Source organism: Chelon labrosus, assembly GCF_963514085.1.
Source record: "Chelon labrosus genome assembly, chromosome: 2".
NCBI classification, from domain to species: domain Eukaryota; kingdom Metazoa; phylum Chordata; class Actinopteri; order Mugiliformes; family Mugilidae; genus Chelon; species Chelon labrosus.
In genome coordinates this window covers 17,750,402-17,822,490 of record NC_140338.1, presented here as the reverse complement: position 1 = coordinate 17,822,490, position 72,089 = coordinate 17,750,402, and the positions used below count along the sequence as shown (strand labels likewise).

Genomic DNA, 72,089 nt, shown 5'->3' with positions numbered 1-72,089 from the left:
TTCATAATATTTATCTTGAAATCCCTGATATGTGCACCCGGGCAGTGTTGACCATTTAATCCTCATCTTGCAGGGTAGCAGAGTATCAGTGGACTAAACGAAGAGGAGGGAAACATGTTCATGTTCTTCTGAAAGAAAGAAAGCATCGCTCTCCGTGTAACTGGGCAAACTGCATGAATGGAGACGTTATTAATTAAAGTCTGCAACCAACATTGCGTATAACTGAGGACAGTGTTGGCAACCCAGCGTGAGTGTTGGCGCAGTGCATATGTGTTTGAGGCACCCTGAGTGCTGCTTGGCCTCGGAGCATTAGCAGACCCAGCCACACGCTCAGCGTGATCTATCGCAGGGGCATCGAGCTGGATCACGGTGGATGAAAATAAAGCTAATCTTGGCCCGCCACAGCGTCACAAAACAGTCCCTCCAAGTGATACGAGACATGGTTAAATAAGAAGAACAAACAAAAGGAAACTTTGCCCGTCGTGGTTGTTTTATGGCGTGAGAGTGATGGGTGGGTAATTCCTTTGTTCTGGCAAAGTGTAACGATTTCTCAGACAAAAACAGATTTTTCTGCAAATACCGTCATCAAGGCGAGTAGTGAAATTCTCTGGAAAGTCCAATTAAAAACACACCTTTTTGATGTATAATTAAAACTGCTTAATATATAATATAACCTTCCAGTTGGGCATTATATTTTTATAAGGCCCCAGTTGAATCTTCTGACACAGAGGAAAGTAAAACACAGAAAAGTAAATATAAAGATTTGTTTTGTTTAGTTTTTTATATTAGATTTTCATACTTTATCGTTTGTGTTGATGCTTCACATGTATGGACGCTGTAAATGTAAAAATTAACAAACGTGTACGGGTACATCGTGCAAAAAATAAAAATACTGAGACTAGATGCCATAATGAGAAGACATGATGGGAAAACAAAACCCATCTACCTACCCTTCCGATTTTAAGCAGATGACACTGCATCAGCATACATTACACATGCATATTATCTTCACTAATCACACTATTTGTGGGCCTTATTGCGGTGTTGCTTAAGACGGGGCGAGCGGGGGGCTCCTTTGTGTCGGAGCTAATGATGTCCCTTTGTGATAGGGCTGGGTGTGAGGGTTGAGGACACTGCTATAGACTCCGAAGAGTTGCTGTATGGGTCTTAGTGTGACTGGCAGCTGCAGTAATCCGCCCTTTGTGTCTTCAACAGGGCCCCACTGAGCTCCCCTGACAGGGACCGATGTTCCCAACTCCAGCAGACAGCCCAGATGGGCTGAGCGACACGGAGCGAGAAGGAGGGAGGGGGCACAGAAAGCATCAAGATGTAGAGGGAGAGGGAATAAGAAAGTCAAAAAGAGGAGAGAGGGAAGGGAAGGAAAGCGGAGAGAGAAAGGACTAAGATGAAAACTGAGGTTAAAGAAGAATCCCGGGAAGGAAAGAGAGCGTGGAGGAATGGGGGTGTGTTCCTGAAAGCCTTGTGACAGCTCTGTTCCTCCTAAGACAGGATAGGCTCAGTGGTTCGCCCAGAATTTGTTTTTTGTTCCTCTGCGGTCACCCTGAAGCGTGCCAGAGTAATCCCTCTGATTGGTGGATGCGCAATTAAAATCCACGGCCGCACACGATGCACACACGCTCCTACCCCCTCTCGCTCTGTCACACACACACACACACACACCCACACCCACACACACACACATGAGTGTTTATTTACACAGAGTGGTCCCGTCATGGCGTCTGACATGACCAGAGGTTTTTCTGTTGCTACTGGTGGTTTGCGTTTGTCTCATCTCATTACTCTCAGCGTCGTGTCGTGTGGTGTTTCCTACACGTGTAATCTAAGTGAAGGCTCGCGCAGCAAGCTCCCGCAACAATTTTCACGTCTACCGTGACCACAACTTCTTCTACAAGAGACAGAGCTGTGCGCCTGTCTTGTCATCTGGCACAAAGTAGTATGTAAATACAGTGAGGTCCAACAGTCTGAGACCACATCAGAATCAAGTTGTCATGTAAAAGTCTACAGTTCAAAAACATTTAAGATCACACGAAGTTATGAAATGTTACATTTAGAAGAAACATTTAGAGGCTTGTTCAAGTAAATCCACTAAATGTTACATATGCTATACATATTCTGTCTCATGTTTCCAGGAAAACATACTGTGATTATTATCTGAAGCAAATTATGGCCAGCCTGAAGGTTTCTAACGGGGCAATGTATGTATATCCAATCAGCCAATCCACGGCATCAGAAAATCTATACGTCAAGCTATCTTCACCAAGAGATAGAAAGGCAACTTGATCACAGATAGAGACACAAGATTTCAATCAGCGCAAGTCCATCAAATGCTGTCGAGGACTGTCTCAGAAAGCAACTCGTACTACTAGACGCCTACTCAGTGTCAATTCCCTTCTAATCAGTTGAGACAAAAATATGTCAAATATGAATAATATCATAAAATATAGTGTTTCATTAAAACATTGTCTTATTATGCGGCTGCAGTGCAGAATCAGCTACGAATCTTCATATCGTTCACAAGTGTGGCACGGATTTAGAGGTAAACGCACTTGATACACACACGTGGCCATGTGAAGTAGATGCTTGTATACAATACAAATACACTGTGTACACGTTATTATTTTACCCTCTTGAATACAAAATCCCAAAAGGCCTTCCTTAAACCGGGTTATAAAGGTTGCATCCAGGAAGTAACCTTGAGTGTGTGTGTGTGTGTTCTTGTACAGCTATCTTTCTGAGAACCAGTACGTTTTACACCATCACAGTGAGGACATTTCTGCAAAGTGAGGACATTTTGGCTGGTCCTCACTTCTTTACAAGGCTGTTTGAGGGTTAAGACTTGGTTTCAGGATAAAGGTTATAATTAGGTTATGGTTAGAATTATGGTTAGGCACTTAGTTGGGTTATGGTAAGGGGCTAGGGTATGCATTATGTCAGTGGATGTGCTCACAAAGATAGCCATATAAACCTGTGTACATGTGTATGCATGTGCTTTATTTTGGATTATAATTACTGTAGGCTTCCTGGCTAATGCTCCAGCTTTGTTGGGGGAAAGTGTAGTTACGTCAACAGCTTCATTAAGATTTCAGTTTCAATATCAAGGTTGCAGCAGCAATTCCCAGGCCCACTGCACACTATAAAATTACAGTATATACAAAATATTTACAATAAAAATAAAAATGATTGAATATTAAAAATGAATAAAACAAATAAAATAAATACACTAAGCAAAGAAAATGAGCATGCGCAAAACAAAATGTGCCAGTTAAAATGAGTCCAGTGTCATCTGTCACACACGGACGAGGATGTGTGCAGACTTACGATATAACAAATTAAGATGAGATTCATTTAACCAAATTAAACACATGCTTGTCAGTTTTATTTCACTGTTATAGCTGCTTTTAGAAGACAGATACATTTTTCTTGCAGGTAAGAGTCTGGAGAACGAATGCATGCAGATCTGATCTCATCATTATTTGACTTGAAGTGTTTTGGGAGGAAAAATATTTAAGGGTGATAATAAGAAGGGGTCGGCACAGTGGTGGTCAGCACTGATGCCTCACAGCAAGAAGGTTCCGGGTGCGAATCCACAGGGGCCTTTCTGTGTGGAGTTCTCCCTGTGTCTGCGTGGGTTCTCTCCAGGTACTCCGGCTTCCTCCCACCGTCCAAAGACATGCTGGTTAGGTTCATTGGTGATTCTAAATTGGCTGTAGGTGTGCATGTGAATGTGAATGTCTGTCTCTCTGTGTTAGCCCTGCGATAGACTGGAGACCTGTCCAGGACAAGCGGTTAAGAAGGTAGTGCACAGACGGTAGCATCAAAACAATCGGTTATGCAGTACGTGTACGATCAGTTACAACTGATCGACTGTTTGATCAAAATTCGCAGGAGACTGATCACAGCTCCCCGATGATGATCAAAACATAGTATAAATATGTTGGTCAGCAGGCAGCGAGTCAAAGCTAGGCCCAAATAAATCTCCCAGTGGAAACAACAGCTTCCTAAAGGCTTAAAAACAAACCCATGCCCAAAGTCCCGCATCGTGATATTATCTACTCTTACTGCAACCACGATGACAGGTCTTTGATTTTAGTGTGAATGAGCTTTTCACTTGAGACTTCAAACAGAACACAAAGCAAAGGGGATTTAAGAGTGATAGAAACCTCATTGATCTTCCGCTTTCTTCTTAATTTATATTTAACCACTGGCTTGGCACCAAAAAAAGATTGTGTTTATGGCCTTCTAAAATCCATCATTAATTTCTTACTGCTAAACCCAGGCCAAACAATGTCATAAATAATGATAATCGCAGATGAAACGGCATGATTTCACCATCAACATTTCCTCAAACAGCAGCGTATTTACCCTCGCTCCCACAACAAGCTGTTGAGCTTTAAAGTCTTGGTACTACACTGCAAGTAGAAGAAGTAATTGTCCACACTGAATTGCACGAGCTCAAACGGGAACTTGCTCAGATGTGTTTGGAAGCTAATTGGTAGACAGACACGGCAAACAGCTCTGGTGAAGGGAGCCGGGTCAAAGTAAATTCAAACAACACAAACTGTTTAAATAATACGGAACGCAACTATTCCGACGAGATGCGTGTGTGTGTGTGTGGATGCACCATGGCTGTAAATGAATTTGTAAATTAAGCGATTCTGGCAAACTGATTTATTTATTATTTTTTTCGCAGACAGAAGATTTTAAACTAATTTAAATTTATGTCTTTGAATTTGTCTTCTTTAATTTGGCATGCCTACTAACACACAAAACACAGTGGTGGAATATAACTTGATTGTTTTAATCAACATAAATACATGGCATTGGTGGAAAAGAGAAAAAAGAGAGCAACGTGGAAGTGGAACATTTTCGTATTTAAAAAAAAGTTGCCATATGAGCGAAGTGACATGACAATGACAAGTGAACATTATACTATTAGCCTGTGTACTAAGATGGATAAACCCTCTCAGACATCACTCATAGGTGTCCTGAAGGGCAGTTTTGAAGCCCCTTTGGTGGATCCAACTGCTACCATCTTGGCAGTGTCTTAATCCACCTAACTCCAGAAAATCAAAATTAGGCAAAGACGGAGAGCATTTATGTACTTAAAGGTTTAACCCTGCTACATGTCTCTGTTATTGGAAAATAAAGCTAAAACTAATTCAACTGCACTTGCCAGAGAAAAACAATTCTTTGAAAGAGGAGTAAAGGAAGCCATCTACACCTCCCGTTCTAAACACGGTGGGGTGGGCTGAGAGACTACCTGTTAGCCATTTACAACACGGTCTTAACATGTGTCCCCTAAAAGGTTTCCTCCTCATGCACACCTTGAATCTGGGACACTTGTACACCATCAAGCGATTGTATAATTTCTGATAGATGTAAAAGACGCAAATAAAGAAACTCTTAACCCTTTATAGGGCACTCTTTGAAATATTTGGAAATTCAAAATTTCAACCCTAGAGTGTTATTGAGGGTGTAAGAAGAATTATTTACTTTTGTGAAATTTTTCTAAATTTTTTGGAAAATCAAGGTCAGTGAAATTAGACCATTAGAAGATAAGTGCTTAACATTAGGCCATTTCTTCGTGGAGCCTAATAAAGCAGTTAGGCTCAGCGTTCATGCAGAGGTGGACCTTGCAGTCCACATTTGACCTGAGAATGTTGCCTTGATCTTTGCTGATTAAAAACCACATGCCTCTTCAACCTCACTAAGAGGCACGGGGATGCGATTTAAAAAGTGTGCTGAAGTTACCAAATACGGTTCCTCACCCCATAAAGGATTAAAGGCCTTCCTTAAACCAGGTGAGAAAGGTTGCATCCAGGAAGTAGGAAGGTTCATTTTGGTTTATAATTACTGTACACGTTTCCTAATTTCTGGACATTTATGGTTTATCAGAGAACCACTAATGGTGAAAGAAGAGAATACCACCAGTCTGGTCATTAGCGTATAAGGAAATTAGTGCATGAGACCAAAATAGGTTGTTTTTTTTTTGTACCAGGCTGTAAAGATGTTTATTTCTGATGTAAAGTTGGACATTTCAACCTTGGGGTTGCCTCACTTTTGGTGTCAACCTCAAGTGGCCATTCAAGAAACTGCAATTTCCTCATTAACTCAATTCATCTTGCCCCTTGCTGAGGGAGTTGCAGCTCCTTGAAGACCAGGGGTGTGGAGAGAAGGAATCAAGCTATGTAACATTTACACTTCTCTCTTTTTACTACACACTTAATTCTGTTACTCTTCGTAGCCATGATATACCGCCGTGCAGACAAGCTACAAACACCTGCCACACACCTTTAGATTCCTACCCGAGCATTCTCCTGCCTCTTTGTGTTTGCTCATCCCTTCGTGCATGTGTGTGATGACAGACACGCTAAATGAAGGGCAGCGAGCGAACCAAATCTGATGCAGCCAGTCTGCAGATTTCCCACTTTGGGAGCGGATTAGAAACCGGAGAGCTGCACACCCATCCTTCTATCTCTGACTAATTGGCGTGTCATAATTGCGACTCCACAGAGCTCGGTCACGTCTCGACGGTGAATGGCGAAAAGTGGGTGTTTTTGCACCCCGCGCTCTCCTGTCTGCAATTTTGGTGAGGAAATGTGGCGTTTGAGGCCTGCAATTTGATACTTCTGGAAACCAAAAAAGCTCAGATCAGGGTTACAATTCAACGTAATTAAAGCCCAAGAGCGTCCAGTAAGTCACTTCTCCTTTTCCTTGAACTAGGAACATTATGTAGATGCACGGAGATCTGAAGCAACCCGCTTGCAAGACCACAAACAAGCGTAAGGAGGTGATATCCGCAGCACAGAAAAGTGGTATAACTGTAAAGGATGCAACAAAACTTTCCAGGGAGTTTATGCTAGTTTCACATAAGTCATATTTGAGCTTGGTCTCAAGTGCTGCTCCATGTACATGATGAAATGGCCTTTTAAGTACTCTCAGAGGACCCAACACTTCAAGGGCTTCTTAGAACCCGCACCACTGCCTTATATCACCCCGGGAGAGGGAGAGAAAAGAGGGCCAAAGAGAAATAGAAAGAGAACGCAAGAGACAGCAAGCAAGAGGGAGAACGCTCTCAAACCAAAATGCAAAAGAGTCATAGGGGCTGAGATGAGCAGAGAAAACCTCACAGAGAAAAAGAAACTCAAAATGAAAGAAAAAAAAACTTTTTCTCTGAGCTGATCCTCAGATCAGATGAGATAAGAGCACAGTAAGTTCACTCTCTGCTCGCAGCTGAGTTCAGGCATTTCTTTTTTTTTTTTTTTTCCAACTTAGTGAATGTAGGACTAAAAGGAGGACCAGAGGAAGAAGAAGGCAAGAGCAGCAAGAGCAGCGTGCCCACTAGCTTTTAGTCGGGGAGCCTAATGAGTTCCTGTGGGATGGAGGCTCACTGTCAATCATCCTCATTCTTCTCCAACACTATGCCGTGTCGTCCTGTACACGCAGAACCAAGGGGCATGAAATAATTAGAGATGGCCAAGCCGCCACAGTGTGACTCGGTTGTCTGGCAGAGTTGAAGGAAGTCACAGTGTGTCTCGCTGGCGTGAGGGGACATTTGAAGCCGCTGGATCGTGGCGTTGGAAGACACTGTACCCGCCTGCGCGACAATGCTCGAATAATGTGACACTGAGGTAATACTGTTTCAGGATGTTGCGTAATGTCGCCATGATCCCTCACTTACCGCGATGGTGATGAAAGAGAAAAAAAATGGTGAGCAATGGATTCGGCACATGATGAAAGGGAGTCCCTGCTGATGGGGCAGCTTGGTTTAGACAGAGGAGAATGAGCAGGAAAGGAGGGCGAATAGATGAGTGGAAAAATGTCAAAAATATTGTTGCTGCTTTTTAAAAATAGAAACGACGCTGGATGGGCAGATGCTGCACATCAAGCTTTTTTTTTTTTTTTTTAAATCAAATATTTATCAGTAGTCATTTTTATAATGAACCAAAGCGTGCAGGGGTTGATTACATAGACCGTGTAGTCAATTAACATTTCTGTACCATCCCCATTTGGGCTTAACCTCCTTTTTTTTTTTTTTCGTCATGTACGCAAATAAGGAAACACATAAAGAGGAGGAGAGGGAGCTGTGGGAGCGCCGAGCCAAAACAAAATGAGCCATCCCCGAAACAATACAAGAAGAGGATTTAGCAGCATCTGCATGTGAATGGATGCTGCTGAACATCCGCAGCAGCAGCAGCAGCAGAAGCAGCGGCAGCAGCAGCAGCAGCGAGGGCTTTATGTAACTGCTGATGAACAATGTCGCAGATTGGGGGAGGGACAGCTCAGATGGTCGTGTGATGAGAACTATGTTTATACTGGAAGCAGCATTTGATCTGTATGACTGTGCAAATCCATATTTAACCATAATAGCTTCTCAGACAATTCAGTAGTTAAAGGTAAAGGGAAGCTGTGGCTTCTGTGAAGGGTTGTGGTGCGTTTTTTTATTCCTAAACAAAGGACTGACTGGAGTGAGTACTGAATGACACACATTTTTTTGAACTGACGGCACAGTTCCTCCAAAGATATTAGAAATCACGTTTGAACAATAAATTCCTGAGCTTCCAAACCAATACTTAAGACTGGGTTTTAGGCAAAAACAAAATCGTTGCCAAGTTTAACAAAAATCGATCTCCATCTGACATCATGAAATCTCCAGATTGCATCCTCTCGTTGGGAATCTCGCCGCGGTCTCGCCAGATCGCGCAGAGATTAATCCCTTAAGTGAATGAGAACCAAAACGTGACATAAGCTACAACTCTGAGAGCACCGTGGAGACTGAAGGCTGATGTGTGGCAACACTTTGGATTTAAAAAGTCTGACGACAGCCATATGCAAGATGTGCCAACCAGAGGTAAATTCTTGTGGAAATACCACGAATGTCTGAAACCCACGACAACATTAGTAAAAAAAAAATAAAAAATAGTAAGAAATTGTTCATAACTAAGCAAAACTGTTTCGAAACTACAATATTTATTGTAAAAATTAGTCAATTTTTCTCACTGGGATCTTTTAAAATGCCAGTTGAGACAACGAAATAAAGTTCTGGGGGTTCAGCTGGTTTCCTGTATCTAAGTTCTTGTAGGATGCCAAACGCTGCACAACAGTTTTTAATAGTCACAAGAGCAACTACTGTGTCCTTCTCTGTGGCTGTTGCGTAACGTGAGAAGCGGATGAATCACAGAGCCCATAACTCTTCTGTTCTGACAGAATTCGTCCAGTGACTCCGATAGGAGCCGCAAGCTGAAACGTGTCTGCGCTTCCAGTGTTTTGACAAGCTCATACCTCGTTGTCTGCTCCATGCACCTCGGGAGTAGGCCAAGTGGCACCAGAAATCCAGACTGAAAAGGCTTATCTAATATGGTGCAGGACTGGAGAGATGGCTGCGCAAAGAGAAGTCCAGTTTGAAGGACGTTTTGCGAACAGCCGAGACGGTTGCGATAGCAGTTTTTGTTGCTCTAATCTGGTTGCAGATGCATCCAGTGTTACTTTGGTATGCGCCCTTGAAACGCTTCTTGCAAACTGAAATTAACTGAGAAGCAGTTGCAAGGTAAAAAGTATAAATGCAGTGTTCATGTTTAAAAAAATAATCTACCAGGGATGCATGTGTGCAAGGCATAACCTTTTCAAATAAGCCTGTGAACGTGTGCTTTTTTTCCTTCTTTCACATGGGACTAAAAGTCAGAATGGACACGGCCTTGGGGGACAATTCATGATCGGGTTCTTGTGGTTAATAATTACTCCATTACAGTTACATCATCATGGAAACATTGATAACCACCTGGGTAAGAATTGGGGCGGATAATCACAGACATTTTTCACAGTCCAGTTTTGTTGACTCATCCATCCACCCAAACCTCCACACTGCTTCCTCCTTCTGAAGAGTCCTTACAGCTGCTGAAGGCTTTTCCTCAAACATTTCTTGCCAGGACAAGACAAATTGACTTTTTCCTGACAGCGCTGCACAGAACCAGGGAAATTGAGGAGACCAAGAAGCTGGCTTTAAAAAAAAAAACATTTAAAATATTTGTTTTAACTGCGTGGGTTCTCTCCGGGTACTCTGGCTTCCTCCCACCGTCCAAAGACATGCTCATTAGGTTAATTGGAGATTCTAAATTAGCCGTAGGTGTGAATGTGAGTGTGACTGGTTGTCTGTCTCTCTGTGTTAGCCCTGTGATAGACTGGCGACCTGTCCAGGGTGTACCCCCGCCTCTCGCCCAATGACAGCTGGGATAGGCTCCAGCAGACCCCTTGACCCTTAACAGGAATAAGCGGTTACAGAAGATGAATGAATGAATGAATATTTGTTTTAAACTATGCCGATTAATTTCCTGTCAATTGTGTAATTGTTGCATAAAGTATAAACGCACATAAGTCACACTGTCTGCTGTTTAGACTGCTGTGACCCATCCAGAAGCCAGTCCGAGTGAGCAGCCAGAGAGCCACAAAGGTTAACGGATGTCTTTTTCATTCATTTAGTCCCCCCCCCCCCTCTCTCTCACACCGCTAACATTCCCAACTGTTTGCTAACCTGCCTCCCATACTTCTCCAGAGGCACTGACACATAGTGAAAACACCCACAGTCCGGGGTTAATTACACGTCCATCGCTCAACAAAAACACTGCATTGTATCCTCTTTCGGTTTGCGTAAAAGAACTGCTGGCAGGGATAAGCAGGAGCGTCTGCGCCAGGGACGATGGGATGGGCGCTAGCTCAGGGGACGGAGTGCGAGGGTGTAGAGAGCAGCCAGGGTTGCCCTGCGAGGCGGGGCAGGAGAATTGGCCCGGGATCTGAAGCGGTGGTGTGAGGACGCTGGGGAGGTGCTCTATCTGCGGGCGCAGAGCCAGCTGTGATCTAGTGTGCTTCCCCGTCAGACGGGGCAGGAGCTCCCTGAAGCCAAGAGGAGAGGGGAGAATTTAAAGCTCACAGTAACAGAAGAGTCATAAAAGAAAATGTGTCATCACTGCTAACTGGAAGCAGAGATGCAAAAAAAACAAACAAAAAAAAAGAAATACAAAGAAATATAATGTAAAGGCTGCAGAATTATTGTTTATGACTTAAGGCTCTTTTAGAGCACAGCGGGACATAGACGCCATAACTTACACACGCTGCCAACGCCGGTGTGAGCCATTTATGCTTGTGCGCTCGACGGTCTGGCTCACTCTGTAACAACGCCACCGAAACGCTAGTCGGCACTGTGTCTTTTTTGCCAGTCAGGTTCATTTTTGTTTCTACTTCCTGCTTCACTTTCAACAACAATGGCGAAATTTTGCCGAAGACGAGTCATAAAAATGTTTGTATCTCCGAACCTCCTCGGTTAACCTTTCCTCGATGTGTTCCATCTTTATTGATCCAAAACAATCAATTTGAAAATTGCAGAGATGGAGAAGCAGCTGGAAACGCTAAAGTGGAAACAAGCTACTATCAAGCGGACCAATCACAGCTCTTCCGGTCTACGTCGCCGCCGCGGCGCGTAGTTACATTTCCAGGGAGGTGGCCAGTCATGGCTGTGGTCAGAGCTGAATTATGTTACCTGGCTATCAAACTGTTTAAATCATTCAAGTGAAACTAACCAGCCAGTTTAAAGCCGTGCAACGCTCCTGCTGAGTCAGCTGCCTGTCCATTTGTTGATGAGGTCAAACAACTTTCGTGGTGCTCACAGATATTGTATTAGCGACAAGAGCATTCACTCCATCCACACACGAGCAAACAAGCAATGACCCCAGCAATCAGGAGAGCAGTAGAACCAATGTGGAGTCATTATTAAAAAAAAAATACTGGGAACACAACAATGTCCATGCTACGGATATTCTTTCAGTTAGTATAAGGCCAAAACCAGTATTTCTGGACCACTTCTATTTATGATCCGCTCAAAGTGTTTGCATTAGTTTCACATGTGGATGAATCACAAATGTTCCTTTTCAGAATAACTACCAGGACTATTTTGATTTCATCATAACATATACTGAGGATTCAACACAAATCAAACCCTGTCAAGAAGCTGTCTGACCTCACGCTTATCAATATTTAACCCCTGTGTGAGTGTGATTCATCATTCATAAAAACATAACATGGGCAGCTACTTTATGAACTTCCTCTTTCCCCATCCATTTTTAACGGAGGGGAAACCCACAGTTTGTTGTCGCACAGTTTAGATCAGATTGTTTGCCCATAACTTTGTTAGGCAAGACTGTTGGCATCAGAACAAACCGTTTTGCCCCCAACCTCACCAACTGTGACCGGTCATGTATCTATCATATGAAGATCAAGATCATTGTCAGCCAGACTTCTCTCTGCTCTGTACACAGGAAACACATTTAATTATGTGTATCGATGCAGTGCTCCTTCCCCTGCTTTTTCCTGTTAATTTATTTTTTTCTTGTTGTTTTGCCCTTTTTGATTGAAAGATGTTTGAAAGGTGTTTGGATAACGGGCATCGTGTGTCGTCCTGATCCCAAAGAGATAGAATTTCTGAGACAGATGTGGAACTTTGGCCTGTATAACATTTCTGTAACTTCAGATCTCAACGGCTCCTTCAATTTGCCATCTAGTTTTCACAGACAGTATTATATCTCGAGTTTTTGTGTAAGTTTTTGACAGCATGAGGCTACACCGATCAGCCACACCATTAAAACCACCAGGACAGGAGAAGTTAATTACAGTGACCATCTTGGGACGATACAATGTTCTGCTGGGAAACTTTTGGACCTGGCATTCATGTGGATGTTACTTAGACATGTACCCCCCACCTAGACCAGGCCACTAACCCCCACCCCATTGCAATGACACTCCTTGATGGCAGCAGCCGTCCCCAGAAGGCCCATGTCCATTCTCTGATGAGTCCCAACAGTTTTGGAGGCAAAAGGGAGACCTACACAATATTAGGAATGTGGTCATAATGTTATGCCTGATGGGTGTATATCAGAGCATACTGTCAGCAATAAAAAATACTTTTGCTCTGCACAGATATGCAGGTTTGCATGTATCTGGATGAGATTGTATTTACTCCAAAGCTAATACAAAAAGTAGAAGTGCAAAAAAAATTCCTATTTTGAACTGGATGTTATGTCCAGGCTCCTTGAGGCTGGGACTCTCTGCACTTTGTCTCAATCTCTTAAATGAATTTGAACTTACTGCAGTGCACATTATCTCTCCCCCTCAACCATCATCTCCCTTCTTCTTCTTTTTTTTTATTTTTTTGCTTTTCTCCACTTTTCTGTCTTTCCAATTTCTCCCTCTCGGCTCTTTTGCCTTCTCTTCTCCCGTCATCTCCCTCATTTCTCCATTTCTCTCCCCTTTCTCCTCGGCCTCTGCTGTCCCCAGGGGGTCTGAGACAGGCTAGGAGATTCGCTGTATGTGCCGCTGTCATGGCCCGAGCTCTCTGGTTGAGGAGCCTTTGATGGTGTTGGGGATTATTCATCCTGTTCGTTGGGCCGTGTTCCACTGTCACACAGCAGCAGCATCACATGCGTGTACAGACATACACATAAAGGCACACTCTTGAAAAATAATTGCACCAATATTTTTTTTTTTTTTAAACTTTTTCCATCGCAACACTTTGATGTTGGGACTGCTGCTATTATCGGGATATAGTAAAGTCATAATGTAGTGTGTTGTTGACTCTTAACTCATCAAGATGGTGCAGTCATTATTTACTCCATATTTGTCTTGTATGATGCAGGCATACAGATTTTGGCTATTTTAAACATCTCACAACACTGACAAGAATATGTGGTGTCAAATAACAGGTAAAATAATAATCTATATGCTGAAATTAGAATTAGTTTACAGTACTTTTTACAACTTTTGCAAAATGAAACATCTACTCCAACGACGTATGCTTCTAAAATTCATCTGAGACGGAGTTGAGGTGGACATTATGTGGGTTTCTAGGTCCACAGAGTGCGTTTACAATTGAGGAAAAGTAAAAAAAAAAAAAAGGCCGAAACACACTGATGCGATGAGCTTTCAGAACAAATTACTTCGATGTGTCTGCCCTTGGCTGAGTATCGAGAGCTCCGTGAGTCCAGTCCAAATGTATAACAATCAGGCAGGATGCTTATTGATTCCTACACACGGTTTGGACTTTCATCCACACCAGTGTCTGCACACAAGTTTATGTTCTGCAGATGGGAGCTGCAAAAGTGTAGCCTTGCTTCACAGGAGAGAACAATGAGAAATGTAAACGTGCATTCAATCACGGAAGTCCGTTTAATGGGTTTTTGATAAATGATTAAAGCTTAAATAAAATAAACTATTTTTATAAAAGATGTCTTGCACTATACAGCACATAACCCTATACAGCAGTTTCTGGCCCAGCAATGACAAAAAAGTTAAAGTCACTTCCCGGAAGGCCAATTTCAAATGTTGATGACTCATCCTGCACTCGGGGGCGTGTTCCAATTTTGCATCCAATTAAATGCTTTCTCAAACTTCGATGTTCCTCCCTCCTTGAAGCGGCAGCAGCAGAACTGTGTGCACGCTATCTGGAGATGACCAGTCAGAGCATCACGTTATCCAATTCCAACTGTGAACTGTTTAATCGAGTTTAATGTGTTTCTTCATCTTATGTTACACCAAAATTTAGTTTGGTGTAGGAATAGACCAAACAAGATATTTGTCAATGCAAAGTATTTTCTGAAATCATCTGGGCTAGGGTTAGGGTTAGGGTTAGAAAGGGATCTGTGCAGTCAGTTAATTTAAAATAGATCCAGAATAAGCAAGCATGTTGCGCAATCAATCCGTGCTTTATGGTAAGTATAAAATGACTTTTTCATGGTTGCTCAGATCAGCTGATAATCAAACACTGCGTTCAACATAGTTTGGTTTCTTGACTCTTTAAATTGTAAATGATGAAACTAAATAAAAGTTCTGCTGTTCAGAAAATTCTAAACTTAAAGCAACAGAAAACTATTTCAATTGCACACGTCGAGCGTGGCCTTGCCTCTGTTCTTCGTACTAAATGTAACGGGGTGTCAGCTGCGGCTTTCCAGTCCTAGACAGATCCTCAGGTTACTGCAGCGTGTCGGTCAAAGACGAATCTGCTCTGTGTGAGCCGGCTGTGGGATGCGGCTGCTGGCAACCGCGGCGCGCCCAAGTCCTCACCTCACCCGAACTCCCGCGTGCCAATCTGGAGGGCTGTGCTTTGCTCTTTTCTTCCAGGGTCCCCGGAGGAATCTTTGGGAGCATCTCCTTAATGATCCTGAGTGGTGCAGCAGTGGCAGTATGTGGGCTGCTGGTGTGTAGGCGATGGGAGATGGAGCAGCCGAGCTCCACGGCACCTCATTAGGCCCAGGACTCCCGAGCTGGAGCCACATTAAAGAGCAGCCATGCCTTTCAACATGTGCCGGCTGGTCCCTCTTCCGCTTTCCCCCCGTCGCTGGAGCGCCCCCCCCCCCCCCCCCCCCCCTTTATATTTCAGATGCATCCATACATACTGCACACAAAAAGTATGGGGGAGAGGGAGTGATGCGGTGCAGTTTGGGGAAGAGGGGATGGCGAACAGAGGAGGCGACATTTGCTCTTGCACTGGTGAGTTCGGTGTTCAGATCGCAGATCTTCACCGTACCTGTGTCCAGTTACGGCCGTGCTTGATGTCAAACTCTACAACTAAAAGTGGCGCCAGGAAGATAACGACGGCAGCGATGGATCCTCCTCCACCGTGTGTGACTTTCAGCGCTGATGCTCCCTAGCGTGTGCCATCCAGGCAGGGATCACGATAATCCACTAAAGCCCTCCACCTCTTCACACACTTGACAGAAGTGGAGGGAGCTCCTCCTCCCTCTGTGAAGTTTGGCTTTGGAGGCTTCGCGAGGTCAGCCCCGTTGTTATCACTGTCATATTGATGAAACACTCAGCCCGCAATTGGTTCGCAGCCCGCCCATACTCCAGCTGACAACCTAAGAGTGGAGGGAGATTAAGCAGCTCCCTCTGCAAGTGCGTAGAAAGAGTAAAAGAGGGTGTTTGCTAAGGATTGGTATTCAAATTACTGTGGATTTTATTTTTTTTTCTTATTCCCCCCCCTGCATGCATATGTTTGTTATCTGTGTTTACGATTTCGACGGGTTCAGCTGTAAACAAGCAACCATGAGAGAGAGCCGTTTGGATGATACGATAAAGTGCGCGTCTCTTTTAAGTGCTGGAATCAATATCCCGTATAATCATAAACACGAGGGCATTGGAGAGCGATGTTCTTCTTTTGGTTGCAAGGACATACAGTATGTCATATTAATGCGGTTTAATTCAATTAGCTCTCTGCTGGGCGTGCCATGGAAGCCCAGAGGGATATTTTGTTGACGGGTATGCAGCGAGCAAAAAAAGTGAGCCGAGAGAGGATTGCCAGTTAATGTGATGATATGATGAGAACATTTGGTGCCATAACAAGCAGCAAACCGAAAAGTTTTAATTAAGGGCAAAACAAGCCTGCAATCGTTCACACAGAAAGTTGGCTGCAGCGAGGAGCGAGAGACCCAAAAGGTTTCGGAGTGGGCTGGAAAATGTTTTTAGATGGAAGTAATAATTGAAATCAGACTCGCAGCCTGTCTGTGTGTTTCTCTGACTGTCAAACACGCTCAGTTCAACCAGATTTTATTTATACAGCGCCAATGAAATTGTCTCAAGATGCTTTAGAGAGAACCGGAGTCTGAAAACCTCCAAGGAGGCAGTAAGTAACGATGAGGGTGGCAAAGAAAATATAAACTCCCTTTTTAAGATAGGAGCTGAAGTCGGCTCACGTGAGGGGATCCGTCAGCTCCGGGCCGGCCGACGGAGAGGAGGTGAAGAGAGACAAAAACTCATTTTAAAGTCGAAACTCTGTGCAAGCAAATTTAGGCATAAGGCAGCGATAGTCACCACACCTGGGAATAAAAATAAAACACGCAAAACACACAAAGCAGAGCCCAAAGGTTCCTCCTCTCGGGTGACTCGCTGTCACGAGTGACACGAGCACTTATTTTCCTATTTTCACCGCATTTCATTTAAATTTCCATTCTGTGTCTCAGGAATGAATATTTGATCTTTTCCCCCTGAACCTGTCACTGATGGGCCTTTGAAGCTCGGAGACGCCGCATTGTGTTTGTGACACTGCGGGATATACAGGAGAAAAAGATCAAACTCCTCGGCACAGAGAGAACATGAAAAGGTAAACACCGTGTCCTGGCGGTTTACCTGTTTAGAGACCCTCTTTGTTTTCAAATGCTCTGACCACGAATGTTTGGGGGCAACAGCCTCGCACGGTGTTTGCTTTTCTGGAAATGACTGTCTGCTTTAATGTTTTTTTTTGTGTGTGTGTGTGTGTGCGTGCCTTTTTTCCTTACGCTCGGATTGTGTTTGCTCTGTGAGCGCTGCTGCAGTTTGCAGAAAAAACTTTCTTCCCGAGATCTCCACTGTTCTCTTGTGTTCTGCCCACTTAACTTTTTTTGTTGTTAAGTTCGCATTTGTGTGTTTGCATGTTTGCGTGGCGTGGTGCAGCTGCAGCAGCAGCAGCAGCGGCAGCACTGGAAGTCTGTGCAGTAGCAACTTGTGGAAATCCCCAACCTGAGATCAAATGGAAAAAAGATAAACGTGCGCTCAGTGCTTTCCAATTAATGCTTAACCTGCGTCTACGGTGAGGTGAAAACTGAGAGAAAAGTGTGAAACCAAAACGGAATGAGGCACGTTGGGGAAAAAAAAAAAAAGAATCTCAGATTTGTTCTCTCGCTGTTCGGCAACTCCGCAACATAACAAGTGCGGAGGAAACACACTCAGAGGTGTGTAGCAAAAGTGTTGATTCTATGCTTCTAATTATAGGCCGACGTGAAAACAGGAAAACATGATGAGCACGGTCTCGTGAAAAAAAAAAAAAAAAAAAAGTGGAAACGGAGCACCCTAGTTAGTCATAATTGGCTAATTTTGTTTGTAAGGTCATGATAGCACTTAAAGCCTCTCTGGATCCCTTCCCGCAGAAATGCAACATGCAACACAGGCAGCCCTTTTGTGTGCCAGCGAGCGCTGATGTGCTTTCTGTTTCCATGCCAACTCACTTTCATCTTTCATCTTTCTTACCAGCTCATCCTACGCTTCAGATGAATTAGGTTTGTTACAAATTCTTTTGAAGTGCACACACAACCCCCTCCACCCCTACCCCCCCACCTCCTCCCTCCCTACACCCCACACTACACCACCCCACTTCAGCGAAACAAAACAAAAATACTGAGGAGCTACAAATGTAAGCCAGTAATCTTGCTCGTTTCGGCTCCTTGGCTAACCAATGGCACCACGGACAGGATATTTCCACTTCATTTCAATTTGGAATACGTCCCTCGCTCCTTCTACCTCTTGGCTCCCATTCTCTGCAGCAGCGAGCTGCTGTGCGCCACACAATTCATTTCCATTATGGAGACGGTCGCTGAGAGGGTTGCATTGTGGGTTAGTAATGACCTTCAATTACACTGATGCCAGTACCTGAAGGGTAAAAGGAAGGTGGGGGTCTCTTAAGGATCAAAGGTTTAGACCTGAAGAGGACTTCTGTGTCCTTGCAGATGCATTTTCTCAAAAAGCTCCACTGAATTCTGCCCCTGGACACAGAGAGGCAATTTCCAGGCCCCGGGCTGTGTGTCGGTAATAGAGGCGATGGAAAAATCTAGCATCGGCTGGAGCCGTGGCCTTTGAGATTTCCATGATAAACTCATCAGCTTGCCTTTCTTCTTCTCCTCCATTTTTACCCTTTTGAGCTCAAGGTTGATTATATCAAAGTCGCATTCGTGCTTTTTATTTTTAAAGTGGGTTTTAATGCAAAATGAAAGCGGGGACACGCAGCTCTACGGAACGGCTTTCAGTCCACGGATTTGGTGTTTATGTTACAGATCCTGCAATTTCTTCATCGTCCGCACACTCACCAATTCATTAGGTACACTAGTGAATATGAATGCACTTTAATATGTCAGTCCTGCGCTAAATCTTAGCTTCATGTAGGTTATGGTATTTAGGATTAGATGAAAATAACCGAGAGAGCTGTTGATTTTCATCTTGGAGGCAATCCATCTAGTTGAATTACCACCTTTCGGACGCCATTTCAATATGAAATGAACATTATAACAGTTATGAAGAGGGATTTATTGCAGGACTGTTTTATTAGAACGCATTCTTTCTCACTAGTGTACCTAATGAACTGGCAAGTCGGTAAATGCATGCCCTTAAAGTCCAATAACACGAGACAAGAGAAGTTTAGCCAGCCTGCCGACTCTGAGTATGTTAGAATACAATTAACAGGAATAATATTGTCCTTGTTTTCCCAGTATTTAGCAGATTAGTGTCATCTCCAAGACTCTCCACAAGCAATAACTCTTGAATTTTAGATTTTAGAGACACTGTAAAACCCTAGTGTTGCCATTACTATTGTGGTTGCCTCTCTACAGTCCCATAGTATTGTGTAGAAACCAACCACAGCGGACAAATTGAGCCAGACAGGAGACGGTTGATCTAAAACGATGACTGCATATTGGACATTCATCACGTTTGCCAGAGACACACTTTCAAATGTCACCCCGTGTCTAAAGGATGCATAAATAAAGGAGATAATGTGTTTTAGTGCAAAAAATCGCTCTAAAAGCTTTGTTGGAAAAGTGTGTGTTTAATTAGTCGCTATATTATTATCCAAGACATAATTTGGCGTAATTAGAAGACTCCACACTCGTTCACGGGCCTGTCGCAGATTTACAGCACGACATCACAGCAAATCCAGTTTGAGTATGAAACTGCCGCGGTTGCAGCTGATCACAACTGCCTTGGAAGCAGAGAAAAGTCATGGAAAGTAATTAGATCAGCAATTAAAAGCCACACAAGCCAAGAACTGTATTTTATGGTAGTTCAAACAGAAGATCTAGTGCCAGAACCCCTCAAAAAATAAAAAAAACTCTCACAGTCTGCTTTTCCCACAGTCAGCGTTTTGATTTCAAGCCTTTACATATCCATCTTGCTCCTGACGCATTGACACTGACATCAACAGAATACAGAGAGTATTTGGATGTCATTTCTTATATGTCATAAATTGAATCCGAACTAATTCCAAACACAAAGCGTGCTTTTCATTCGTGCGGTTTATATATAGCGCGCCTTTTTTCTGTCTATCTCGCGTTGCACCTCCACCACCTTCCTCCAAACTTTATATCAGTCTCAGCAGCGATACTTGTCCCTGGTGACATCAAACGTGCTTCACACTATCTGGGTGTTCTTTTGAAGTTCTTTCGACTCAAGAAAAAGAAATAAATAATCATCTTCCAGGAGTTTTGGATCCAGTGAAGCCGGACATGAAGGTTCAGATTTCTTTTCGTGGAGGAAAACAAAGCAGACGCCAGCAACTTAGGAGAGGAGAGGAGTGAGAAGTTTTTCAGGTTGTGGCTGAGGTTTGTCTCTCGGTGAGCAAGAAGAGAAGAGAAATAAAAGAAGCATTGGATGGAAAATTTATCTGCGAGGTGACGCTTTGCGTTTCCAGTGAAGGCTCGGGCAGGTTATCTAATATCGCCGCACGCTCTGTGAAAACATTTACAGTCGCCTGGCCACAGACACGCCAGCGTGCGCATCGATGTGAAACGCTGGCAGAGTTTGCAGAGCTGAGGTTATTGGACACACATGCTTTGCTGTGATTTACTCCACCCGGCCTCTAATTACTTTCCTGTCTCATTTAAAGCGACATATGGAGTCACGGCGGATCCAAAGTCGGAGCACATAAAAACAATCTCAAAGCAGAAGCATGTAAACCTGCAAAAAATAAATAAAATAAACAAATAAATGCATGGAGACCGTGTCCAAGATCAGCTCATTTAACGCTCGATTATGCCTGGTAGTTTGTGACAAAAACTAGAGACACTAAAATTCCCTGGTCAGCCTTTCAGAGCTGGGAGGCTGTGGTAATTTACTTGATTGGAATACAATTTTGAGGTTCAATTAAATCCAAGCTGATTTGGAATACATCACAGGAAGACTGATTTATTTAGGTTAAGCTTCCATTGGCGCCTCGCGGAAGAGTAAGGAGGCTTTAACAGAATGATATTTTCATAGTACAGAAGTGAAAAAATATTCAAGCCCCTTGAAAAGGCGTTAAAGGAGCATGAAAGGAGCCAAGGGTGATACTATACCCCTACAACATTTGGTTAATTGGAGATTGGTCACGGGCTGTAATATTTGACTGTAATCTGAAAGGCCTGTGAAAGCAGGAGTGTGCACAGAGAGAGAGCGAGAGAGAGAGAGAGAGAGAGAGAGAGAGCGAGAGAGAGAGAGAGAGAGAGTGAGAGAGAGAGAGAGAGAGAGAGATCAACACAAGCTGCGAAGAGCAGCCAGTGATAAGATTAAACCCATTCACATCCCATAATGAAAAATGAGCAGCCCTGGCTCCTTTATCAGCCTCATTTCTTACGTCGTCTCTCCTCTAGGTTGTTTTCGTGTAAATAACTGAATAAGAGACCCTACAACACGTGCGCAACAATGCCCGTCCCCTCGCGCAGCACGCGTTGACATTGGTTCAGCGCCGCGTTGAACACCAGGAGGAATCAGAGGTGGAGAAGTAACAGCATAAATATCAGCCCTGGCCTTATTTTCGCCCTGTTCCTCCGCGTAACCAAACTGACTCATTATGAACTTCAAAGACACAGATAGGAGTTTTAATTAAGAGAAATGCTGGGGAGCAGTGGAGATAAGTAACATCCCCCCCACCTCCCCCATTTTCCCCCTGCACCCTGCCTCCCCTTCCTCCTCCCCGTCCTCCTCCTCCTCCTCCTCCATCTCCATGCATCCCCACCCCTCTGTGCTCAGACAACATCATTAGGACAGTGCAGAGGCTGCCGGTGCGCAGCAGCCAGCCATCATCTCGCGGCACGAAACCAAAAGCGTCGTGTGGCTTCGGTGTGGTAATCCTCACATCACAGGTCCTTTGTGCTGATGTGGAGTGACACTGTGCGTGTTTCAGTACATACGCGCAAACATAAACACGGGATTACCCGGCACCGGCACTACCAGTCATCTGTGCCCAACAGAACCAAGAGGCCTAGAAGGAAGGACGGGAGGCTCATTGTTTCAGTATTTTTTTTCCCGATTATGTAACACTGAAAATCTCACAGCTCATCCGTAGTGCCAACACAAAGTCTTTAACACACAGTTGATCAGATCAGATCATTTACAAAGAGATTTCAGTGACTGTGTACACTAACACTGCCCTATTGTTCCATCAAGCATTTCCAAGCATTTTCCAATTCAAATATGAGGATTTAATTCCGGTGTTACGAGCAGAATACTGTCATGTTGAACACTGACTGAACGATAGAGGAATATGAGTGTCCATGTCAACAAACTGGGTGCTTCTACCAGCTGTGTCATAGAAGCAAGAGCGGAGATGCAAGAGTGGGCAAATTAATAACTGTATGAGAAAGAATGTATGGGACTGCTGTGCTGTGATAATAAATAAAGAATACATGACAAAAAAAAGCATCCCATCCCCTGCATGTTTTTTGAGTTGTTCCTAAAACGTCTTTGTGTGTGCCTGCGTCAGACTGCATCCTGCTGGGGATGGCTTCTGGGGTTGGGGGGCCTGGTCTGGTCTAAGTGGGTGGTACATGTCTAAGTAACATCCAGGTTCAAAAGTTTCCCAGCAGAACATTGAATTTGCAATGTTATTTACGTCTCCTGTCAGTGGTCATAATGTTATGCCAGATTAGCGTAGCAAATGAGCACATCGTTAATCTAACAGAAGATTAGTCACTGACAACTTTTTTTCATATGTATATGTGTAAAATGCTAAACGTGTGACAGAAAACATTCCCGGTACAAACATGTACAACTAGATACAGATTTGTTTCTGAAGTTTGTGCATCAGATTCTTATGTTGTCGGATCATTTGAAGATAGAGCTGAGAGTTAAGACACCGTCAAACTCAGGAAGGGCCCAGAAGAGCCGCTTCAAAACCCACTGGGTAGCGTCAGAATGCATTGTCATCAAAGTAAAATCCAGGTGGCTTGACTGAGACAAACCTAAAAAAGGAAATTGTGTTTTGAAGTGTCAAAAAGATAAGTATTAGCATTTACAAATAAAACTTTTACCATGTATTTCATCTAATAACCTTCGTGCAGCCCTAAAAGAAGACGCCAGTAGTGAAGACAATGAACGTGTCATGACATTTCTAAAATTGCTTTATTACACTTAATTAACAGATAGTAAAAACTATTCTTACGTCACACTCTGTACCGCGCTGTTGCTCACGTCTCCCCCAGCGCTCAGGTGTAAAGCCCCTGTTTGAGTAGACTGGACGAGGCCCCAGGCCTGCTATGTGGTGGAGATCAGTAGCAGCAGAGAGAAATCTGCCCCCCCCATCTGCCCCCCCTCGGGGGAAGGCCTGATGTCGGAGAGATTAATTGCGGACTGCGGAGCTGCAGCATGCTGGGAGCACACTTCGCTCTCGGGCTCAAATATATTCATCTGCGTGCACACAAACATGCACAATCCCCGTCTCCCTCTGCTGTTGCAGACAGGATCCATCAGCATGTAGAATCCCAGATGAACATCAACCCCCCCCCCCCTCATCCCCAGAGGTGCTGCTCCTTTGTCTCCAGGTAGCGCTGCCTGGCGTTGGGCCCGCCGCCTCCCGCTTTCATGTGGCCAAGGGAATTATCCTCCCTTTTGTGTGTGTTGGTGTGTACGGTTTGCACTAGAGTGTGACGCCTTCACAGGTACTAGCTTTCATATCTGTTTTCTGCTCTGGCAGCGGGCCAGCCAGCCACCTGTGAGGTTTGTTTCCCCTCAGGCTCCTGAGCAAGGCAGCGCTGCGGCTCAGGCTGCAGCCAGCCGACGATTACGAGAAGAGCAGTCAGAGGAGGGACATAACTCTCAGACTGCCACACTCTAGTTAGTGGTAAAGGGTTAGGAAGTGGTTTGCCATGTGTGTGCAAGTACAGTAAATCACTGAGGCTTTTTTCATGTATACAGCATGCCCCTGAATCTAAAAGAGTTTGCCTGTGTGCTTATGCATGGCTGTGTGTTTGCGTTTCCCCCATGTTTAGTTTTATTTGTACAAGGAAAAAAAAAAATGAAGGTACAAACCCACAGTGTGCCGCGCTGCTTATTTTGGGGAAACATAACAACTGGTATTTCCCACTCTTCAAAGAAAGCTCTATAATGCTTGGTTTTGCTGTCTTCTGAGTGCGCGCCTTGTGGAGATCCCCACCGTGAATCCAGCTTAAATGCTTTTTCCATCCCGCAAACTCCTCGCTGAGCACTGCGGCTGACTGAACCTTGAAGATGGCTCCAGAGTCTCAGCTAACTTTTCAAAACAGAGATCACGGGGAGCTTTGGTAACGCCATCAGATGTGCGTGCTCATGTTTGTGTGTGCATTACTGGAGTCTCATCGTCATTTAGTGTGGTCCTCGAGTCAAACTCTACGTGTGCTTATGTGTGTGGTGGCATCTATCCGTATATCTATCTAGATCTGCGCGACTCGACACCTCAGTTCCTCTCTGTCTTTACTGGAATCCAGTTTATCCCTGCTCTGAAGCTATCAGTGAAATCAGCACCTGTAGGCCTCAACATCTCATTCAGCGCCGTGTGTCCACATGTGCAGCTTCTCCCCGATGTCCCGGCCCCCAAAGCAGTGCAGGTATGTTTATGCTGTGACAGAATGGGCCTGCAGGATTCGTAGCAGGTGGCCTCTGTCCCTGGTGACTACTGGCTGGGTCCTGTTTGTTGATACTGGGCTGCACAAAGAGGAGAGGCCTCCTGTCGCGTTCCCCCCTCTCCGAGAGCGTAAATCCCGACACTTAAGGCCGATGTTGATGTAGAAGAAGAGAATCTCTGAAGTGTGTGTGGGAATCTTTTAATGCATTCCTTGACTTCACGAGATTACTACCCACCTGAGTTATGTATGATAGAAAAAGAATGTAACTGATGAATTAACCTCAACCTCAACGCGATAGAACACCTTTAGGATGAATTAGAGCGAAGACAGCGAGCCAGGCCTTCTCATCCAACATCAGTGTCTGACCTCACTAATGCGCTTCTGGAAGAATGGTCAAAAATTCCCATAAACAAACTTCTAAACCTTGTGGAAAGCCTTCCCAGAAGAGCTGAAGCTGTTATAGCTGCAAAGGGTGGGCCGACGTCTTATTAAACCCTTTGGATTAAGAATGGGATGTCACTTAAGTTCATATGCGTGTAAAGGCAGAAGAGCGAATACTTTTGGAAATATAGTGAACTCCAGAGACCAACTGTAAATAAAACTGCTAATGAGATTAAAATTAATTGAGTTGGTGGTCTTACTTGTCCACTTGTAAAACATTAGTATATTTTGATACACACCAATCATGCATAACATTATGACCACCTTCCTAATATTGTGTAGGTCTCCCTTGTGTCTCCAAAACAGTTGTGACTCATCAGAGAACAGACATGGGCCTTCTGAGGGTGTCCTGTGGTGTCTGGGAACAGAATGTTGTTAGTGGGGGCCTTTGGGTCCTATGAGTTGAGGGGAGGGGTCTCTGTTGATCAGGCTTGTTCCAGTGCATCCCACAGATACTTGATCAGTTTGGAATGTAGTGAATTTGGAGGCCAGGTCAACAGGTTTGAGTTGTTCCTAAATCGTTTTTGTGTGTGTGTCTGTGTCAGGCTGCATCCTGCTGGGGATGGCTGCTGCCATCAAGGAGTGTCATTGCTATGGGGTGGGGGTGCCTGGTCTGGTCTAGGTGGGTGGTACATGTCTAAGTAACATCCACATTAATGCCAGGTCCAACAGTTTCCCAGCAGAACATTGTGTTGTCACAAGATGGTCGATGTTATTCACTTCCCCGGTCCTGGTTTTAATGTTGTGACTGATCGATGTACAAGGCTAAAGAGCCAGATCTTTCATCAAAGTATGGGACCTTCCAATGTCAGTGAGCATCTGTACCCCCTAGTTTTCGCAGTGTCCCTCACCTTCGGACCCCTGCTGGCAGCTTTTCAGCCGATTGAGTTTTGGTGGCAGAGTCCGTCGTTTTGAGAGACTGACACTCTGACTGTCTGGGTTGTTTAGAGAACCAGTTCTGGACAAGAAAAACGGAAGGGGCAAGACAAGAAAAAAAAAAAAACAGCAAGGGCAAAAGGGCATACGCAACAATCTCTTCATCTTCATCTCATGTGGACATGGTGATCAGTATGTTTCAAACCAGCTTTGTTCAACGATTTTTTATCTGCAGTCCTAGATCTTTTGGTTTTTCATTTGGAATGACAAATCCAAATTAGTAACACCTGCTAGGATGAAGAGTTACTTCTTCTCGTAGTCTTTGCGGTGTGTTGAAGTGCAACTTTTTGGTCCAAACACAGCTGATGTGAGGCGACCCCACGGCTAGCTGTAATCGTGACTGCTGGCTGTTTGTTGGCCAGGCCTTCGGGGGGGCTGGTCAGCTCAGTACATAACAAAGTAAACTATGATTTGTAGACACGCACATCTCAGTGCAGATCGTCCAGTCTGCACCAATATGTTGCTGCTTGTCTTGGCCAGGATTTGCAATCTTAAGTTTGTAATGTTTATATATCTACTGTTTCTCCAGTAAAGGATGCATCATCTTGATATTGGAAAAAGTCTTGTGGACCAACACATTAAGTCAACCAGAGCACAAATCCCTGACATGACTGAGAAAAATAAGCAAAACAAAGTCAAATGGATCCAGTTCTTGTTCTGGTAAAACAAAAACATGGCACCTCCTCTATGAGAGTTTATAATAGATTGATTTAAAGGAAAAAGGAATCAATTTTTAGATTTTATGATACCACACTGGAGACGAAAAGCTGGATACTTCATCACTCTGGTGCCTAAAGTCAATATTTCTTCCAAAATAGAAATCCATTCTCCCACCTACCCCTCCACCCCCAATACCCTTTGATGTGTGGGTGTCTGAGTCTTACATCAGACATCAGGGTCAAAGCCTGAAAAGGCAAGTCAATTTACAGACAGACATCAGAGGGAGCGGTGTCTCCTGCACAGGTAGGGCCAAGAGAGCCAGAGCAGCAGCTCCACAACCTCCTCATCTGTCAAATTTGAATGGAACAGACAGCTCAGACAGCTCGACTAAAACAGGTTCATTGTTGGGTTCGTTGCACACATCGATTTATGAGGCAGAGTGCAAATAGTTCAGCGCGGAGTCCCGAAGCGTGGGTTGACTAAGGCGGTGTGTCCACCGACAGCCGTAAAGGTTTGTATGTCGGCACATCAAAGCCCCCGGAGAGCCTGGTCCAACAAACTAGTAAACTGCTTCATGGTATTAGCAATTTGCCCATGTGCCTTTATCTTCATGGCTCTTAAATATCACCGAGTTCATTCAGACGGACATGAGAGGGATGACAGGAAGTGAAAGCTCACTTTACCAGCAGCAGTCAGTCCACAGCGGCTGATTTCGAACTTGGTGTACCACAGGGTACATTACACAAATAAAGCAGATCTTGTTTACATGCCTGCGGGTGTATTGGTATACGAGTTTGACCAAAGTTAAGATTTAACTTTTCTGTTTTGATCTGCATGAGGCATATTCAAACCACTATAAGCCAAAAAAAAAAAAAAAAAAAAACATATTTTACTTTGAACTGTATTGAAGTCAAATGTAATATATGTCTTTGTATGCGGAGTTGTCAGACATCAAATAAATGCAGGAGCTGGTAATAATACTTTTTTTTTTTTCAGATCGGCTTCAGTAGAATGTTTTAATCTGAACCTCTCAGGAACCGAGGCTTCTTCAGAGAATTAATTGCTTTGACTGTTAAAGAATATTTAATTTCTCGGCCAAAGCTCGATCAAAATGGAGCATGTGCACGCCCCGAAATCTCTGAAATGTTTGGCGAGATCAAATTTCTGCGCGCAAGGAAAGTCAATTACGCAGCACCACCACCTAAACATACCACCATTTCTTACTGCTGCATTCAGTCATAATTTGAATTTGTTGATGCGCACAAAATGAGATTGCGCTAATATGTGAGAGATTGTGTGCGTATTGTGAAATTTTCATTTCTCAGCGCTCAAATCAGTTTTGCCACACGGACCCCATTCCTCATGGGTCGAATAGATAAGTACATTTTGTAGCTGATATAAAAGTAATATGAATCATTACTAATCTGTTTCAAAAACTGACCTCTTTGTGATGCAGATTACACCAAATGAAGGAAGAGAACAGCACATCCACTACCGAAAGGCAAGACCTCAAAGCCATAAACAACTCTCCCTGCAATATAATGATCTGGCAGGCTCACATCAAATAAAAACATGGATGAAAGACAGAGGCAAAGCACCTCCAACACAGCTCCTGTATGTGCCATTACATGCAGCAGAGTTCATTAAGCTGAGTATGTGAGGAGAGATAAAGGCCCCTGTACTGGGGGATTTCCCCCTGCTAGCATACTGTCTGAACATGACTGCCAGTGTCTTTGAATGCTGTACAAATGCATGGCTGAGGGCGTATTCTCATCAGGCCTCAGATCCCAGATCCTGTCGTCTTTCCACACACAGATGGAAGTTCGTTCTCTCTTTTTCTTTTTTTACTAGCATGCTAGTTAAACTGTACATACAGCGATTGAAACATGCCTTTGATAGGGATGAAAATTTTGACTTATGGCTGTACTTTTATCACTGCTCACTTTTTGCAAACTGCCCCAAGCACTATATCCTGTGGAGAGGTTTTTTTTTTTTTTTTTTTTTTTGGTGTGGAGGAAACCACCTGCTTTTATTTATTACCCCCATGGACTGAAACCTAGTATCTGGACTCAGGTGTGTGAAATGTCAGTCACGCTGCTCGGCAGTCCAAACCTGAATGTCCCAATTATAAAAGGTAGAAGGGAATATGAAAAACAAATGTCCAACGGAGACAACTGGTTAGAATTAAAATGACAAATGATTGATATAAAGTAATAAAATGTAAACTATTTGTAACACAAAGCTACAGATGGGACTCCTCCAGTGAAGCACACTGGCAAGAACCCGACTGGGGCTTCCGATACTCTGGGATCTGCATTGGAAATGCAGTTTGTCTCCTAGGGCTACGGGCCATCCTCCATTGTTTCACGGCTATCTTGACACCCACTCACCAGAATGGAGGCATGCCGCAATGAACCCTGGGATCTGTGATCCTGCCACCGATAGGCACAGCAGTGCCACATATTCCATTAAGCTCCAAATTAAAGCAGGCACATCAAAGGGCCTGTGAGGAGGCAGCATGGAGATGTGACAGGGAGAGGGGGAACGAAAATGAGTGAGGGGAGAAAGGGAGAGAAAAAAAAAAAAAGAAGCCTCATTTACGCAATCCCCGAACGTGACAGAGCCTAATCCAAATCAATATCTGTGAGTGGTGAAGTGTTGTTACAATGCTGGTGTGGAACATATTAGCGGAAGATGAAAGCATCGAAGTGGTTAGCTAGATGAAATTATGTCTTTTATATCATGAGAAATAATTGGAAAAATCTGGGAGAGCTGGCATACATTTTTTGCTAACATGCAAATGTTCTCATATGGGAACTGGAAGAAGTAGCTCTCTCTGGCCCAGGGGACGCTTTACAGTCCGACACCTGACTGACAGCTATAAGAAGAGCGTTTTCCCACCGGAGACGTCGAAATGAATAGAACCTTATTTGCAGCAGCATCAGCGGAATCACTTGACTTGAAGACACACCCACGCGGTTTTTGACGACTCGCAGAAACAATGTACAATGTTGTTAGCACCGTCTAGGGCCATATGATGTACAACCAATAGCTTACTGTGCATGTTTGCCATCTCAGAAGCCTTCCTTCTTTTTTTTTTTTTCCAGACGATATCTGAGAGGCTTTATCTGTGTCCTCCACGCAGAGCGCAGCGTAAGGAGGGGACTATTGGGATCATATTGTCTCTATAGATAATCTCTATTTATTTTTCTGTCAAGGGTGGAAAATTTGCAACCAATCCCCCGGGTTTCTGTAAGTGTTTTATCGCTCCGAGATTCTCCACAAGATGTTTTGTAATGATTGGGACCCTACGTGATGGGGTCCACATGATTCCTGAGGCCTGTCCAGGGGACTCCGCCGCTCAAACAGCACGCAGAGAGCCTCAGAGCCGTCTACGAGCATCCCTCTACGTGGTTTTTCAAAAAGCAGAATAAAGGCTGAAGAGGGGTATTGGACAGCAGCAGTGGGGGTGGCTCTGTGGCCCTACAGCAGTCTGCCTGATTACATCGCCACGCAAGCGTGCCTTCAAAGCCTTCCCCTCCCCACCGCCCAGTTTGACCAGATAAGGGCCCCCTCATGCTGTGGTTCAGCTAGGGGACAGGAAGACACACGAAGGGGTCAACGGTAGTGCCATCTGCTCCTCGTGCGCAACAAATACAACGCATCAACAAACTGCCTTACTGTTCTGACGCATACCCTGCCCTGCATATAGAGTGGCTTCTGAGACAGTAGCTTTGATCACACACCAGGTTTTATATTGAGGCCTATACTGCGTAATACATCCTGGATGAGTATTTGACTTCCTCATGCAGGTTTAATGAGGTTAACCGAGTCAATCTTTTAATTTAGCGCGTCAGACAAATAATGGAAGAGTGCTCGGTTACAGCAGGAAAGGCAGGTCACTGCCGTCTACAGTGTTAACGACGTGTATTAAGCTCACGGTGGCGTGGGTCATCTCCTCCTGACACCACATTCCTGCGTGTCACCAAGTGCCGCGACAGTGATTGATGGCGGGCACAAGACGTCTCGGTCTCGGAATGAAGGGGCACACCGGCGTGCAATTTAATCCGCGAGCAACAATTCCAAAAACGGAGGACGGTGTATCATTTGCCTCGTGGCATTTCTGGATAAGCATGCCAACCGCGACCCCACACCGCCACAACACAGACGCGCGCGCACACACAACCGCTGCCGCAGCCCCAGACTGGTTCCACCACCTCTACACGCCGAGCAGCATCAGCAGCTGTCACAGAGGCTGTATCGTGTTGCGCGCAGGCAGCCGGCCCAGCGCCTCCAGGTTTACTGCTCGCTACTTTTACAACAGCTTTTCATCTTCTTTCTTTCTTTTATACCTCTATCACATGTCTGTCCATCAACCTCGTCCCTCTATTCCCCCTCGCATTCTTTGAACAGGACGTTGGCTCCCGGTGCTAACGCATTATCAAGCCAATCAGGGGATAATGACTATCATCTGGATTTATGTTTAATTAAGTAGTTTCCAATAGTTTTCCCTCATGACTTCACCTGAAAAGGTGTTTTCCCACTGCGTGGTGTGTTAGACCCGAGGGAGTTTGCCTCTCCACAGCCAGGGCCCCCCACAATCTGAGATCGCTCTAAAAACTTCAATTACATCTGTGGTTCCAGCCATCTGATGAATGGATGGTTCGCTTGCCAAGACAACAAAGGAGGGAGCTGGATACAGTCACCAGGCTGGGTAATAAAACCGGAGAATATCAAAGTGTTTAGTCAGTTTAAAGACAAGCATGAACTCCGGCATTTAGTATGAGCTGTTCCCCAAGCATGAATCTCTGCAGTGACTGAAACTGCCATGTGGGGAGTTGAAAAGGAGCCAATGAAAACAGAATCAGCTTTGCATAAAAGGAGAAATGTTACACAATAGAGCCTGTAATACCTGGTCAAACAAACCTGTGACTGATGCGTTTCAGACAATGGAGCAGTTCAAGAGCGAATGGGATCACGCGACTGTGACCAAACACTTTCTAGATCATTTTTCTGGGAGAGGCCGGGGAGTAGTGAATGCCTCACCGAGTGGTTATCATGTTTTGTTTGGAAAACCCAGATTTATATTAGAACTAATGGAAAACAAATTGCCCGAGCGTGTATTCCCCTCAAACTCAGGGATTCTCTGATCTAAATCCACAAGAGAGAGAAAAAAAAAAAAAAAGAGAGAGACAGACAGCTTTAGACCTCATAATGTCTTCTGTTTGGTTTGGCAGGGGCGGACAATGACAAGGATGATCAAGAGTGCCGGGCATGTCTCCTGGCATGGGCCTGGGAAGCCCCAAAAGAGAATAAGTCTCATAATAATCCGTGACACCGCAAGCAGACGAGTTGAGGGAACACGAAGCAGGGCCAAGCATATGGCCGCAAGGGAGACCGAGAGAACTAGAGGAAGAAAATCTGAGAGAAATGACTGAGAGACCACATACAGACGGAGCAGAACAATGAGGCTCTTTCACTGGGGCTCGATGATGAAGGGAAGATGAGATGGAAGAAGATAGATGAAGGTGAAGTGTCAGCGCAGCTTCCACGGATCGTGGATGTGGAAAGACGACTGAATCGGCGTCAGGCGTGAGTATTACACTTATTATCTCCCCCTGGATGCGGTGCACATACGGTGTCTATATGTTCGATTGACGGCAACACGCACACACATGCACGGCAGAGAGAGAGGGTGCATGTGTTCACTTTTGCATGTGTGCACGTGTGACTGAGAGCATGTGTGCGTGTGTGCGGTGAAAGGGTGGAGCATTGAACAGAGGCCCCTCTAGCCCAGACTTGAAAAGGCATTCTTTCATCATTGCTAATCTCCTAAACATAAACATGAGAGCATCCACGCAGTCTCTCTCTCAGGGCCAAAGGGGTGACCCTCCCATGACTGGAGATGAGGGACTGCACGGGCGCAGGACTGTGCGTGCTCCTCGCTGTCGGACTGTTTGTGTTAGGGAGAGCCGCACCGACAGTATCAATCAACATATCAGTTTTGTAACCGTTGTTTGTGAACAGAGTGTAAGAGCATTTGTGGGCGTGCGGGGTGAGGGGAGGGGAGGGGAGGGTGGGCGCGTTTGTGATGTCAAAGCGTGCGTGTGTTCCTGCGTTGCTGGGAAAATCAGACTCCCAAAAAAACCAGGGCGCGACTCGGCAACCGACAATTAGTTATTTTTTTTTTTCCACAACAGCCGTGTAAAACATAATTGCATGTGATTTCAAGCAGGAAATATTATGCCAAAAGCATGTAATTCTCAGATACGGGGACAAAAAGGAGATCTGATATCTGGCAATCGAGAAGCGTATTCTGAGAAGCAAATTGGTCACCGGCTGGCTGTCGGGCTTTTCAGCGAACTGGGAAGGTTGGGAGGCGAACGAGCAAGGTGGCACAGGATCCTCTCTATAATAGGGACCCTTATTTCTCGGGCCTGTATGGCTGGCATGAAATAAGCTCAGCTCACATGACTCACGCATGAGTATACACACACACACACACACATATACATCCGAGCTTGTATGCTGCACCATCCCCTGTGTACATGCCAAAGCTGTTTTTGCAGAGCATTTAAGAGATAAGGCCAGTGAGTTAATGCAGACGTACTGCCATAATCCAGTTTTCCCCCCACTTCTGACTCCCGCGCCCTCCCCCCCACCCCCCTCTGGTGTCCTCTAACAGCTTCTTTGCGCTTCAGCTGCATATCTGTGACAGATTAGGGCAGATCACCAAGGATTACCTCCGCCAGACACAGCCTCTACACGCTGACCATAGACACCCCCACATCTCCCCTACAGGGAGCGAGTAAGAGGCAGGGATCCAGAATAAGCTTTAATATTGAATTGCCTAATTTATTGATCACGTGCTAGAAGGTCTTACCTCTCAGTGTTTGCAAAAGTAAAAAAAAAAAAAAGAAAAGATTGTGTTTGTTTGCAAGGAGTTAATGTATTGCCAGGAGGGGGCACGGTGCCCCAGTACCTGTCATTCCTCTGGGATTCTGCTGCAGCATGAATATAGGTCAGAGCTCGGTTTTGTTATTTGCCTTTGATTGCTGGATTAAAAATAAAGGTGTCTACAGTCCCTATTACTTGCTAATGATCGCCCTATACTAAAACCACGGGCAGCGTTCAGTACCCAGAGCCAAATATCTGACAGAGAAATCATTATTTTCTTTGTTCCAGACTCGACAACTTCATTCCGGTGCGGCGTACATCTCAGCAGCATCCAGCGGCGTGTTTGGGTACTGCACGCTGGCAAGGAGGGGAACAGGGAGGAAACATGCAGTGAAGGGTTTATCTCGTGGATTTTGATGTGAGATAAAATGAAACCGATATCTTAAAATGTTGCTTTTGGGCATCTTAAAGTGCAACTCTTCACATATGAAATGCATTTGAAATGAGGGAAAACTTTCCGCCCAACTTTCTGGACTTAAAGTCCGGAGAGAATATTTTAACCATTTCCATTAGAACAGAGCCTGAATAAATTAGTATCACCCTTTAGTCTTCTTCAGCTACAGCGCTTCACTGACACCAGTGATCTTGTTTATGATCAATAATGTATGGATTGAATTAATATGTACACAGAATATGTATATGGTTAGGATTTTATTCTTGTTCTTTGAGACTCTTTGTTTAATCCTCTGAATATCTTGTGTCACTGAATTGAACCAAACAGATCAAGGGGAATATATTGGCGTTATATAACCATAAAAGGGTAAATTATTTTATGGGCCAGTCAGATTTGGACTACAAACACAACTCTTTGTCAAAAACGGATATTTAGCGGATCATTTTGGGGGGAAAAAAACCCAGAAAATAAAAATAATTCAACAGCAAAGCAGCCCTTTCTGGCTCTTTAATCTGCATTTGCATGCGTGGAAACAAAAAGGTGTGTGTGAGTGATGGAGCAGGTGTGTGTGAGATAGGCTGATAGGGGGAGGGGGGACCATGTGTGTAGGGTGGGGGGGCGGTGGGGGGGTCTGAGACTCCACCTGGGCTCAGAACAAGCAGGAGACCAACTGGGGACGCGGACACTACACCACGCACAACACAAAGGGCCGTCGGGGCGAGGTGCACGGACGCCATAACACAGCCAAAGTCCCATTGTTCTATCCCTGTTTCATCTCTCCTCCTTCTCTCCAAATATTTGGAGGAACGCTCTGAATAACATACTGGTGCTGAGAATATTGCACTCTGTATATTGTTGAAAGGAACTTAGGCAGCCGGAGTTTTTCTCTCTTCAAAGACACTCGCTTTGTTTTGTTTGGGTTTTGTTTGCTCCTGTATTTGAATTGTGTACCGTGATTTTTGTGGATATCTCATTGTTCCAGGATTCGAGATTGTTGGACAGAGGAGCGCCCACTGGCTCATTTATTTTCATTGCGTCATGTGACCTATTGTAATTGCAGCTCACTGGGAAAGTAGACAAAGATGATGCAAACAAAAAAATATATGTAGTATAATATATACGTATATATTATACACACACAACTGCAGGCTCCTGCTTTCCAGTGCCGCTACAGGCGATCTGTTTGTGAGAGAAGTTTCATTCTCCTTCATCATTACAGTTGCAGCGAGACCGTGCCTATATAGACTTGCAGGGTGCTCATTTCCATAACCGAGCCAATGGGAAGTCAGTGATTAAAAATACAAGACCGCAGCTTTGCACCAGAGTTCAAAAACACAGAGCTGAAAGTGCGGAGCCGAGCTATTAATCATGTGATCAATGGGGGGTGAGCGCGAATCTCGACGGCGCACAGTTACAGCATCGTCTTATAGGGTCGTTTGATGGCCCTTTCCCGGGGACCCCAACATTGATTGGGCCCTGAGGGTGCCCCGCGGCGCTGCCCTGTCGCTAGGGCCTGACTGACAGCTCTAATGAAGCCTGCCATCGTCGGGCAAGGGACCACTCAAGAGCAGGCACCAAACTTCAATCGGCCCGTGTGACGTCCAAAGAGTTTTGATTTCTCAGCAGTGGTGAGGGGGTAAAAAAAGAGGTCCCCTGTGGGACGGGCAGCCTCTGCCTGCCTTTGAATATTTCTCAGTTTACCGCATGTCAGTTCTTGGTGTTGGAGACGCACAGAAGAAACATAAGGGGGGTTGGGTGTGGTAAATTTTTTATAAGCAAAAAGAGAGAAAAATAAAAAAAACGAGATGGGGCCCACAGTCCCATGAGATTATCTCTGGATGCTGTCATTCTGTATAGATATCACTTTGCCAGCTTACAATTACTGTTGTTTTCTCAACAAAGTTTTGTTGATGCAGTCGTGTGGTTTGCTGGATAAGACAAAAAAAAATAAAAATACTGCTGTCAGGTAACTTCTTCGTAGTTTCGCGAGGAAGGACGAAGAAAGTTGCAACTCTCTCGCACGCAAACACATCCCTTCTCTGCGCAATGGAAGGATGCTGAAGAGCAGAGGAACCTCAGAAGACTCATCCTCACTTTGTTCTATTATTCACCATCTCTGGCTTCAGAACTCTCTAGGATCTCTGTGGGGTTACACTCACAGTCTATCCTGATGGAAAGACTCCTGCGCCACCGAGAGCCTGTTTACTCTCCGGCCCCGCGCTCCACCCGAGTACACAACCGAGTCCCTTCACTTCCATGCTCACATCAGAGCCATGAAAAATAAATCAAAACCAGAGCGGCGCGAGCCATTTTGTTAATCTCATGTTCGCTGGCACTTTTTTTTTTTTTTTTTTTTTTTTTTTTTTGGGAAACCACTTGCTGAATCAAAAAAAGAAGAAGAAAAACAAGCGCTGTTTCTTTTAAATTGGCAGCCCACTTAAAATCTCCCAGCCATGATGACATCCTGGCAAACGTCACCGAAAACAATTTGCTCCATCTTCCTTTTGTTCTTTTCAATCAGGACGAATCTTTACATTTTCACCCACCACAATACGACATGATCCCCTCTCCGAATGCTCATTTGTACCAGCATAAATAGTTATTTGAAAGATAAAAGCAAACATGTTTGTTTTTTGTTTGTGTTTTTTTCCCTCTTTCCAACTCCCCGAAGGCATTTATGAGCACTTTGGTAATAAGGACCAGAGAAGGATTTAGCTGAAGAAGAGGAGCAGAGGATGCTTTGATGTACTCTTAGATTAAGTGAAGTCTACAGCGATGTCTACAAAAATACACGCAGCGTATACACCGAGCTCGGCTCAGACGTATTCCTCTCTGCTGGCCCTTCCTCTCTGGTCCCAAACCGCCACAGCATGAAAGACAGTCTGTATGCGGCGTGGTAGCAGGAGACTTGTATGGACCTTGTCGACAGCTTCAGATGAACCATTCCCCAAAGAAACACAAACTGGGGAGGACTTTTTTTTTTTTTTTTTTTTTTAACAAACTTGTTTTTTTTTTTTTCCTTCAACCCTGAAATTTCCCCCAACAAAAAAACTTTTAAAAGCCTGGGCTCAGAGTTGCTTTGATTTTTGATATATTGCTCGGCTTAAAAGAGATTCAGCAACTAGGCAATGCTCAGAAGACGAGAGTTACAACTCGACACAGAAGACAGAAAGTGTGAAAAAGAAAAATCTTTTGTAACCTGTTATGAAACAGTCTTCAGTTTTCCATTTTATCTAAAAAAAAATTTAAACATTGGGCTCCGTGCGATGAGCTCGTCAGCCAGAGGCCACGAACAGTCAAAACCTTTTTCACGTTTTTAAGTATTCTAATCACTCGCAAACTAGTTAGTAAGCAGAGGGCGAAAAGAGCGGGCCAGGAGGTTTTGGCGAGGTCGTGTGATTCTTGGTAATGTCACGCAGAAGGCTGGTTTACAAATCAGCGTGCAGGCGTTTTTCTCAAGAAAACATTCCCTGGCACAGTGTGACTGCTACGGTTCCCTCCACTGTATGCTGTGCAATTTGTATTTGCTTAGGGTGTTAATGAAAGGTTGCATGAATAATTAAACATAAACAAAGCATGTGATTCCAAATTAACTGCAGCTATGCAAACACGCACAGTGTGTGGGGACGCTACGTGATGTGATGCTGACCTCTAGTGGCCGCAACTGATGCTGTAATGCAGGATTGTTATTGATCTGACCTCACTCACTGTCTTCATCGGCTATAAACTGAGTTTGGGATTAATGACTGTCGTTTTTTTAACAGCAATTACTTTAAATTTCTTTGCCTTATTTTCGATAGCTAGCAGTGGAGAGAGACAGGAAGTTATGCAGCGAGAGGAAGTGGATGATACATGTCAAAGGCTGCAGGCGAGAATCAATCCTGTGCCACTGCAGTGAGGCCTGCCAGTTCATTAGGAACACAAGTGGCAACCAACCCTTTCTAATATAACAGTCCTGCACTAAATCTACTCTTATGACTGTTATAATGTTCAGTTTGTGTTTGAACAGTGTAAGAAAGGAGGTAATCAAAATGTGTTATCATTTTGGAGGATGTAGTTTGTGGTGCTGTTAAACTGGATTGAATTCCCCACTCAATCAGTTGAGCTATAGCGGTTCCGCTTGAGGGCACATACACCAATCAGGTATAACATTATGACCACCTTCCTAATGTTGTGTAGGTCTCTCTTGTGCCTCCAAAACAGTTGTGACCCATCAGAGAATGGACATGGGCCCTCTGAGGGTGTCCTGTGGTGTGTGGCAACAGGATGTTGTTAGTGGGGGCTTTTGGGTCGTATGGGTTGAGGGGAGGGGCCTCTGTGGATCATCCCAGAGATACTTGATCAGTTTGGGATCTAGTGAATTTGGAGGCCAGGTCAACATCTTGTGCTGTTCTTCATGTTATTCTGAGTTGTTCCTAAACCGTTTTTGTGTGTGTGTCTGTGTCAGGCTGCATCCTGCTGGGGACGGCTGCTGCCATCAAGGAGTGTCATTGCTATGGGGTGGGGGTGCCTGGTCTGGTGTACATCTGGTCTACATCTACATGAATGCCAGGTCCAAAGGTTTTCCAGCAGAACATTGAATTGCCGCAAGATGGTTAATGTTATTCACTTCTCCTGTCTCCTGGTTTTAATGTTGTGGCTGATCGGTATATAAGCATGTCCACCATTTTCTTTATATTCTAACATCACCTGACCAACAGTACTTGAGACTTAAAAAAGCAAGAATTTCCATTGATTGCTTCACATAACAAAAAAAATCCCTTATTAGCAAAGTAGGAGTGTGTTTTACTTCCATTTATCACTGATTCATTATACTCTTCCACTAAAAAAAACACACAACTGTAATGTTCAGCAACCCCAAATTCTCTACTGACAAAAAAAACCAAAACAACCTTTTACCCCTTTTGTTGCCCTACAAGTCGAGGAAGGCCCACTTCCCGTGTCCTCTATTACTTTCTAAGCCCCCCTCTCATTCGCACACACACCCCACCAGGCTCAATTAACACTTCGGCTCCAAAGGGTGTGAATTATTTAGAGATGAATTATTAATAAATAATAACAAAGGGGCCCGCGGGAGACGGGGCCCGGTCAATTAGGGGAGAAGGGAAAAGTGAAGGCACGCAGCAGGGGGTTGGAAGCAGGGGATCTGCAGCAGATCTGATCTGCGCCTCATCATTAACGCCGCCCGTCAGACACAATTATCTCACTTCCACGCTCCCTGGCACTTCAAACAACAGCCTGTCCCTCTCACTCAGAGGGCCCTAAACTTTCTACAGCCACGGTGCAGCCAACACACACACACACACACACACACACACACACACACACACACACACACACACATTTTCAAACTGCGTCACAAGCATGGACATTAATCACACACTTCAACATGGCCACTAAATGTTACTGATAAAATCAAAACTAAATCCACATCAAGTCTGTTTCAGATCAGCAAAGGAGCAAAATACACAAATGCATTTTCATTAGTTTTCTAACATTGATCAACAGAAAAAAGTGCTCTTTATCTGAGCAAAATAAATAAATTAGAAATAGAAAAAGCAGAATACACCTTGAAAAGGACACTTCTAAATGAACACAGGTGCAGCCAGAGGTGCACTTTCAGGACAGCCAAACCAAGATAGCTTCTTAAACCTCCTTAATTGATTTCTCTAGTTTGGACTATGGGGACAGCACAACTACATCTTTTCCTGAACCGAGGATCACCACTAAGTGCAGCCTGGTTTTGGAAGTCACACATCTGAAATATGAACATAACTGCGAGCGGCACCATTTGGTGAGTCAGTCCATAAAGAGACAAGAGCACTGTCAAAAAAAAAAAAAAATAAACAAAAAAAAAAAAAGTAGTAGTGTGACAGAAACATCTGATCATCTGATAAGGCAAGTTTACATAGTACACATGTACAGTAGTTGCAGCACACTCTTAGTGAAAGTGCAGATAAAGATTAGAGTTCTTTCTAATTAACTAAAGTGGATATTAACTATATACACACACACACACACTGCCTGGCCAAAAAAAAAAAAAGAAAAAGTCGCCACCTGGATTCGCTAAGCAAATAGGTAGAAGCCTCCTATTGGATAATTACTGCATGGTCGATTCTTTCAGCTGGCAACAAGTTATTTAACCTCAACTGATGCAATGAGTAGCTTCTCATTTCTTAAACAACCATGTTGAAAGACACATCGCGTAGTCGTGGAAAAGATGTTAGTCTGTTTGAGAAGGGTCAAATCACTGGCATGCATCAAGCAGAGAAAACATCTAAGGAGATTGTAGAAACTACTAAAACTGGGTTAAGAACTGTCCAACGCATTATTAAAAACTGGAAGGGTAGTGGGGAACCATCGCATCAGGGTAAGAAGAGAGGCAGATGAAGCGATGCACCCATCATGCCTAGTGTCTACTGTACAAGCCTGTGGGGGCAGTGCTATGTTCTGGGGTTGCTGCAGTTGCTCAGGTCTAGGTTCAGCAACATTATGTGCCAAAAGAATGAGGTCAGCTGACTACCTGAATATACTGAATGACCAGGTTATTCCATCAGTGGATTTTTTCTTCCCTGATGGCACGGGCATATTCCAAGATGACAATGACAGGATTCACGGGGCTCAGATTGTGAAAGAGTGGTTCAGGGAGCATGAGACATCATTTTCACACATGGATTGGCCACCACAGAGTCCAGACCTTAACCCCATTGAGAATCTTTGGGATGTGCTGGAGAAGGCTTTGCACAGTGGTCAGACTCTCCCATCATCAATACAAGATCTTGGTGAAAAATTAATGCAACACTGGATGGAAATAAATCTGGTGACATTGCAGAAACTTACTGAAACAATGCCACAGTGAATGCGTGCTGTGATCAAAGCTAAAGGTGGTCCAACGAAATATTAGAATGTGTGACCTTTTTTTTTTTTGGCCAGGCAGTGTATATATATAATATGGCCACCACCATTTCTCACTGTGGGTTTGACTGTGGTATCCTTCTCTCTCCTGTTTGTGTCCTTACATCCACCGTTACTCTATGCCACACATCTCAAACTAGATTCACCAGTAAAGACTTTTTCCATTATCCACAGTGAAATCCCGATACGTCTACTAATCTTCTGAAGCTCTACTAACCAGCCTTCTTCTGACAGGACTTTTGCTGACTGGAGTATTCTGTTCATTATTTGACAAATTCTGTATCAACAATAAGTTGCGTCTCTCTCTCTTGAGCCGTGCTCATAATCCCGATCTCATTTAGGTCTGATGCGACGTATTTAGTAAGCAGCGTTCTGATGGAGTCTCTGTCATATTTATGACAGCTGAACAATGGCGCCCAGCTGATTTACTTAAAACAAGCCTCTGATGAGTATTATCTGAACGCTGCGAGGACACAACTGCAGGAAATCTGACCTTTTGTACAAAATAGTTAACATGATTGATGTCACAAATTTGCATAAATTTGATTGTTGATGTCAGAACTTCTTGTGTTATTAAAATAATTTGTAATCTTCAAACCTTTTGGTTATTTCCAGGTTTACATAAAAGTATGATTTAATGGTCCCTGACTTTACTGCATATTAACGACAATCTGTGCATATGTGTGTAAGCAATGTCAGTAAGAGTCAGTTTACTGACGTCAATAAAGCATCAGACCACAAGATGGTGCCAAACATCCACAAAGAAGTTGATCTTTCATTCTTCAATAAAACCAACACAAACAATGCTCCACTCAACCCATAGGACCCAAAGGCCCCCACTAACAACATTTTGTTGCCAGACACCACAGGACACCCTCAGAAGGCCCATGTCCATTCTCTGATGAGACTGTTTGGGAGGCACAAGGAAGAACTACAAAATATTAGGAAGATAGAATAGAATAGAATTGAATGTTTTTATTGTTATTGTATTCCAAAATTAAGGTGAAAAGATGTTCATAATGTTATGTTTGATCAGTGTATAGTGTAATAATCTGTAAAAGTGTTTATACCAGCCGTATTATTTATTGAGCATTGAGTCTTGTAAAAGCAATCCAAGTTCACAAGGGGGCAGTATAATCACAAATTCATGGGACCATGATTTAAACCTCTCAAAATAATCTGGGTATTTATGTGAAAGGTTGATTGCGTATTAAACATTATAGATAAATATTCCATGCTGTAGGTTTTATACAGTTAAACAGTCTTTGGACAAATGATCTCAGCTACTTTCTCATTTTTCACCACAAAGCTGAGTAAGTTAATAATGTGTGACGGCAGTATACACTGGTGAATAATCTTCAAACATCTCAAACACATGGAACAAAGCCTGTTTAATAAAGATGAAAATAAATGCTTACTGAAGTGTATGTAAATGTTTAAGTATTGAATGAGAGAAACAAAATGATAGCTTTGTCATCACAAATAAATTATTACTGCCTTCATCGCTTTGCTATTCAATAATTAACTTAAGGCGAATCTCTGTGCAAGCAGACTTTGTTATTAAAGTGCAGCTTTTCTCAATTGCCTAAAGCACACGTGCCAACTCATTTCATAAAGAAACTTGGCACTAAATGCCCCCTGACTCTGTCAGTTTGTAGCCAACATGAGAAGATAACTCAAGCAGTAGGGGGGTTGATAGTGGCAGACTGGGAAAAGAAATAGTAACAAGTTTGCTTTACTTAATTGTGTACACCCAAAAGGCAACATTTCCCTTCTGTTGTTTCCAAGTAAAATGAGCAACAGATGCAAATTAAAAAATCAGAAGGAATGGTTAGTTTCAGAAGGGAAAAACACCTCCTTGCCAAGAGCAGCATATTGATTACATTCGGCCTTTCTGTCATCCCTCTTCTCTCGGGGAGTATTGATGCCTTTCACCAGTCTTACAGGATTCAGTGCTCTGGTAATGGGAAACGGTAGGAGGAAAGACAGTCCTTTTTAACAGCTTTCATGAATTTACCTCCTCTGCCTTGCATATAACGCATTTTTGCCTGGGTAGTTCAAAGAACCAAGTCTCAGTCTGCCATAGTCCACTGTGTTACTGTCTGTACGTTAGACACGACAATGTGTTGAACATGTTTTTACAAGTGTGTTCAATCAGTTGTGTTCTGTTGGCTTTTAAGGCCAGGAGGTGAAAGTACAATCAGATACCATGTTGTCTGCTGTTCTCAAATATTACCTTATCTACAATATGCTTAGTTCTTAAAGAACTGACTGGAGTTACCAGAATCAATATGGAAGTCATTTTCCACACCAGCAATTTGTCCATTGTATGGTGACATTTTAGAAGCAATTTACAGCATTATTCATCACTGAACAGTCAATAAGCACTCAAATTGTCAATCGGACCAATGCCAATAAAAATACGCATTTTAATTTAAACTAAAAGGTGCACTATGAGATTAATAAAAAATATATATATTTCCCTGTCCATCATACAAACACTTACATTGCACACACAAGTACAATTACTAACATTAATTAGCACACTATAATATCAAGATATTCAATACATGCATATATCTCTGTCAATTATTAAGTCATAAAAAAATGATATAACTTAATTAAAATGCATGTGTTGTCCGTGCTTTGATCCTTCTTTAACATAATGTAAAATTAACTCATTCATTAAATATCGTATGATCAGTCTAGCTGCTCCACAAAGTTCAATATCAAGCATTTAAAACCCTCTCAATTTCTGGATTTGGGTCCCACAACTAAAACCTTGGGTGACTGATTTTACTTCACTTTCTAACGGGAAGGCTGCAAAGTTCTCTAAATTAAGTTTTTCAATGCTTAACAGACCCATACACAAGATGATGTATGTTTGACAGTCCAAAGCTGGAAAATTGGCAGAAGAGGGCAATGGGCTGAAGCTAAAAGAGTCAACCAGCAATGACTGCATAGTCAGCAATGAATAGAACAACTGATGCATCAAAGGCACAGTAAGCTTGGCAACTAGGAGTACAGCATATGCTGTGGTGTAAAATTGTAGGAAGAGTCCAAGCAAATTCTCTGATACCAGTTAAAAAAGAAACGTTTTTCAGAGGAAGGAACAGTTTAAAAAAAGAGAGCATTCAACAGCAAGGACAAATGCTACACAGCTATCTCTAGAAAACTCATATTCAGAAACAGACACGAATTCCCTCAGTTCCAAGACATTCATCCATTATTTAGGTAGAGTAAATGAGATAGCTACATAACCTAATCTGAGTATTTTACAAAGACTGACCTGTCCAAGAGTAGCAGACGACCTCCCCGCCTGTCCTCAGTCATGTTCTCTTCTTTCACCGCTCTCCAACAGAAGAAAACCCAGTAGCAGTTCCACACTGGTGAAGACATTTGTGTCATTTTCCCATTCTGACAGTAAAATAAGTCTTCAGTGAATGTGTCAAGCATCAAGCAACAAAGCCAGACTATAACTTATATGAATAGATTCTAACAGAGAAAAATGCTGCCTTCAATTGGTTTTCTCTTAACTGTATTCACATGGAGAAACTATATGAATGAGCCCCTCTTGTGATTTTTCTTTAGGTTGGTTGCTGATATTTTTAGAATTGGTAGAGGTGCACGGAGGTTAATATTTTGCAATTTACTCATATAGTTTTATTTGTAATTTTATAATATGTCTGAGGAAAATGTTTATATTCCCCATGACCCCATCTTTTCATTATGTCTTTGTAATTCCTACATTAGTAAGTAGCTTGCTAACTGTACACTAGCCTTATCACAGTAGGGGATACACAGCTATATTAATGATGGCTCAGTAAATCATGAGATGGCCCCTAAGTGGAATACCTGTGCTTTTCATTATTTGACAAGTCAAAATGTCTTCTGTAAAAAATATCTATAGCAAAAAAAGTCTCCATTCCTGTATTATTTTGGGAGGTGGACTTATCGTTGTCAGTTTTGTCTCACCTGTTCATTTTCACACAGACTTGTCCAGGACACTAGCATTAGCATTGGAGTTGAGGTTGAGAGTAATAATGGCGGCTACAATATGTTGTGTACTATAACCTGCTGCAGCGTGTTTGTTTTTCATTGAGTAAAAGCTGCCTATTGAGAAATTTGTGAGAATGCAAACATGCCAAAAGGCAGGTAACTTATTTGCAAAAGTAGTCTTCGGGTTACCTTGCGAGGCAGCTGGGTACTAAATACAACATTTGTGAGAACACGGTGTCATGACAGTCCGTCTTACCAGGCTGCAGGCTAGGTGCTTGTCAGAGGTAAAGGTGCTTCAGTGTCCTCTGACGCCTTTTTTTTAGCACTAATTGGCCATAAACTGTAAAAAGAAAAAAAATCGCCGCCATGACAGCTCGTCAACAGTGAAGCCAAAGCATGTGGAGCACCCAGGAGCTCCCCTGGTGTCTGGCTGCAGTATAGGTCATAAGCTCCATCTCCTCCATGTTAATGGATGGGACTTGGGCCGAACTAAAATACAAAAGTTCACGTCAAATAATTATTTTTTCAGGATGGTTTCTGTCATTGTAAGTAGTTAATATAATATTGATGTATGTTCAAGTTTCGTTTTTCTTAATTACTTGACCTTATTAAAAAAAAAAACAGGATGTGACATCATGATGATTGATAGTTGCCATTGACAACTGCTCCGTGAGGTGGTCTGGTAGGACAGTAAGAATGTACAAAAAAGACATAAGTGTAGTGTACAGTCCAATATTTTTAAATTTTTATTTTATTTTATTCTATTTTATTTTATTTTGTGACTGGTGAAGGTAGAGAGCCTTAAATGCAACACAAACGCCAGTGAGACTAGCCGAAGTATTACTGGTTATCGATAACGGGGCTTCACTCTTGGACCGTACTGCGCAGACTCCGGTTGTTCTGGCAGTTATGTTGTTGTGTTTAAAGCTGAAGGCTACAACCTGGTTCATTCACTTTCTTCACACACAAGACAGAAAACGTAAATTTAGAGCTACTTTATGAGGACAAACTATTTTGTGGGGGACATGTGCATGAGTGTCCCATGGGTTTCAAGTCCAAAGACGACCCCAGAGTGGTCCCCGAGCCGCAGGTTGAAAACTAGAAATGCTGTTCAGTTAATGGGACGCCTAGCCACATAGCTGCTAGCTGCCAGTTGGTGATTTACCGACTGAGCCGGCTTGGACAAATAAATCGTGAGGTGTTTTTGGATGCCGGCCATTCTTCTGGGCTGGGCAGCCGGGCACATACTTTGAGGAAAACAGACCGAACCAGAAGAAAAGGACAAAAAAAAAAGGGAGGGGGAAAGAAAGGAAGCGGGGTCTGGCACGAACCGCGGATGCTGTCAGGAGGAAATGGTATGCAGCTCGGGCTGTGTCGTTCCTCCCCCCCTCTGGCTGGCTGTCCCGTAGCTAACATCTCATCTGTTGTTATTCGCACGGACTACTACAGCCTGTGTTAAACCTGGAACAACGGACTCCGCATATTTTTTGGACGTATCTCTTTTCCCCGGTATGCACCGAGAGGACAGCTAAAAACGGTTAACGGCTGACGATGGCTTCGGTGCGGATGGTCGGCAAAGTTACGGCGAGACTTTTGGGAAGTCTTAAGCCTCTCCACAGCAGTTTCAGACCCACTGGTCCACTTACATTTCTCCGCCAGGTAAATTAATTAATACTTTATTTGTTTTGATAAGTTGCCCGTTGAAGTTTCCCCGCTCTTTGAACAGAAACGGTGTGTTTTGTGGCCGGTTTGAGGAGCTAACTCCGGGCTTTTGAGGGCGCTGCTCAAACACAAACTCTTCATTTTCTGCTGAAAACAGGCCAAGCTACTAAAATTTAAAACCAGACTACAAACTTTAAACATATAGGGGTTGTTTTTTACTCGTAAAAAAAAACGCCAGATAGGTCTCCTTCAAGTTTTATACGACGTTACTCACTTTTATCTGCTCTCTACTTCTTGTCTCCTGTCATGTTCAACACCTAAATGATTAAAGTGCTTCACTGTGCTCCATGTGGGTTCAGGTAGTCTAAACACGTAGGCATGACAGCATAAAACAATTCAGCATTAGGAAATGACTGATGCCCAGTTTGCATTATCCCATCAGTACAGCAGTCACTACAGCAGTTCTTATTGAGTTACTCCACCGAGGGCACTGTTCCTGGCCCCAGTTTAGAGAGATATGGCGGGGGATCGTGGCCCGGCTGCTAAATATACTCCATAACCTAAGTAGAGACTTGTCTCCCACAATCCCAAGAGCCATCACAAATGTTTACATCGCCATACTCTGCAGCCTTCATTTGCATTAAGTGCTTCAACCCCTTGATGGAAATGTACGAGGCAAATGCCTGTCTGCTGCACAAACCTGTGGGTAGTGCTGAAGGGAAATGCTGCATAAAAGTGAAAGCTTTTACTACTGTATAGCACAACCACATGGTTTTTGCTAGTGATGCTTTACTCACAGCTTTGTTAAGGATTGTCCATTGCATAAAACGGTAGTGGTAGGTCACAGATCGGTGGATGCATGTCAAATATCTGACAGCGCAGGGGGAGCAGCAGCACATGCCATCTGGTTAAAAATGCAGTGGCAGTCTCCCTTAGTTTGTGTGGGATTAAAAGAAAAGTGCATTGAATCTGCCAGGCAAGGCAAGCTGTCATGACTCACCCCTGCATGCACGGATGACTAGGATGTGTCCTATTTTTAGACTGAATCCTATATAAAATTGTTGCTGCAGTTTCCTCTTTTCAGATGGCATGCTGTAAGGGTTCCTACAGCTGTACACTGACCAACACACACCAGTTAGATCTCTAAGGTTGAGGACAGCATGTCATTGCAAAAATGAAACTGTCACCTTTGACCACAAGGCTTCATCCTCCTTCCAGTTGAAGGTCCTCTTCCTCCCATTTCTAAGGTGATTGATTTATCGTTCAGTGTTCCTGTAATAAAAAATGTTAACCTCTAAGCAAGGGATTGGCTTTCCTAAAGGTTGCTTTTTCTGTCGTGAGAGGATTGCTCCCATAGCCTTCTCCTTCCCGGGCCACAAGGCAGTGGTTGAACCGTTCTTAGTTTGTTCCCTCCCCCGTGAAGGGCCAAGGGAGATCCTACCAAGGGAGACCCTACCAGGAACACCATGCTCCAGACAACATAGCTCATAGGGACGTGCAAGGCTGTCCACCACGATAAGGTGATGGTCCACGGAGAGGTCCCTATGGTGGAGAAATATCATCAGTGGCCTATGCTCCTTCAAGGAGTAAAAGGCGTAAGTAAGTTAGTAAGTAAGTAAGCAAAAACAAAACTCGATATTATTTAATGTATGTGACAAGTCTTACTATCATGGTCTCTGGTGCACTCAAGATACAGAAGCTGCTTGTTGCACATGCTGGGCCCAGACTCAGGTTTTGGGCCAGTTTATTCTCCGATTTAGAGTCTCTAGATTATCTGATAAAGGTTAACAGATCCACTCTCAAACCTACCAGACTTGCTCCTTGGGACTTCTCCTATTAATATCAAACATGTCTGATATTTATTGATTAAAATCTGGATAATAAAATCAGTTCTTTCACTGTAGGCGGACACTGACTGCGTTTACATGGTCTTTAGTATCCCGATTTTGAGGCTTATCCCGGCTTTGAGCATATTCGGGATATGGTGTTTACATGGAACACAGAGAAACCCGGTTATTCATATCCCCGTATACATGATAAATACCAGTATCCCGTTTTCCGATCGCTGCATTCTATCTGCGCATGCGTGTTTTACGTCTTTTTCAATGTTTTCCAACGCGACCTAACTTGTTCAACGGAGCGAGGTGGAAAACCAGCGTCACGTAGCTTTTCCGCAACAGATTTGAATACATCAGCATGTCGGTGTTTTCTGCCATTTGAACACGTCGTTATGTTTAGTTCTTTCATTACTTTAAGGGCAAATTCTGTCTCTTCGTCGCTCCAAAAGTGAGACGTTCTCGTTGCCGCCATGTTGTTTGTATATCTAGTGCGTCACTTGGCGTCACTCGCGCCTGCGCAGACAGTGGGCAGCCGTCAGAAATCGGGATAAGGTGTATACATGCTTCAGTATCCCGGCTTCTATCGGAGTACTCCGGGTAGCAAAGCCGGGTTTCTTGAAATCGGGAAATGGGCATATCCCGATTTCTGAATTCGGGATATGGTGTTTACATGGACAAACACGAAAACGGGATACTTCAATATCCCGATCAAATTCGGGATATTGAAGACCATGTAAACGCAGTCACTGAGAGGAACAAGACTACATGGCCTTTCAGACCTGTGGCTAAAAGGGCAGATGATCAATCTTTAAGGCCAATGTTCATGTCTCTCTAGCATAATACTGAGATTAAACAGTTAGGCCATGTCTTACCAACCATTTTCTCATCCACACTGGTTTAGCCATATTTTTGTCATCCCAAATTACCACCACGTACTGGACTGGAGCGTGGATCAGTAGATTAACTGTTGATCCATAGTTTCTGTTTGTTTACATCCACTACCCCACGGATCAGGTGAAGGGGTGCATTCAGTGCTCCTTACACTTGCATGCTAATGGTTGGATGCTCCGAATGTATTTCGTGGGTTATTAGACGGTATACAAACAGAAAGTGAAAGACTGGGAATGATATTTAACTGTGAAATTACGTGATCAGTATCTTTAACCTCTGGGTAGGATGCAAAGTACGGACTTGGGTATGAAAATAGAGTATAGATGTAGACAAAATGTCACACAGGCTGATTCTGTGCTGTGTATTTTCGTGTTCAAGGTAGAAATGCTTCAAACTGAGAGAGTTTCCTCAGTGACCCAGTGACCCGGCTGCACCATAGCACGTTTTAAATATCTTGACTAATGGGAGAGCAGTTGACGAGACGGAGATTAGTGTCTACAAAATCATTTTGCATGAGACTACTATTTCTGATGAGTTGCAGAAAGGAACCAGATTTAAATTGATCAAGGGTGCAGTCAGTGAAGAATGGCCACTACGGAGGTTGTAGATCTGAAAATAGAAACGTACAGTAGGTTTCCCTGAATTTCAACTATGCAAATCCTCACTAAACCCATGGTTCAATACCTCTATAGAACTAGGAGCTACTGTAATACAGCATGAGCAGACACAGACTCATAAACATATTATAACTCATAAAAGCAACAGTATGGCATTTGGGAAATACCGCTGTTTGCAATTTCACCCCGAGTCAGATAAGAGAATCGATCTGTTTGCATCCAGTAGTGAATAAATGAGGCTAAGCAGGGTATGTTTCATAGATTTCTACAATAAGGCGACTTTTTTTACAATCTGGCCTCTTTCTACAACAACCCATCATAAACGTGGGATTGATTGAAGACGATTCTATATCCAAAAAAACACAGTCCTGTCCCTTTAAGAGTGACAACGCTGAACATTGTGAAAACACAACACACTCAAGCAGGGCTTACAAAGTTTGGATGGAGGAATCAGAAGAAATCAGATATGTTCTCAAGGTCGTTCTTTTTACATTCGTTGTTGTTGTTCTTGTTCCGCAGAAACAAAACAAATTCCAAAACTTCTGCACAGCTGACACAAGGGCACTTTGTTACAGAAAGGGTGGACATCTTTCAGCTGACAGCTGGCTCCATGTGCTGCGTTGCACCTTTCATCATCTTGGCTGGCGTTACACCATGCGCAAAAAAAACCTTTTTAAGGATTGCCACACCTGTTGTAGATGTTATGTTATAATTATATAGTCCTTCAAACTGTTTTCTTACTTATATAAATAAGCTGCTGCTCAAGTAGTGAAACATTTCAACAGATCAACAACATCTGTGAGATCAAGAGCAAGGACAACGTTTTCAAACCGTGTGTACACTTTGTCACATGGTACAACAACAGTTGCCTGAAATTCAATATCAAAACCGGTGAGCTTCTGGAAAAAAAAACAAAAAAACAGAGGAACAGGATGCCCTCTGTTCTTGTTGTCACCCAGAAAGAGGAAGTGAACTGGGCGTATTCATATTACGCTATTATGTAAAACTTTTTGACAAAAAAACTATTTGACAAAATGTCTGAATTCATGAATGATTGGCAAAAATGTTTCACCTTTGACCACCAAAACATATTCCCCGAGTCCAAATTTGAGGTGATTCAGTTCCCAACGTCCCACTGGCACAGAGTTAAAACAACAACAAAAACACAAGTTCATGAAAGATGTCAAAGCAGGTCACCTAACTCACACCTTAATCCTTGTGTTTTTAAGTGTTTTTATTCTAAACCCTTTTAATTGTTTGCCGTGACTGTGTGTTTTCTGCCTTGTGTTTACCTTTGTTTCCGTGCTGGCTCAAGGAAGTACCAGCTTCAGCTTTTAACACAACATTAAAAAGAAAAAACAACATGACATATTCACATACAGTATAGATTGCATGTTCATACCGGATGGAAACTGGGTCTTGTGCGGTCGAACATTTAATTAAACATACTTACAGAGTTATAATTGTTTCCTGTGCAACCGCAGTCACAAATACATATTTAGCTTTTGACTTAAAGTTTAGCGGCCTTCTTTAGCAGCAGTTATTAATTCTATATATCTGTGTATAGAATTAATTCCCTGTAGTTTTATGGAAAAACAATGTAGTTGCCCCAATTTCCCTTTTGATTACATCTTGGACACTTTTGGGGCACATTGATGTTGGAGTGCAAATCCCTTCGCATGATAAAGAGTCTAGTAGTAAGGGGCATATGGCTAGCAGCTACATATGGCTGTAAACAATGAATGTGGTGATTCAAGACGAGGTTCTGTGATAACAATACCATAGCGGCCCATCTTGTCTCATACTGCTTAACGGTTTGATAACAAGTAGCGAAGGAAGCACGTGTGCTCAAAGGACAAAGCATTCATTCAGTCATTTTCTGTTACTGCTTGTCCTCCGGAGGGTAGCAGGGGTGCTGGAGAATATCCCCGCTGTTAGGACAAAGTACACCAGTAAAAAATCATTTTCAGTCTAATTTTGGATTTTCAGTTTTCCTTATAAAGGGCTGCTTTAGAGCAACCAGATGGGATCTTGTGATGAAGCATTGCTTAGCTATGTGAGGTCTAAGGGGAAGTATGATTCACTCATGGTGGAAGAGGCAAATTCTTTGTGGTGGCTTTGCATTGTAATTTAGCTAGGGAAGTCGTTTTTTAAACTTTAAATTATCTTTTTTTAAATGCGCTTTGTATTCACTTCCCTTAGTGTGATGAAGCACTGTTTGCCGACTTAAATTTGGCAAATCTTTGATCTGTGATAAACACTGCAGTTTATGCTGAGCTTCCCAAATCTATCCTCTGCTTGTCATCCTGTACCACCTGTTTTAGTTGCTGAAAAAGATGACTCTCTTCAATGGTAGAATAACTGTTTGGAAAGCTGTCAGGGACTCTCTACGCTCTGCTTGTTGAACCTGCTCCTTACATTCCCGGCATACTTTCTTTTTTTAGGTGTGTTTTACAGTTTGTTTAAGTGTCACTGGTTATTTTTTCTTTGCATGAAACACAGTATATCTGTGACCTTTTTAGTCCCTACTGTCCTTCTAGGCCACTGAGGTCTTCCTCACAACATCTTCTCTCAGTCCCAAATGCAATCCTAAAAACTAAAGGTGATAGGGCTTTTTCTGTTGCTGCCCCTGGACTCTGGAATAATCTCCCTATAGAAATTAAGTCCTGTCCCACCATCACTAGTTTTAAATCAAATTTAAAGACCCATCTATTTTCTTTGGCCTATAATGTCCATTAATTTCTCCCCTTGTTTGTTTATTTATCTTATTTCTATTTCTTTTCAGTATTATATTAACTGGCATCTTTAACTTTACTGTACATCTTTCTCTAGTAGTAGTAGTTTCAGTAACCATATGTTCTTTTATCTACAAATATAATCTGTTTATTATTATTATTATTATTATTATTATTTTGTATTTTCATTTATTTTATGCTTTATTTATTTTATTTTTTGTCATTTATATTTTTGTTTTTATTACTGTATATATTTTATTTCTGTGAGCACCTTGGGTCAATTACATTGCGTTTAAGTGTGCTATATAAATAAACGTGTCTTGACTTGACTTGACTTGACATGTATTCATATAGCACACTGTCCTGCATTCATCCTCCTCCCGCTGTGCATTCTCTATGTACTAATGTCCAAACCGGGTCATTAACTGGATAAGAGAAGATAAATGGTTCAATGCAAATCATTTTCAATCTGGCTGTTCTCAACCATAACTTGGGGAGGGGGAGAAACCCAATTTCTTTTCTTGGTGGACTTCATTTTTCACCCCAGCCTTCTTACCCTCTACCCTCACACATTTATTTTCCTTCTGCTTCAAGTCACGTCTCCAAGGTCCTGCAAGCCATTTTTTATGATCATATGTGCAAGTGAAAAGGCACCCTTTCCTCTGATTAGCTATCAAGCCTGTGGTGAGAGAGGGGGGGAGGAGATTCCTTTATGAGGTCTGAATGCGACAGGCCATAGCTCATTGGTGATAGGATTTATAACGGAGTGACCAGCTGGATGTAAGCAGGGAAAATGAGGCTGTCTGTCACTGTGATAGCCCTGATCATTGCCCCAGCAGGAAGCCATGGCTTGCCTGAGGAAGGAGTTGACGGTTTGTCACCACCATTTCCTCTCGCCATCTTCTCTCTCGGCTCGTCCCCTGTTGGCGTGCCCATAAATAAAGAATGCATAGCTCGCAGGGTAAATACACCATCAGCTGATTGTTCAGTGAAAGAACAGTTGGAGAAAGTCCTTTGGTGGCGAGCGGCAGATGTGCAGCATTGTTCCCTGCAGATCCAGACTTACTCTGGATATGTGTGAAGGACGAAGGATATACAACGACCACCCTGCACTCTGAATGTTGATTAGCTCTGGAGCTGGGAAGTGTTTTGTTTTGATAAACACACTTGCAACTGGGAAGCAAATTAAAAAGATAATGGTGGAGTAGCAGGGCCCGGCCCCGTACGCAGGCTGAATACATGTCTTGTGACATGAGATGGGTGTGACTGCCTGCTATGTGCGTTGTGTTTGCTGTGTGTGGACTTGTTCAGGCAGTGCAGTCCTTTTATTATCTGTTACATAATCTATGGGTGTGTCTGTCTTTGTCGTGGGCCTTGCCTTAGTTAAACTTCACAGTAGGAATAATATTGAGATTGGAAATTTCCTTTTTTAGTTCCAGTAATGGATAGCCCTCCAGACGGGACAGAGCTGACCTCTCTTCTATTTGGGTCATATTGTCGTCACTGTGCCAGGTCTATGAAAAAAATAAATCCATACATTCACAAGATTATACTCCATGCAATGGTTCGTTCAGGATCTACCACATTACGAACACTACATAGTGATAAATTCTCTTTTAAACTTTGAGTCTCGGTTGATTTGTGATGATGAACACCTGGTTATAGCAGCAAGTGAAGTTTGATAATACAGGTCACAGTATTCTGGGCAACAAAACAAACTATTGTTGTTTTAATAAAGACCTGTTTCCATTGTTCTGTGAATAACTGTGATCTGATTTTATGCTGCTCACAGCATCAGTCTCCAAAACAGCAAAGTGAAAGGAGTAGTTCCACCGCTGAGAAGTTCGATGTGTGCGGCCTGTCGCCTGCAGCTTTTTATCTAACACCTCACCGTGGCTGCTCCTTGTTTTCATTACTCCCTGGAATATTTCAAACTGCTCTGCTTTCTAAAAAAAATGCCTTAAATACTTATCCTGTTTCGTAAATCGAAGTGCTAAACACCGACAAAACAAACTGCGTTTCGTAGTGTTGCTATGAAAAATAGTACGCTTTTGTTTTGCAAGCGATGTGCTTTGATGTGAATCTGCCGCTGTAGGTAATGTCAAGATTTTATAGCGGATATTGTCTCATGTCAAATTAGGATAATGCTTTCATATCAAGATGTCTGTTTTTGGAGATTAGATGTAACTTCATACCGTATTTTTTCCCAGGATCAGTGGACTGTAGTAGTCACTATTGTGTTAAGTTATTCTGCTATAGATAGTAACTTAACAGACATTTATTTAAAAGAAAATCTCACTGTCAACTAGGGATGCACCGATCCGACTTTCTCAGTCCCGATACCGATACCTGGGCTTTGTATATCTGTCGACACCCGATACCGATCCGATACCATTGTTGAATTAATAATAAACTGCATACCTTCCACCTTATACCTTCCTTCCACCATGTAGAAGAAACTAAAGGCACCAGACTTTCCTAACTAAACATTACTTTCCTAACTAAGACAAAATAACATAGATGTAATGTATTGAATACTTATTTATTTGTTATTTAAAGAACAATTGTTATTAGCGAAAATAGAATGTAATCAAACTTCTTAAAATAAATTTAAATAAATAAACATTTACTTTGCAGACATTGCAAACAGCCGTCGAACTAGTTGGCGTGGCAAGCGTGAAATATCTCCACACAGCCGACTCTTTGGCTCGCTCCATGTTGCTTAAATGCTCCAACTCCTTCTTCTTCTTCTTCTCCTCTTTAATGGCGGATCATATCTTCACGACATATACCGCCACCTACTGGACTACTACACAGGATCTGCAACTCGTTCCAGCATGCGACACACGTGCTGCTAACGAATGACGCAGGATCTGCTGCGACGGAGGGGAAAAAAAAAAACCGATATCCGATCCCAATATCGGATCGGTGCACCCCTACTGTCAACTCGAAGTGTAAATAGTAATACATGATTGTTGACAATATTCATTCATTCTTTCATTCATCTTCTATACCTGTTTAGTCCTGTTAAGGGTCACGGGGGTCTGCTGGAGCCTATCCCAGCTGTCATCGGGCGAGAGGCAGGGGTACACCCTGGACAGGTCGCCAGTCCATCGCAGGACTAACACAGAGAGACAGACAACCATTCACACGCACACCTACGGCCAATTTAGAATCACCAATGAACCTAATGAGCATGTCTTTGGATGGTGGGAGGAAGCCGGAGTACCCGGAGAGAACCTGTTGACAATATTGTAAACATTAATTTATCTTTCATTTTACTCAGCTACTATATTATTTCTCACCACATTAGCATCAAGGCCTACGGTCGATCCACCACTTGAGTCCCAGCTGGAATATTTCAGCAAATAAACAAATTAGATGGAGATTTTCTACATATATTCGTTGTCCTCAGAAGATGAGGCGTGATGGCTTTTGTGATCCACCTGTCTGTTGTTCCCATAGCACCACTACATGGTTTACATTTTAGCATTTGGGTTTTTCTTTGCAGTTTTCTGCTGGATCTATAGTACGAAAACATATGCAAATGTATGCAAAGTTAACTGCTTTCTGCTCAGGTATTTTTGTGAGAATAAGAATTTTTATGAATGTGAGCATTGTGACCCGTTTCAGTGGTTTCCACTGCAAACATTATCTTGACTGTGTGGACTGTAACTGCTGTTGTTAGCTTCTTTTTGTCCAAGGGCAACAAGAGTCTCACAAGGATTCACTAGTACATAAAAAAACACTTAAAGCTTGTGCACAGCTCCACAACAGAAAATTGGATGTACTCTTTTCAGGGGGTTGGCTATAGCGTTGGCAAATTGCTCCGTGTGGTGTTATTGTAACTGCCACATGTAGTCGAGAGAACCATAAGGGTCAGTATTCATCATGCACTGTGCTTCAGACAGTAATTGCAGAGAGCCAAGGACTGGAAACTGGACTATTCGTCACCCGGCTCTCTCGCTTCTTGCTAAACCACAGTATCCCCGTTCTGTTGATTCACAATGGGACTGGTAACATGTGCACACACACACACACACACACAGCATATAAAGTGCCTACAGGCAGTCAGCTGTGGAATTGACTACGGTCAGTGATCTTACCCACACCCACTCAGTAAAGAGACAAACAATTTGGCCTTGCCCTTGATGCGTAGCTCCAGATCTGCTGTTTTTCACATTAGCTGGGCACCAACGCAGAATGCAAAATATCGCTCAAGTCACTACGTCTGAGAGCGCCATCACTCACTGTGTGTGTCATTAATCAGAACCTTTTGTGTTATGTCTCTCTGCATGCTAGATGAATTGCCGGGCCGTCAGCTGTAGTGACAGCATATAAAAGACTTTCCTGGGCTGTTAAACGTCGTGGTGATGTGTTTGCTGACTGATGTTAACTCTGAGCTGAATAACTAGATTATTTCAGGTCCTAAGGTCATCATTTTTATTTTATTTATCTTCTTTATTTAATTCTATCTGTCTGTCTGTCTGCACAGTATGCATGGATGTCTGTGTGTGTGTTTGTAACGTAGCACTATCCCTTTAACGTCATTGGGAGCATGCAAAGTGTTTTGGTGAATGGTCCCGTAGTCGGTAGTCTCTTTGCTTAATTATCCCATAATTCTTTGTGGTTTACTCCTTTGTGGATCGCGTGTAGATCTACTGTGGGCAGTTTTACGAAGCAGGAAATAGGTCTTCTTTATGGCAGTGTTGATTGTTACTGGTGAGTCTTTCTTCCAGCACCTTAATTAGACACTTGCGTTTCATTTTCTGTTTTTGTTCCATTTGTTGTTTCTTGCTTTCTTCTTCAGACTATATCAAATACCTGTGGAAGTGACATAGTCTAGACTTCTCTCATCTGACTTTGGATGCCGCTGTGCTTGCGTGGTTACATCCTACTGGGCAATACATTTCAACGGTGTTATATTTTTCTCTCGCTCTCCACGGAGAGCTGCTGGTGCGCTGATGCATCAGCAGTAAAAACAAAGTGACAGCTTCCATGTGCACAGTAACATGTGGCGATTTTATGCAAGCTGAACAACTCACAATTTTGTCTCCCTGGAATGGCCTTATGTGGCTCTTGTCGGGGATGTATGAGTCACGTTTTCTTTACACAGCTCCATTAACAGTCTCACAGGTCTGTGTTTGGATTTATTTTTAATCTTGAGTAATCGTTTTCATGATGCTTTCTTCAGGTTGGCTTTCTTTTTCTAGCCTCTGTTACTTAACTGCCTGTTGATTTACCTGTTAATGCCCCATCCCCTGACCGGTGGAGTGTGAGGGACAGCACATGTGACCTCTGCTCCACCACCGTGCTTCGGGGGCCTGTGAGCTTTCTCCTCCCATGAAAAAAACGGACGGCCCCCTTGTTCCTCTTTAATGCCGTATCGATTGAACTAACTCCCAGCTGGAGGACGGAGGGATGAGAGTGAGTGATGGACATGTTCCTGGTTTCCAAGCAGCACCACTCTGGTTTTGAGCTGCATTAGAAATGCTGAACAGAGGAATCTGTTTCTGAGCTTTATATAAATAAAAAATGTAGAACATAACAAAGAATGCCTAATCTGAATCTGAAAACACAATTGTTGCTGTTTTTACTGCCACATACATTGGATTTAATCACATAGAGATGTTAAGCTGACTGCTCACTGTAGACATTTATATGGGACTCAATCCTAAAACCTTGTAGCAGAGCCCAGTGGGTGAGCAGACATAGACGTCTGCATTGAAACTGGAACGACTGCACCCGTGGAATGTCAAGTACAGGACACAGAGCTGCTCCTTTCCTCTGAGAGTAATTAACAGCTCCTTATAGATGCTTTGGCCCATTATCAGGAGCATTGAGATCGCTGCGATACAGAGATGGTTCAGTCAGAGAAATCTGTGCTATCAGATGTTTAGAAAGGAAATGAAAAACCTTTGATAGCTACTGAGGCAGGAAAAAAGACTACGATATTAAATTGAAGTGGCTTGTTGGTGTTGCTGGGTTTTTTTTTTCTTTCAGATGCACCTCGCTTTATTTACTCTGCAGCCTCTGCTGTTATGACTGTTTACCCAAGGTGGTATTTGTGTGCTAGAGACCAACCTGTAATCTTTCTTTCTTTCTCTCTTTCCCTCTAGGTTCAACACAGACATCCTGCACTTGGAAACTGCCAGGCTCTCCTCTGCAGTACACTTGCTCCCTCCAGTGGTAATGCACAATTACTACATTTACCATGACAATAAACTGCTGTATGCCCCATGAATGAATTCTCTTTGTGGCTTTACGTGAACTTCTAAAACTGAAACTTGATTCACGTCAATGTGTGCACACAACACTGTTTTGCAGATGTGTCTTTGAAGTACAAATATGGCCGCTTGGTCCTGGAAGCCCCGTTGCCATCGAGGAATGAGAAGTGTGTGTTCTTCCTCAGGCCCATGCTGATGAATGTAGGAGACCTGATCGCCGACCTGCAGAGGGAGGACCCAGGAGCAAAGGCTTCTGTTCTCTCTAAAGGTAAGACGCAGTGTGTTTGGTATGCAAAACTAGGTAAACAATATGCTTAAGCTCTTGTCAGTCTGGTTTGCCTGGATGGGTGAGGGCAGCCACAGGGTGGTTTGACAAGATGCCTTGAATGTCATTAAACATACCATTTACTCATTATCACCACAGTAACTTAATTATTTAAGCAACTATTATGTAAGTGTTGGAAGCTGTTTATTCCAGTGAGGGACTTTACGCTACTTTGCTTTTTAAACTCTAACCAGTTGTGGGAGATGTGTCACTGATTCACAGGTACTTAACATAAACCGGTGTCTAGTTTGTCTAGTCTAGTGTTAAGTGTTGTCACTTGAATCAGGTTTGAAAAAAACAAGGGTGTGGTGTTAAAGCAGATGATGATCGGATAAGCTACTGTCTTGAGGCCACATTGGCCCCAAATCACATAACACAACTGGATCTCAGAGCAACCTGTGGGTGATGGAGTTAAATTGTGTATAATCTGGGTACTGGATTTCGTAAGGAAGGAAGAAAGTGGAACAAAAGCATGTGTCTGCTGATTCTTTTTTAACTCTCAATCCAAAAGAGTTATAGAAATGCAAAGCTTTGGTGAGGTACGCTTCTCAAAGCACTTCAACCTGGGCTCCCAGACTTAAAGTCGTGAACTACTGCAATAGGTAGTGCACAGGTTATTTGCAGATTAATTATGCCAACATTGTTATGTATGTGCCATCAAGGAGTGTCATTGCTATGGGGTGGGGGTGCCTGGTCTGGTCTAGGTGGGAGATACATGTCTAAGTAACATCCACATGAATGCCAGGTCTAAAAGTTTCCCAGCAGAACATTGAGTTGTCACAAGATGGTCAATGTTATTAACTTCTCCTGTCAGTGGTCATAATGTTGTGGCCGATCGGTGTGTCTATATGGCAATACTTCAAGCACTGTTTGTGTGTGTTTTTTAATATTGTGTTCATTTGGCCAGTTACTGATATAAACTCTTCCTCTGACAGATGGAGAACGTGTTGCCAACACCACGCTGATAGACGCTCTGCTGGACAAGGACTTCCAGCTCGTCATCAATGATGCAGTCCATCATGTCCACGCTCCTGAGAGGGGTACAGCACATTTATCTCCAGCCATAAATGAACCCCATTTGTCTGCTTCCCGGTTACACCTAGTTCCTGCTGCTGGACGGTGGCTGTTACCACCCCCGATGTGACCCCTCTAATATTTCATTTCACTTTCTCATCCACCTTGTTGTGTCCTCTGTTGCAGTGTGTACGTCCAGCGAGCACGCCATGGAAATGGAGGACATGAAACACGTTGTGCACCTGCTGCACACAGCGCTCCACCTGCCCGAACACCACCTGCTGAAGGAGAGGCAGCTGCTGGAGAAACTGGACAACATCAAACAGGAGCTATCACCTCTGGAGAAGGTAATAGACGTGTCTCAACATCTGTGTGTCAGTAAACCTCTCCGTTTGAAGGTTTGAAGCTGACAAATGATATTTCTGACAGATGAAGGCTCAGCTGGCCCGCACAGCAGAGTTCCACACCTCCAGGGCTGTCTGGACTGGCATGGCCCTGTTGTCTGTGCAGGGCGGCGCTCTGGCCTGGCTCACATGGTGGGTCTATTCCTGGGACGTCATGGAGCCCGTCACGTACTTCATCACCTACGGCACCAGCATGGGAGTTTTCGCCTACTACGTCCTCACCAAACAGGCAAGCCTCAGAGACATGGGAGTCACTTCAGTTTAGGATTCAAACGGCTTGAATTTAAAGGAATGGTTCAGCAGTTTGGGAAATAAATCTACTTGCTTAGCCTCAATTATAGTCTGGGGAAAAAAATGGGAAAAGCTAGCATGGGTCTGCACATAAGTCTCCTACGTTACCTATGAGACGCATCACATTTGACAGATGTGACAGTGTCTTGGCAAGAAAGAACAAAATAAACACATTTCTCAAAATATCTACAATCTAGCTGGTTACACCTGAACGTTTAGTCTCATCATGTTATGTTTTTAGTAGTGACCCTTCTTGTTTCTGTCCCACAGGATTATGTATACCCTGATGCTAAAGACAGACAGTTCCTGCGCTACTTTTATAAGGGGGCCAGCAAGAAGAAGTTCAACGTGACGAAATACAACAGACTGAAGGATGAACTGGCAGAGGTTGGCTCATTGATTTGTTCTACTTCTTACTGTAGATGACTTCTCAGATAAATGCTAAAGTTTTGCTATAGTTGGGTTTTTCTCAAGTGAGGTTGTATGGGGTACTTCGGCCACCAGTTTGGAGAAGCAGACCGGAGAACAGGTACAGTGGACGGGCAATGAGTGGACACGGTCAGCAGCAGCAAAATGTATTTTAGCTTCAAGAAGGAACACTTAAATAAAAATGATCAGTTTAATTTGTACGCTACATTTAGAATACTATCATCAGTTTAACTTGGTGTCAGACTGCCTATACTTAATGGAAACGATTAATACCAGACTCCATTGACAAAAACTGTCATTTCACTGTAAAAGAATCTACCTCTGTGCGACACTGCTGTATCGACATGTTAACACACAGAAGTCACAAAATGACACTAACAAACCAACTGGTGAAGGGAGCAACTTCCATGTGCTGCGAGGTAAAATTAGCTGTTTTTGGAGAACACGTTTCACGCGTCCAAGAACCCCAACCACCAGTTGATTCACTGTAAGTTGTGTCAGAAGGCCTATCTGACACCGCTTCTGAGATTTCATATGAAGCTGTCAACTAGCCCGAACTGTGACTTGTGCTCCCTGAACACACCGGGAACATTTAAGCATATGGTATGGGACTGCCCAGAGGTTTATGGCTTTTGGAGGAAGGTAACAGTGACTTTATCTAATATGATTGATAAGCCTGTACCTCTGGAGCCGACTCTCCTTTTGCTCAGTGACGATTCACATTTGGGGCTGAATGAGAAACAACGCAAGGTTTGGTCGGCTGGCTTGACGGCTGCCAAAAAACTGATAGTACAACGCTGGCTACCCCCTCACAAATTGTACGCCAGGAAATGGCTGGAATACTTTCAGGATGTGGTCATGTTAGAACTGTCTACAGCACGGGTGAACAAAGCCAAAAGATCTACACTGGACTCATGGAAGAGAGCCGCTTCGGCTATAACGGGCCTGCTCAGTTCAGAATAGAAGCGCTCAATAGGATGGTAAGACACTAGACTGAGGGGGGAGGGAGGGGGGGAGGGAGGGGGGATGCCGCCAGGGGGAGGGAGGGAGGGAAGGATATGTTAAAAATGTTTGTGCTATTTGACCTTGTCATGTGAAAGCATAATTGCTGTTTTTGTCGATGGAGTCTGGTGGCATTGAGCAGAGCACAGACCGATACAACAGCTTCTGTTCCTGGTCAAAACCGTCTGTGACAGCAGTGTAAAATGGGGATAATATCCTAAAATAAGGAGTACACAAGGTGTTCTGGGTCTTATGGGCCAACAATACAGTAGGTTTTGTTGACCCCATCCAAGGCCATCTATGGATCAGTACCTCATCCAGCCCTGCTTCAAAATTAGAACCACGCGCTACACTTTGTCTTCTCAATGTAACAGCTATCCTGTGTATCAGCAGAAAAACAAGCTGTTGTGAAATCCAGTCATTCCAAAACCTGTGACAAGATACTTTCTGGAAATCCCATTCAAGGAATCAATAGTCACTGAGTGATTTTTTATTTTTGTTCCTGTGTGGCAGGTGGAGGAGGACCTGAGGCGCCTGAGATACCCGACTCAACTTCACATGCCGCTCGAACAGATTCAGCCGAAGCCATAAATGAAGCCAAGCCATGATGAATGGTCACTCACACTTCCACAAAAGAGCAAAAAGACGTTTTCTGCTTTATTTTGATAATGGTCACATTTGTATCAGGAATCCATATTGTTCAGTTTTGTGTTTACAATCTTGATAACGATGCCAATTGTAACCCTGAGAAATATACATACTCCAATGACTATTGAAATAAAAAGCATTTACTGAACTGAGTTTGAATCTGCCTGATGTTTTATTAAGGAAATGTCAAGTTGTGTGTATACTGAGACACAAATGAAGTACACATGGAAAGAATTTAAGTTTTATAAAATGATTCTATGGAGAACAATCCAGAAACAAAACCACAATAGCACAAATATAAAATCAGTGTTTCCTGGTAGCTGTTTGACACAGATCATTAAGACGTAGCTGGAACCGTTTCAAGTTCACAGCACAGCTTTAAAAAAAACCACCCTCCTCCCTGAGGTCATTTACACGCCACGGCTTGTTGTAATTGTGGGTGCAAATACACATTATTGAAAGTACCATAGACTGCTATGGCAAAGAACAGCACAAACATGAATTCCCTTTTTTTTTTTTTTGTTTTAAAGGAGCGAGCTTGGAGACATAAAGAATGTTTATACAGGTGCTTATAATGAGACTGAAATCCTGATCTGAACAAAATGAGTGGTAGTTACCTGGTTATCACTGCCATCATGTCCCCTGTCTAGAAAGATAAGCTGATTAACATCTGGCTCAGAGACGCAGTGTCAGCTAACTCTAATGATGTGTCCAGTTTCATGGATTCTGTTAACGGAAGTCTTCAGTGTGCATGGAGATGTCCATTTTTGTTGTGTTGTTAAGATATTTCTTAAAGAGTGTGTGCTATGCTGCATGATAAGGCACCATGTCTGTGCTACAACAGTAAATTCCCGTGATTACAAAGCGGCCAACACAGATAGTGATACATAAAAAAAAAAGAAAAACACAGAAGAAGAAAATGAAGTGATCTCTTGAAAGTGAAAAATGTCTGCTGATCTGCAGGGTTTGGATAAAATAACAGAAATGCCACAAAAGTATAGTAAGAATTACTGTGTGTGACATAATGGGATAATTACTCATATTCAGAACCTAACATTTTTGGTAAATATAAAGGAAATTAACAATTATATCAGGGCTGCTTCAGAGTGGTAAGCCGGTCAGCTCCTTGTCTCATGTTAAAATCAGGCCAGCCACAGTTGCAGTACTAAGACGTGTGACATTCACTGTAAATGCTAGTAGACGTAGCTGCATGTAGCTTTGGCCAACATACTTTCCACATTGAATTACTGCAGGAGCTGATGTAATGGATCGCATCATGTGCCAACCACTCATATTAATTAGCGTCATGAAAGGGGAGGAAGTAGATTCCCAGCATTCAGACTTGAATTGTGACAGGAAAATCATAGTCATACCAACTAAATGGGTTCCAAAGAAGAAATGAAACTAGTTATCCACAGGAATAAAGTGATTGTCTGTGACTGTAAATTGTCACACTTCCTGTGAATGTGTTGTTTCTGTTATTTTACAACCACATGCATCAGTGGAAACATTAATGCCAATTAGTAAGTGGTATGTAAACAGTGTAGAATACAGACGAGGACAAGAGAAAAACAAAAGCAAGTTTTTTTTTCTTTAAAACACAGTTCAGAAGCCCTTTTCCTTTAACATAATGCGTTTCAGTGACTGAGGTCTGAGGTTGTTATTTCTTTGGTCGGAAGTAGAGTTTCTTGGTGAGCATTGAAGCAAAGCAAGGTACTTGCTTTTTCCCAATCATACTCCGGTCATTGGCGTTCCCAACGCTCCTCATCGCCACTTTCCTGTTGACCAGCGTGAGTAACTCTGTGAATTCAAGGGAATCCCCGTGCTTTTTAAGTATCTCACACAGATCTTGGATGTACCAGGAGCCGTTGATGGTCTCCCGATGGGAATAGTAGCCTAGGCAAAGAACACATAAGACAAAACAAAAAAAGTTAATGTGATGAGCAGGAAAAATGGTAAATACACAAGTACAGAGGTTTTATGGTACATATTTATATAAGAGACATAACTTTAAAGAATTCAGTTCATTTGATACAAACCAAAGAAAAAACGCTGCATTTTAGTCCTGATCATGTTCACTGATATTTATAAATGAGCCAAGAGCTTGTAGCTGTACTGTTCATACACTCATTTTTCAACTCGATTTTACACCAATCAGCCACAACATTAAAACCACTTACAGGAGAATGTCGGTTTGTGCACATTCAAAAAATTCCTAGGAACCTTTTGCCAGCACTAGTTTCTCATAGGACCAGTCGGAGTGGAGCAAAAACACAATTAATTAATTTCTTTATATAACTGAAAAATCATTTCAGGTGTTAAGGGGTTAAGCCTTTTTTTGGATATGTCCAAATGTTTGGATAAGTAACATCCACTTAGGACCCGCCCGGTCCAAAACCTCGCATTCCAGTTTACTTCTGGAATGGTCCAACCTAAAAACAAAACACCCAGGCAGAAACAGAGTAATGTGGTGTACGCTGTTCAGTGCAGTGAGGGGTGTACAGACTTATACATTGGGGAAACCAAACGACCCATCCACAAACACGTGTACCAGCACCTGAAGGACAAAGGACACACCTTTGAAGATAACAACGTCCAAATCTTAGCCAGAGAAGAGCGATAGTTTGAAAGAGGAGTAAAGGAAGCCATCTATGTCAGACTGGAAAAACCTCTGAACAGAGGAGGTGGACTGAGATTTAATCTGTCATCTATTTACAACACAGTTTTAACTTCTGTTTCGGTCTGCTCTAAGATCATTGGCCTGCCTGTAAGAATTCTTAAGCTTATTCATGACCAACAGACACTCAACATGGCAGTAAAAATCACCAAAGACCCCTCACACGTCCTCCACTTAGCATTCCAGTGGCTCCCCACTGGACGACAGCTCCGCTGCCCCGCCTGCAGAACTCAGAGGAGAAAAGCCACATTCGTCCCCAAAGCCATCCTCCTCCTCAACTCCACCACACACACACACACACACACACACACACACACACACACACACACACACACACACACACACACACACACACACACACACACACACACACACACACACACACACACACACACACACACACACACAATCTCTCTCTCTCTCTCTGACTCCAGCTCACACACAACCATAGTACAGTCAACCTCCCCTCAGAACCTCCCAGCAGGATGCAGCCCTCCACAGACACACACACAAAAACATGGACAACTCAAAAACCATGAAAAACTGCACAAGGTGTTGACCTGGCCTCCAGAGTCACTAGATCCCAAACTGATCAAGTATCTGTGCAATGCAGTGGAACAAGCCTGGTCCACAGAGGCCCCTCCCCTCAACCCATAGGACCCAAAGGCCCCACTAACAATATTCTGTTGCCAGACACCACAGGACACCCTCAGAAGGTCCATGTCCAAGTGCTCTCTTGATTCATGGTACCTATTGGAAGAGAGCATGGTTGCTAAACTGAGGTGTCTTGCCTCCACATTACCGCTAGACCTCATTATTACAGGTATTCAATGTAGTTCTATAGGAATGGATGGTTTACTTTAACATGAAGGTCTGCGATTAACTTGTTTTTGGAGCCAGCCTCAAGTGAACATGAGGATGTTTTTAGACACACATGCGTTGGCTTCATTTTCAGTCCCACAAGTTGAAACTTGAAAATCGAAAAAGAATCGAAAAAGACAAGCCACCAGCTTTGCACCAAGATTGCAAACCAACCACCCTCAATCCTCCTGGATGACTCACCTTCAGCCACAGAGTAGCACATGATAAAATCAGCCCCGGCCGGGAGGGTGTACACGGCGCCGGCGTCCACCACCACCTCATTGGACTCACTGTCCACAGCGTCACAGACGGTCACCGGATTGTCGTGCTTATCTCCGCGGCACGCCTAGAGACGGACACGGATGGTTTCCAGGTGAAATCATTGAAGCGAGTCGACATGGGGTGAACAACTTTTTTTTTTTTCTGTTTGCATGTACCTGTAATACAAAGATCTTTGGCTTTCCTGCAAGGCTGCGGCACTTGTCTCCTTTGAACATGTCTGTGATAGACTGGATTTTGATCTTGCCATCGTAGGCGTAAACATGGTCGTCCTCGCCGTGGCTCAGGAAGGCGAGCAAAAAGCAGTCTGCGTCTGAATGGTCTTCTGCCGCAGCTGGTGGGACACAAGGTAAAACATTTAAACTCGCTACTCAGCAAAGGCAAGGTGCATTTCACATGTTTGCACGCACAAGAAAATGAGGAATTAGGTGAGAATTTCAACTACAGTATTATTTTCTGCTGCTTCTTGAATAAATACACAAGTCATACGAGTCTCCGAAGTGCTCATGTGGACGTACCCTCACAGATTTTAGTAATCACATCCACTTGTTTGCAGTTGTCATAGACCCTCACTTCGAAGTTTAGATCCTGCAGCCTAAAGGAAACAGTGAACATTAGGTGCAATCAAGCACACTGGAAATTCTCACACAGCGTTTCCACTGCAAACGTTTACAGCTGCTAAACAAGTACGCGCATGTTCCTAAGCAAACCGCCGGCTGCTGCCGATACCTTTTCTCCAAGTTGTAGCGATCAGCGTTGGTCCCGTTCCTGTCGCCCAACCGCAGATGCCAAAAGAAGCGCTCCTGGTTGAAGATGAGCGCGAGGCCTCGTCGTTTGTTGCCCATCTTGTACTCCTCCGCAGGATCCAGATTCAGAGAGCTGCTGCAATATGAAAAGCAGCAGGCAAATAAAGCCACGACACGCGAACAAATACTGGACCAGAAATAAACGAGAATTTACCAGGAAGGCTTACCTAAACAAGAAGGAGTCGGTCTCTGTGGTGCCCTTTGCACTTTCTATATTGGAAATGATACACAAGTAACACATGTAACAATGACAAATAACTAAAGACATCTCCTGCTTTAAAGCTATATATATATATATATATATATATATATATAAATACTAATGTGGCAAAAAAACAAACAAAAAAAAAAAAAACACTAGGCTTCTGCTTCTTTGTTAAGCAGCTAACAAGAACTAAATACATGGATCACTGCTAGTACTGGGGTCAAGCAGCCATTGTTCCACCAGCTTATAGTCCTCACTGCCGTCAATAGCAGCCTGACAGGTGGAGAAAGATGGTAAAAGAAAGGAGGGCAAAACGCCTCTATGTCACCCACACCGCAGATATGCAGGTTAGACTCGGGGAGGGTGGTGGTGTTTGAGAAGCTATTAAAGGGTAATCAGTACAGTAAACATGTTATCGCAGTCTAATTCAGAAGCCCTGCAGCGAGGCAGGCTTTTAAGGAGGTCAATCAGAGTCTTCTCACACTGGATGGACACTAATGTTCACAACAGCTTCACACAGTCACAGCAAGTTGACAGGAGGTCAGTTTTGTACATTAAAAAGGCGGAGAGAGATATAAGCTGTGAATGATTTATGAGCATTCCCAGCAGATGAGCAGATCACACACACACACACACACACACACACACACATCATCCACGCAAATCAGTTCCTAAGTAAGAGAAAGGGAGTTAAGGGAAATCTGTCATCACACGGTGATTGGAGTGGTAAACAAGTACCCTTACAACATATTTGTTTCAGTTTTACTTTGGTTAGAGGAAACCTCTGACTTCTGCTAAGTGAAATAAAAGTTTTATAATACCACATGACCCAGTGTAAAGGACTCACCCTCCGCGGCTGTGAATGGTATGCTGTCTTTAGCCACACCAGCTGAGAGAAAGAAAAAAAAAAAAAAAAACGACTGTAAAGTCAAATGTCGCCTCACATGTCCTACAAACCTAATAACTGACGGACGGCAGAGACATAATGACTTCAGGTAGGCTACAGGTGTGACAGCACTTGTGTAAGAGCACAATAAAGCCAGCTATTCTGGTGATACTGTGCCTAACTTAAACGGAAACTAAAATGCACTGAGTTTACAGTACGCGGAACTACAAAATGTAAATGTTTCATATTAACAATATAAAGCTGTTACCTCCGCAGGCGTCGTTTGCTTTGTCAGACATGTTGAAAGTTGGTCTCTCTACTCCAACCGAGCGACGGCTCGAAAAATGAATTTTCTTTGTCAAACCGGTGTTTAATAGTGCAGTGTTGTAGCCTCCGTACCGCCCCATTGGTTCAACGTCACAACCGAAGATCGCGATTGGCTGTCGCATCTGTCAGTCAAACATCAACCGCCCGGACTTCCGCGTTCGCCACATTGCTGTATCGAGTCTTTAAATGGAAAACAAAAAAAAGTTTCATAAATCATGAAATATAGAAGAGATTTGAGGTGTATACAATCTAAGATTATCAGAGCTAAAAAGTACAATACAGACAAATTTAAATATGTTTCTATCACGTTAAAAACATTAAGGAATAAAAAAATAAAAAAGGAATAAAACATTTATATATGATTATTTTTACCAAAGATTCTCATACTCAAAAATTTAGGATGGGAAATTATTAATAAGCATGTTTTATTTCATTTTTTAGGACAGTTTAACATATTTTTTGTTCACACACTATTCCGCCTCAGCCTAGTGCGTCAGCTTACCCTTTTCCCCTGCCACATTTTCCAGAAGTGCAACTGCAGCTACCACTCGTGAGCTCACCAAATTCTAAGACCTCGTGAATGAGGGTAGTGAGTGGTAAGATTTCAAAAATCATTTCGCAAGATTTTTTTTTTTTATTCCTGGAAGACGCCGCATCATTTTACAGTTAACAAAAGTGAAGTTTCCCAGAATGCGTTGACCCTGGGCAACCGGGGGCCAGTTCATCAAGGTGGCAATCATGTTCAGCCTTATTAACAACATATAAATAACTTACTCCTTAAGGCGTTAGCCATCATATCTAAAGTCTAAGGCCATTTCACAGTGACTTTGTATAAACACATACATGTATATAAAAGACCAATAAACAGATCAGTGCCAGTTAAACCAACCCTCCATGTCTGACCACGTAATTTCGTTATATGATACTTGTATAATATAATGACAAATAAAGGCTCTTTATCTTTATCTTTATCTTTAAAGACGCTCGGCCACTGAGAAAATCTACAAGTCGGAAAGCAAAGTTTATTGCAGGCACTCTTCAGTTAGTGTCGTGTTTCCGACAGTTGGATACAGAAACAGAAAGAGAAAACATAAGGAAATCCTGGGGAAGAACAAGTTAGTCAGTCTAAATTTAAACACACGGCATACAGTATGGATCAATACAGATTTTATCACGGATTAAAATCAGATGTATTAATACCTTTGTTTTAAGAGGATAGCTTTTAAAACAGCAGCACTGAATCTAAATCTGAGTTTAATCTATTCACGTTTTCACATCATCGACATCTGAATTAAGATCAGAACAGAGACGTAACCATTGTAATCTCATTTATGACGGACAGACAGTAGTGACACCTCTATCTCTTACTGTAAATATTGTATGTAGGTTAGACTCTGCATGTGAAAGCAGCAGCTCAGGGGTGTTTGAGAAGCTATTATCAGTCATCAATATGTACAAATGTTGAGGCTTATGAGATGAAATGTATGCAACCTGCAGTGAGGCCAACTTTCATGAAGATTACTATACTATAAAGAAACAGTTGTTTGTCTTGACATCCAGGGCCTCATCACCAGGTACTTTGATGGCACACGGTGCCCTGGGTCAACGTATTCTGGGGAACTTCGCTTTTGTTAACTGTGAAATGATGCAGCATCTTCCGGGAATAAAAAAAATTAATTGGCAACAGGACTGACGCAAAAAAGACACACCCATGACAAAGCATTAGCAACTCGTAGACAGATGTCTTGGAGCTTCAAAGATGGATGAAACGACCAGTCAAAATGAAACTACCACTGAACGCTATCATCTATGTAAAGGATGAGCAACAGCTGGTGGTTAAGGTGAAGTCAAACATAATCTACTGCATTCAGCCCCCAGACTTTCGCAATTCCATCCAGTACTCTAAGACCTGACATCATCATGTGGTCCCATTAGGGAAAGAAAGAAAGACCCCTTGGCAGATCTGACTATCCTGTGGGAGCTGAGCCGTGAGAAAATGAGGAAGTGTAGTTCTATCTTGGAAGAGTTCAAAGTTGCCAAGTGCTGACTCGCTTTGACAAATTAAAACACCAGAGAACAACTGATCTGAGAGTCTGGAATAAAACGGAGTGCAGGGAGGAAGTGGGAACGGTTCCTCAAGATCTAGAACATCTCTGACAACCACTGCATTAGATTCAAGTTTCAAGATTCAAGAAGTTTATTGTCGTGTCAACAGCAAAGGTTACACTGAGCAATTAAATTCTTCCTTTGCGAGTTCCCTTCACACAACTAAAATAAACAACCAAGTTCAACTAAAGTAAAGGCAATAAACTTTAATCCAGCATAGCAAATAAATAAAGTAAGCAAGTACTGTGTACAAAAGGGTGGAGTGTCACCAGAATACAGGGTGCTATTAGTTGCGCAATACTATCACAGTTCAGGAAGACAGGGCTTAGGATGTTCCTGTTTTCAGCTGTGGTCTAAGTTCAGTCTTAACGAAAAGAAAACTCTAATTCAGGATGAGGAGTGAAAGCCATCAAGCTCAAAACACAGGGGGGCTTGGACCCGATGGGAGCTTCCTAAAAGGTCGATCACACTGGCAGAGCTGGACATCTGGAGATGTTTCATGTCTCCTTTGTGCTCTGGACTGTAATAACACCAGCAAACATGCACAGGCTGGGAAGAAAGGAGGACTGTTGTGCAGGTTTTGTGGAGCTGAACCCCACTGGTTCAACGTCACAACCCAAGATCGCGATTGGTTTTCGCACCTGTCAGTCAAACAGCCTGGACTTCTGCTTTCGCCACTTTGCAATACAGCTGAAGATCAGAGCTAAAAAGTGCAATACAGACAAATCTAAATATGTTTCTATCACGTTAAAAACGCATAAGGAATAAAACATTTGGTTAATCTTAACAAAGATTCTCATACTCAAAAACTTAAGATAGGAATTTATTACTAAGCATGTTTATTTATTTATTTTTTTTTCGGACAATTAAACATTTTTATTTACACAGAATTCTGCATCAGCCT

The 72,089-nt window shown here is 43.1% G+C and overlaps 2 protein-coding genes across 2 annotated transcripts; one reads left to right on the top strand and one right to left on the bottom strand.

Moving 5' to 3' along the window:
- The first annotated feature begins 46,158 nt into the window (after positions 1-46,158).
- On the top strand, positions 46,159-63,186 carry LOC311502660 (calcium uniporter protein, mitochondrial-like). The gene is made up of 8 exons (XM_084564989.1): positions 46,159-46,614; positions 58,818-58,887; positions 59,026-59,193; positions 60,186-60,290; positions 60,451-60,611; positions 60,694-60,897; positions 61,230-61,346; positions 62,904-63,186. Exons 1-8 carry the CDS (start codon positions 46,507-46,509, stop codon positions 62,979-62,981), a joined length of 1,011 nt encoding a protein of 336 aa, XP_084421115.1. The 5' UTR covers positions 46,159-46,506; the 3' UTR covers positions 62,982-63,186.
- An 81-nt stretch (positions 63,187-63,267) lies between these two features.
- On the bottom strand, positions 63,268-69,140 carry LOC311502651 (caspase-6-like). The gene is made up of 8 exons (XM_084564978.1): positions 69,021-69,140; positions 68,714-68,755; positions 67,829-67,871; positions 67,585-67,737; positions 67,374-67,450; positions 67,014-67,189; positions 66,778-66,922; positions 63,268-64,934 (listed from the first exon to the last, which is right to left on the bottom strand). Exons 1-8 carry the CDS (start codon positions 69,049-69,051, stop codon positions 64,699-64,701), a joined length of 903 nt encoding a protein of 300 aa, XP_084421104.1. The 5' UTR covers positions 69,052-69,140; the 3' UTR covers positions 63,268-64,698.
- Between the last annotated feature and the right edge of the window lie 2,949 nt (positions 69,141-72,089).

What these genes read in the sequence shown, in the direction of transcription:
- LOC311502651 (XM_084564978.1), bottom strand. Translation starts at nt 69,051, where the DNA reads ATGTCTGACAAAGCAAACGACGCCTGCGGAG. An exon ending in ACCATTCACAGCCGCGGAGG is followed by an intron (nt 67,872 to 68,713) that starts GTGAGTCCTTTA and finishes TTTCCAATATAG; the next exon opens with AAAGTGCAAAGGGCACCACA. An exon ending in CAAAGATCTTTGTATTACAG is followed by an intron (nt 66,923 to 67,013) that starts GTACATGCAAAC and finishes GTCCGTCTCTAG; the next exon opens with GCGTGCCGCGGAGATAAGCA.
- LOC311502660 (XM_084564989.1), top strand. Translation starts at nt 46,507, where the DNA reads ATGGCTTCGGTGCGGATGGTCGGCAAAGTTACGGCGAGACTTTTGGGA. An exon ending in TACACTTGCTCCCTCCAGTG is followed by an intron (nt 58,888 to 59,025) that starts GTAATGCACAAT and finishes ACTGTTTTGCAG; the next exon opens with ATGTGTCTTTGAAGTACAAA. An exon ending in ACTACGTCCTCACCAAACAG is followed by an intron (nt 60,898 to 61,229) that starts GCAAGCCTCAGA and finishes TCTGTCCCACAG; the next exon opens with GATTATGTATACCCTGATGC.